We start from the raw sequence: 72089 nt of genomic DNA, 5'->3' as shown, positions 1-72089 counted from the left end.
TCGCATAGCGTCAATCATCACTTCTGGGGCTTGCACCCAGTAACCAAGACTTCCCGGGAGGTCACCCATCCCATATCGCCTCTAGCTCAAGCGTGTTTAATGATGGAGTTTTCCGCATAATCAAGTCCACTTAGATTGCTACCCATTTGCAAAACCTTAGCAAGTATCATGCCTCATGAACCATTCAAGTAGAGATCCCTTCACACTTTTTTGAAGTTAAGTATGGGAGTTTATGCAGCGCATTATTTTAGATATCATTTTTTGGATTCAACTACATTAAGTAAGTCATTCACATATGACCATTTCCATGAGAGGTAGTCGTAACTATCTAATTTCTCATGATTTTTGAATAATTCACTTAGCACTCATTGCATCGGGTGATGTTCACAGGGGTGAATAAGTGGGATTGAAACTAGTGAAATGAATCACATAGCGTCAATCATCACTTTTGGGGCTTGCGCTCGGTAACTAGGACTTCCTGGGAGGTCACCCATCCCATATCGCCTTTGGCTCAAGCGCGCTTAACTATGGAGTTTTCCCCAAAATCAATCCCACTTAGCTTGCTACCCCATTTGCAAAACCTTAGCAAGGCACAATACTTGCTAAGGTTTTGCAAATCGGGTAGCAAGCTAAGTGGGCTTGATTGTGGGGAAAACTCCATAGTTAAGCGCGCTTGAGCCAGAGGTCATATGGGACAGGTGACCTCCCGGGAAGTCCTGGTTACAGGGTGCAAGACTCGGAAGTGATGATTGACACTATGTGATTCATTTCACTAGTTTCAATCCCACTTCTTCACCCTTGTGAGCATCACCCAATGCAATGAGTGCTAAGTGAACTATTTAAAAATCATGAGAAATTAGTGAGTTACAACTACCTCTCATGGAAATGGTCATATGTGAATGACTTACTTAACACAATTGAATCCCAAAAATGGCATCTAAAATAATGCACTGCATAAACCCCCATACTTAAATTCAGAAAAGAGTGATGGGATCTCTACTTGAATGGTTCATGAGGCACAATACTTGCTAAGGTTTTGCAAATAGGGTAGCAAGCTAAGTGGGCTTGATTTTGGGGAAAGCTCCATAGTTAAGCACGCTTGAACTAGAGGCGATATGGGATGGGTGACCTCCCTGGAAGTCTTGGTTACCAGGTGCAAGCCCCAAAAGTGATGATTGACGCTATGTGATTCATTTCGCTAGTTTCAATCCCACTTCTTTACCCCTGTGAGCATCACCTTGATGTAAGGAGTGCTAAGTGAACTATTCAAAAATCATGAGAAATTAGTCAGTTACGACTACCTCTCATGGAAATGGTCATACCTGAATGACTTACTTAACGCAGTTGAATCCCAAAAATGATATCTAAATTAATGCACTACGTAAACCCCCATACTTAAATTCAAAAAAGAGTGAAGGGATCTCTACTTGAATGGTTCATGAATCACAATACTTTCTAAGGTTATGAAAATGGGGTAGCAAGCTAAGTGGGCTTGATTGTGGGGAAAACTCCATAGTTAAGCGTGCTTGAGCTAGAGGCGATATGGGATGGGTGACCTCCTGGGAAGTCCTGGTTACCGGGTGCAAGCCCCGGAAGTGATGATTGGCACTATGTGATTCATTTCACTAGTTTCAATCCCACTTCTTCACCCGTGTGAGCATCACTCGATGCAATGAGTGCTAAGTGAACTATTCAAAAATCATGAGAAATTAGTCAATTAAGACTACCTCTCATGGAAATGGTCATATGTGAATGACTTACTTAATGCAATTGAATCCCAAAAATGATATCTAAAATAATGCACTGCATAAACCCCCATACTTAAATTCAAAAAAGAGTGAAGGGATCTCTACTTGAATGGTTCATGAGGCACGATACTTGTTAAGGTTTTGCAAATGGGGTATCAAGCTAACTGGGCTTGATTTTGGGGAAAGCTCCATAGTTAAGCACGCTTGAGCCAAAGGCGATATGGGATGGGTGACCTCCCGGGAATTCCTGGCTATCGACTGCAAGCCCTGGAAGTGATGATTGATGCTATGTGATTCATTTCACTAGTTTCAATCCCACTTCTTCACCCCTGTGAGCATCACTCGATGCAATGAGTTCTAAGTGAACTATTCAAAAATCATGAGAAATTAGTCTATTAGGACTACCTCTCATGGAAATGGTCATACATGAATGAATTACTTAACGCAATTGAATCCAAAAAGTGATATCTAAATTAATGCACTGCGTAAACCCCCATACTTAAAGGGACTAGTTATTAAAAAAAATATCTTCTGTTTCGTGGGGATTATGGTACTATCAACTACTTGTGGGGCTCCTCATTTTGATGTCTTTGACGTCAACTTCTTTATTATGGAGCCTTCTTCTTCTAGATTTTCTTCATAAGGAATCGACCATCCATCACTTTCAATGAACCATAGGGTTGAAGCAATAGTCATGTCATCCTTCTCTTTAATGGAAAGTGATCTTCTAGTCCACACCTGGATTTCCTTCATACAACTACCTCTTCCAAGTCATGTTTCTTTCAGGATGTCTCATCGAGTCTCATGAGTACTAGTTGTTGGTGAGTTATACAACCCTCTATTGGTAGCCCTATTAATCCAACCAGATGTTTTCAAAAATTAAAAATGAACATAAAATAAAAGTCACCTTTTTATTATGGCCTTTCGTCATGACATAAACTTCTCGCAACATCAACATCATACTCATGTATGAGTCCATATCCAAGACATATGTTGCATGGTCTTCCTTTTCCATTATACATATTAGGGTATTCACACCTTCTTATTCCATGGAGATGTCATAGATCATTCTTCTAGTTATCAAACGTTGATTACTTATCTTAACTTATGTGATTATAGTTGCAGTTTTCACGAACTCTTCTTAATTTCTTCACATAATGCTTCCCCAAGAACTTCTATACATAGTTCCTTCATCATAGGAACCATGATATTCAAACACCTTGTATTCCATATGAGGTCATATTATGTTGAATTCATCTTATCAATATGTATAAGAGTTCAAGGCATATTATCTACATGCCTTTAGTTTCATTCTAATGAAAGAGATCCTTCTACTTTGATCATTCTTATGAGATAGAGAATTCAACCATTTTATCTACAACCATATGATGCCATGATGTTATCTCTCTATTACCAAATATATACATACATCTTTCTTCATGTGGTCATCTAGACTTCCTTCATAAAATTCCTTTCCTTGCTTGAAGATGAAAGTAATTCAACCATCTTGGCATGTTGCACTCCTTTTTCATAATACTATCATCCTTATAAATAATGGATCCCACACAAGGTGGAATGCAGATTATTAGCGAGACACTTTCTTGTTCCAAGTAGAGGTGAACCCTCTTATAAATATTCTAGTGGAGGATCTCAATGATCCTCATTCTTCAAATGGTCCTTTCTAATAATGATGATGTATGCTTACCTTTCTTTATCTTCCTGCTATATGACTTTCCTCTAACCATGTATACTTCTACTTCGGTTGTCTTTATTTGCTTCAAATGGAGATGCCATGAACTACTTTCTTTCTATTGTGATGACTGTTAAAGCCATGTAGAATTCTACTTCAACTATCCTTTCATGATTTTATGACGATGTCATATTTATTTCAACTCTAATGCATCCTATAATTCCTGTGATGCTTTCCATTGTCACTACTATCATTTTATAACCTTGAAAATAACTACGTTTAGGCGATTGCCTCAATCATAGTAAAGATATTTCACTTCCTCCATCTTTGTCTTCCTCTTTTCAAGATTTTCTACTTCTTCAATGATATGGGCTTCATTTCTTTCCTTTCTCTTCTTGTTGCCCTTCTTTCTTTTGGGACAATTCCTTTTAATGTGCCAATATTCATTATACTCATAAAAATGTATATTTGACATATCGATTTTCTTCTTTTTCCGAGGATCAAACTTTCTGAACTTTCATTTTATCTTGGCCATGGCCACATATGCTTGAATTTTTTCATTTGATCTAACATCACTTTTTGATTTCAACCTATTTTATCAAATCTTACATAATTTCCAAAGTTTACTGAATGGAGTGGATTTCTTCTTTCCATAAATGTTTGATACAAATTTTCCTCATTCATCACGTAGTGCATTGAGCACAATAATGGTCATTTCTTTATCAGACATAATTTCTCCTAATTCTTGTATTTGGTCTTTTATTTGTAACACCCTCATAAGGTATGAGGCTATCCCTTCTTCCTTTGACACCTTCATTTTGTATAACTCGATTCTCAGTGGTATGAATTCTCATTCAGTGTTTACATAAAATAATTCTACCAACTTGTTATCGATACCTTTCGATTTCTCCAACTTTTCTACATAAGGGATGAGAGAATCCTTGATTGATTCTATGAGTACCCTTTGAGCCCTTATTTCTCCTTTCACATACTTCTGTAATTCTTAATCTTTCCCTTGAGATGGTTTGGTGATGGATCACTTTACATATTGAATAACTTCATTCTCTATGAGGATCAAATCTATCCTCTTCTTCCATGCAAGGAAATTTGATAACCCAACCATTTTAGTGATATCCTTTCAAAATTAGGTCATTTTGAGAGTATATTCAAAGATATATGTAAAGACACTTACTATTCAAGTGAATATGCTCATAGATGATGATAACTTGATACTTTCTTGATGATGTTGACAATAGAAGTTTCCTTCTTGAAGATGGTTGGTTCCTAGATGATGTCTTCCTTATTCAAATATGACAATACTTATTTTCTTAGATGATATGCTTGAGATGTGGTACTTTAAAAGAGAGGGAGATCATCTTGATGATGATGATGGAAATGATTCTTCCTGGTTCCTTTGTATGTAGAATATGGAAAATCCATGATGCTTCAAATCGGTTGTCGTTCTTTCAGCGGAGGTAGGGTTCTTGAGGTATTTTCTTCGTGTGATGAGGTGATCGTTGAGATGAGTACTCCTTATTGGTGCTTCGTATTCCTCCTTAATGATGTGATATTTAGGTTGCTTCTTCTTCTTATTGTAGTAACCTTAGCTCAGATACTATGTTGATAAATCTATGGGTAGCTAGAATAGGTGATTTCTCTTTCTCCCATAAGTTCTTATGATGTATTTTTACTTAACTTGATTAAATTCTTGTTTTGCTTAGGTATTATTATTGTTGTCTATCATCAAAAAACTACCAAATAATGAAGATCAATGCAACAAAGAGACACAAAATATAGGCTATCAGCCAGGGCCAAAACCTCGCCTTTTGAGAGGAAAACCAACAAGAACTTTTCTCTTCTTATAAAACTTCAAGTGACGAATTCCAAGACATAAGACCCTTGTCAAATACCCATCCAAGACCAAGTCAATCATTTCTCCTTGATGATATTTCTTTCTAGCAACCTCTTAAACAACTTGACCCCAACAAATTCTCCAAAAAATTCAACCCAAGTAGTTTCTTCCTCCACCCTAGCAATTTCTACAACTTCGATTATAAAAATTTATTCTACAGAAAACCCTGGCTCTTGCAAGTGTGGAAAATATGGTCATTTCTTCCTCTTTTCTCCTTTGCTTGAATTGATTCTTTCTTCTAGGAAAATTGACATTGAAAGTATGCCTATTGATGCCCTAACTTGACTTCTTCAATTCAGTATTCATTGTTGCAATAGGTTCCCTAACATTTTCGCATGTGTGAAGGATAAACCCAAAAGACAGTCCAAAATTTCACTTTGTTTTCCTCTTCTTCACACCTTTTACTCTTCCTTGATCCAAGTTCTTGTGTGGTAAGTGAATATCCTTCAAGTGAGGTCAAAGTCTCTAATATATATGCTTCTCTTCTAGGTCGAATAGTTTCTTGGAGGCCGAATTGTCCTCTCATGAAGGCTGACTTGAACATTTCCCGCTGACAAGGTCTTGGAGGATCTATTTGACAATTTTGACTTTACAATAATTTTATTTAAAAGATACAACATGCCCAAAAGGGTCTTATATGTATGACAATGACTCTTTTGACTTCATAATTCTATGACAAACCTAGAAGCACTCAATGGGTGCTTGAAATACAAATAAAGTTACCTTGACCATGAAACCCATGTCGGCAACAAAAAGTTTCTTCATCTTTTTTCATCAAACACATAAAATCATGATTACAATAGACATTATGAAGACCATACCTACTTACATATTTCAACAACTCTTACTGAATGCGGTTAGAATCCACAAAATGTAATTTTGTTCCTTTTTAAAATTTGAATCAAATTAGAGGATTTTTCGAAAAGAAACACATGTTCATGTGACAATATTTATATTTAATCAGTTTAATTAAAAGGGTAAAAAGGGAAAGTTTTTTTAAATAGGACTTCCAAAATTTTAATTACTCTCATAGACATGTTTATTTTAGAATAGGGCTTCCATAATTTTAACTTAATTATCAATAATTATTTGGTGGTTGGTAGATATTTAACCTCAATGTAATATTTCAGAATATTCATAGTACTATAGACAAATCAAATGTTGAGACTTATCTGCAAGTATTGGCCCACGGTATTGTAACAAAGCTTATTTATTGATTAAGAATATCCATGGTAAATGTAGGGAAATCTCCATGGTTATGAATCTTGTTCCATGTTTTTGCAAATGTATATATTCTTATCTTTTCTTTTCTTTTTTTAAGAATCATCATGATAAAGTGGGCATAAACCACCATGGTTAAGAATCTTATTCTATGTTTTAACAAATGTATATATGTTTAACTTATTTATTAATTCTTTTGAAGAATCCAAAGTGGGGGTATATTTCCATGGTTAAGAATCTTGTTCATGTTTTTTCAAATGTGCATATCCTTCATTTATTTATTAAGTATTTTTACCTTTTAGTATCATTATTGATATTTAGAGAGAGAATCTTCAGCGAAAATCACATGGAAAATCATTTGTCGACGCGTTTCGAACCAACCAGTGTGGTTCATCATCAGGACAAGTTGAAAAACAAATCCAGCTTAGCCTGTTTAAATAGTTAGAGCAGAGACACCAACGGTAACCTGGGCAAAAAATTGACTTAAGGAGCGAGGTCAAATTTAGTTATATTAGTTAAAAGATGATAAATTATAATATAATAATAAATAAATCAAAAATATAAATAAATATATATAAAAATATAAATTTAGTTATATTAGGTGTAAGATGAATAAATAAATATATAAATGAAGAATTATAAAATAATAATAAATTATCTATTTATTAAATAAATATATAAGTGAAGAATCATAAAATGATAATAAATTATTTATTAAATTTATTAAATACATAAGAATATAAATAAATAAATGAAAAAATATAAATTATATAAATAAATTATTTATTTAATTTATATAAATGAAAAAATAAAAATAAAAATAAATGGTAAGGTAAAACTAAAGGAAATAAATGGGTTATTGATATGAAAGAAAGTTGGAAATACAAAAAATAATAACCATAATAATAATAGAATATATAAAAATACTAGTAATAATAATTATACTAGAATCAAATAATAATTGAAATAAATAAATAATAATAACAAGAAAAACGATTACTAAATAATCGTATTAGTATTAAGTAATAGTTTATAAATAAATAAATAAATAAATAAGATTAAACAATAATTAAGTTATTAAATTAATAAGTGCTAATAATAATAATAATAATAATAATAATAATAATGATAATAGAATAAAAAATATAAATAAGGAGGGAAAAAATTTATGGATGAAGTGAAATATCCAGTACTTACGGAGAAAAGTATTCGTCTATTGGAAATGAACCAATATACTTTTAACGTCGACTCGCAATCGAACAAAACCTTCCTTCCATCTGCCCCGGCCTTCGAGAAGCTATCAAATCTACTCCCTTCCCACCGACCCAATTCCCTTCCTTTTGTTTGGATGATTATTAATGAAACCCCCGCCATTCGTGTTGTTTCATTCATTCCCTATCCCACTTATGAAGTTGTTTGATCCCACGCCCACTTCAGGGAAAGCAAACATAATGACTTATCGAATCCGCGAAGGAGGGCAAACCAACAACGGCAGATGGAGACGGAAGGATAAGAGACAAGAAAACCTAATTCTATTATTATTATTATTATTATTAGTAATTATATATTTAATAACTTAATTATAAAAGATAAAAAGAAATAAACCCTACAGAAGAGGGCGGAAACCAACTAGGAGGAGAGAGCAGGGACCCAACATCTACTGACATTCCAGCCATCGTCTCTATTAAGATTGCAAGGTCTTTTTTCAATTTCAAGCGCTTCCCTAAATTTACGATGGTGGAAATGCGAAACCCTAGCAATAACACTAGCCTCCTCAATGCAAACATGATGATTGGATCTGTTTTTCAACTTGTCCTGATGATGAACCACATTGGTTGGTTCGAAACGCGTCGACAAATGATTTTCCATGTGATTTTCGCCGAAGATTCTCTCTCTAAATTGATATGGATCACAGAAGTCTGAACTCTATCATCATTATTGATAATTAAGCCAAGAGGCATGTCTATTTTGGAAGAGGGCTTAGATAATTTTAATTTAATTATGAATAATTATTAGGAGGATGGTAGGGAATTAACCTCCATGGAATATTATATAACATTAATATTTATACACAAATCAATGATTGAGATTTATCTCTAAAGTCGTTATTATTTTCTTACCCTTTTAATTAAATTGATTAATTAAAAAATTTGTCATATGAACAATTGTCATATTGAGTGAGTTATGAGTTTTTGGGCATGTGGTATTGATAAGACATTATATTGGCCCATGGTATTCTAAGAAATCCTATTTGAATCTCGGTAAAGTGGAGATAAATCTTCAAGATTACGAATCTTGTTCCATGTTTTATCGTATATATATTTAACTTATATGTTAATTTTATTTTAGAATAATTGCATTGAAAGACACTCTCCAACCCAATATGGAAGATATGTTGTAAGGTTATATTATGTTATCTAAACATTTTGAGTTGGCCAAATTACATAACAATATATATATATATATATATATGTGTGTGTGTGTGTGTGTGAGAGAGATTAATTATAATTATTAATGAAAATGTTTTGACTAGATAAAATTTCATAAAAATAAAAATAAAATAAAATAAAATTAATAAGTATATTGATCAATTATTAATAATTAAAACGTGCTAGATCCATCTTACCTCCACATTTACCAAGAGTGAAAAGAAATTTGATCCCTATTGTTTCGTAGATCCAAAGTTAAGGTGGATATGAGATTATAATAATAACAATAATAATTTATCCCAGTGGTGATAGGTTGTTCTCTTAAAGAACTTCAGGGTAAAAAGTCACTAATTCGAAACCTAGTGGGAAAAAATCCAACCATGGTAAGGGCTAGTGTGTTCGAGGTCAGGTATGGTCATCCTTGGGTGATTTTGATAGCTTAGGAGCATAGAATAGGCAATGATAGGGTGTTCTATTAAGGCATTCCATGGTGAAAAGGTCACTGAAACTCCATTGGAAAAAATCCAACCATACTAAGGGCTAGTGTGACCTAGGCCACGTTTGATCCTCAAGTGATTTTGATGGCTTAGGGGAATAAAATAGATGATGACAAGGTGTTTTTTTAAGACACTCTATGGTGAAAAGGTCATTGGTTCGAAACTCTATGGGAAAAATCCAACCAATCTAATGGCTATTGTGGCCTAGATTGGATGCAATCCCCAAGTGATTTTCATAGCTTAGATGCTTGTGGGTCATGGTTACTGAACCCACAAGTTAGGTATGCAAGTCATCTCAAGACTCGGATTACCTAACAAAGAAGTAATACTTATAATAATAATAATAATTTAAAATAAATTAGTAATTTAGAATCTTTATGATTTTTAAATTTTATCATAAGATAAGTGTTTTGATGGTTATGAAGTTGTCTTTAAGTGAGATTTTTTGGAGTTTTTAGCGGATTTTTGGCTGGAATCCTTCAAAAACATTGTGGTTAGAAGTTGATTTGTGTTGTTTAAATTGTTGTATGACTACATATATGGATTCAACACCCTCAAAAACCCTTGGGGCACTTCGATTGTACAGGGTTCGTCAAACTTGTGATTTCAATGAATCTCTATTGGATTATAGATAAATTAGATTGGAAAATAAACTCTAAAACATTTTAAAAATTCACACTTAAAGGCAAATTGTGATGGTTATTACTCCCTACCAAGGCAAGAATCAAGTAATTGATTTGTGAGTTGGGCAATATTAGTTTAACATTGACTAATTCAACTTAAAACATTTGATTGGACCATAAATTCAAGGTCTTATTATATCCTTCGCACAATATAATGCCATGTGGATAACTGAATGCCTTAATTTATGGAGATAGTTGCAATATTCCTCAATGATTTTTAGATATTTGTGTAGTGACTTTTTAATTCCTAAGTTTTGAGGAAAATTCGTGAGAAAAAAATCCTTGAAAATAGCTTATATGTAGGTAAATAACATGTTTACCATTAGTTACTTCCCACCATAATTTAATCAATTCTTTGCACAAAAAATGGACATGAATATCTTTCCACTATTATTTACGTTTTTCTCAACACTTATGTAGGACATAGTAATGACCTTTTTCATGACATTTTTTCTCACTAATTTTAATCAAGATAATGTATTTTAAACAACAAAAAATCTTGAAATTGTATTCTCCCATTTTGGTGAATTCTACTCAAAAAGGTTATTTTTCATCTATAAGTTAGACTATGACTATGCCCTTATGTAGCAGTAAAATTGTGAATGTGTATATTTACTAGTAATTGCTACCCACAAAAATTTATGGAAGTCCTTCTACCTAAGAAATTAATTTATCCACTTCACATCTCAATTTCTTAGATCCACTATTAGTTTAACAATGAACAATGTACTTTATGATATTTTATGCAATTTTTCTCAAAGCATTGTTTCTAACTTGACTCGAACGGACTAAGTTGCCATGCAACCCTTTTTATGGATTAATTCCCATAGGTGTTTACAAACCATTTAATTTATATGGTTTTGTTAATTTAAAATAAAGTTACAAGTTAATTAGTTTTATGTTTTTTTTTTCTTAAGCAATGTTGAGATGCATTGTGTCTTAAACCTTTTGATGCTTATTACAAATTGATGCCTATCCACATTTACCAACCATATAATTTATATGGCCAAACTAATTTACATAAATCTCAACATTTGATGTGTGAATAATATTAAAAATATTTTAAAATATTATCTCAAGGTTAATTTTTTATCATTCACCCAACAATTATAATTAAATTAAAATTAATAATTCCCTATTCCAAAATAATTGCACCTATTAAAATAATATAGATAAATTTCAAACCACCTTTAGAAATAAAATAATATACCACAAAATAAATAAAACAACTCAAGTAAATAGAAGTAGAAATATGTATTTACATATTTTCTTATAACCTTGGTGGGACTACATCTTCATGATGTAGAGTATATCATCCTACTTGTGGTTGGAATTGAACCAATAACTTCACATCAAAGATTATCTTAACAAAACACCCAATCACCCTCTATCCAAAACCTCTTGAACATAAATATATATTTAGATTAAATCCATATTAATTTTAATTTTAATATTAATATTAAATTTTTTTATAAAACAACTTATAACTTTAAAACTTACCACAACTTTAATTTACATAATCCCATGTCTTCCTTAATTGTTTATCAATTTCTTCTTTATTTTAATAATTTATATTCTCTATAACCAATTATTTATTGACCATTCTTCGTGATAATACATTAATTCTCTTTGACATTTGAATTTAAACAAAATTATTCTATTTATAACATTGAACAATGGAAGATGCTAAGCAACAAGCCTTTGCTTGCAAGGATTATCCATGGCTCAACTAGGGATATAGAGTTTAACCAAGTCAATTAAGTTTAAACAGTAAAGACATAAAATTAAAGATAAATAATATCATGGCCATGCTATAACCTTTCAATTCTCTGCATTGTCTCTCCATTGTCATATTAGCCAAAGAAAAATTGAAGAAAGATGAGAATTGATAATTCTCTTCTAAATATTATTAGGAGAGCAATATAACTAGCCACCTTTGCACGAGGATAAACCACACATAATGCGTATTTTATTGAACAAAAACTATTGTAAATTTTTAATATCAAATAAGCCTAGAATAAGCAAATCCCAATTACAACCCTGTAAATAAGATCACTCGCATTCAAAATCTAGTGAAAATTTTCTAATCAAATTCCTACAAATAAACAAATTTTAAATAATGATTACTTAGTTGGGGCAAATAATAGGGAAAATATATGTTGTGGACCTATAATGCAATATAGTTTGGTGGTCTCTCCATTAAGAAGATATTATGTACTGACCTAACCTTCAACCAGTGAATGTTATCTTTGGTTATATCTTGTACATTGTATCAGTCAAATTTCCCTTTATCTGATTATCGAGGTATATATTGCATATAAATTTTCAAGTTTGACGAATATCCTTCAATGGAAATTGTTCTCACAACTTTCGACCACACAAAACCCGCCAATTCATTACAAATAGAGCTTCTAAATTACTATATTCTCACTGTAAATATAAAATTCACCTAATTATTTTCTTGCTTGGATTCATAGAAATGAATAAAATTTAGTAGTTATAAGAAATGTACCTACATCCTTAAGGATGTACAGTTGTAAGAACATTTTTTTAAGAAATGGAGTTCATCCTCTCGTGCAGAGGTTGTGCTGAAAAATAGTAGTTGCATTTGGCGTTATGGAATGAATATTTTGAAATCTTGGCAGCGAATTGTATAAATTTGGGCATTGGGCATTACCATATGTGCAAAGAACAAGGCACTTATCTGGAATAACATTTTTTTAATTTGCTTCAATCTCTTAATTCTCATGTTTGAAGGAGAATATTTTTTTCTCTCTCATCACCATTTGTCTGTCATCAAGCAGTGTAATCTATTACACACAGATTCCTCTCATCACAAGATGAATACTTCTAGGAATGCATCTCAGTATAACATATGCCGTACCATATTATGTAATATTATAAATATATCTACGAACACAAAGTCCGAGTGTTATCTTTTCATTGGGTGATTTATTCTATACTTCATAGCACTAATTTCAATTGATAGTTAATTATTTTCAGTGTACAACTTTCAAACTCATTTTGCACACAACCAAATAGTGATTACTTCGAAGTTCACACAAAAACGTCAGAAGAAAAATAAGATAAAAGTCTATGACACAAATATTAATGTCTTTCAGTTTATAATAATAATTCTAAGGTTTATAATATTAATTTTAGGGGTTACAATATTATTTTTAGCATTTATAATATTAATCTTAAGATTTATAATATTAATGTTAGGGTTTACAATATATTTATTAAACTTATGATTTAGTATATTAATCTTAGGATTTATAATATTTGGTTTAATGTTGTGATATTTGAATGGTACATAAATATTTCAATGTTGCAATCCAACAATCCATGTGACTCTCATTATCACATTGTTACTAGATTTAATATGAGAGTTAATATTGATCCTATGGTTTATAATCATAGGGTTTAATATATTAAAAATAAGGTTTGATATATTAAGGTTAGGGTTTATAAGATTAATTCTAGGGTTTATAATATTTATAGAAGGGTTTATAATATTATTGCTTGTGTTTATAATATTAATCTTAGCATTAATAATATTAATTTTAGGGCTTATAATCCTATTGTTTACTATTAATCCTATAATAATATATAATAAAAATTATTATACTATTAATCCTATAATAATATATAATTAATTATTATAATAATTATTGTAATTATAATACAATAATATTAAATCTTAAAAGTTTATATTATTATTATATTAAGATTAAGATTAAAAATCGTAATATGTATAATAATTAATTAAGGTTTATAATTTTAAGATTTATAATATTAATCTTAAGATTTAATATGTGAAATCCTAAGATTAATATTATCTTAATATTATGAAATAATAATTATTATTATAAACTATTATCATAATTATAATATAGTAATTATAATAAATTCATATAAATATCAATATTAATATTAATATTACACCCCCACAATTATAGACATATTTCAACTACATTTATTAATGTGGTTTTGCTAGTATACATATATCTATGAACACAAAGTCTGAGTGTTATATTATCATTTAGTGATTCATTCTATACTTCATAGCATTAATTGCACCTACTAGTCAATTATTTTCAACATACAACCTTCAAACCTATTTTGCACACAACCAAGTGGTAATTACTTATATTCATTATATACTTCATAGCATTGATTGCACCTACTGGTCAATTATATTCAACATGCAACCTTCAAACCCATTTTACACACAACCAAGTGGTAATTACTTATGTTTCCATTAAGTCACACATGAACAAACCTTTTAAAAATTAGAAGAAACGAAAGATAAAAAACAGAAGAAAAGAAAGATTAAATTCCTTATGTAACTAAAGACACAAAGGTTACTTCCTTTTTCAGACAAAGTTCTTTACATATTTAGAGGGCATGTCTGGGTGAAAGAATGTACCATAGGCATATTGTTTATGAATAAACAATAAAACATGTTTCAGTTGTTTCAAATCCTCTCATGAGACATCTATAGTTAATTGCTTCTCCCCATATTTAGATGTTAAGAGAAATAACATTAGGTGTTTTTTTATCACTAGGCAAGATCATCCACCCTCTTCTCCCCATATTTAGATGTTAAGAGAAATAACATTAGCAAGATCATCCACCCTCCTCTCCCCATATTTAGATGTTAAGAGAAATAACATTAGGTGTTTTTTATCACTGAGCAAGATCATCCACCCTCAGTTACTAGAGGTTTTGTTATTAGATTCTCAATAACATTTACATGTTTTTGCATTATCGTTCTAATTTCAGTTTTATCTTTTTATGCTATAAATCTTAGGCTAAAAGAACATTAATATGTTGACATTAAGAGATCTTAGGCTAAAGGAACATTAATATGTTGACACTCATTCTCTGAAGCTAGAAAACCCTTGAAGTAGTAGAATGAAAACGATGGATGAGAATCACAAGATCATACAAGGCTCTACAAAATCATAGTGTCCAAGGCATTAGGGAGGATATCAATCCTTTAATTGTCTACATTATTGTATTAACCAAGACAAATTGAAGAAATATGAAACTTGATAATTCTTTTCTAAATATTATTATTTGAGTAATATAACTCACCATGTTTGCATGGAGCTAAACCACTCATAATGTGTATTTTATTGAACAATTTTTTTTTAAATATTGTAATCGTATACTTTTGGATCATATATTAGGTCATACTTATCTAATATTTAACTCTTTCATATTCAGGAAAAAACAAATTCACATTTAATTTATTATTTTTTGAAATGATTACATATAGGTTTGCAACTTTTGGAGTTTCAATTCTGGTAGGTGTTACAAACATCCTCATTGTAATGTATACATTTTTGAAATTGGCTAATATATTCAAATTGTTGCAAACCAACATTTAGAAAATATTTCCATACATTTACAAGAACAACACCCGAACTATTGAATGTGTCTACATACAAAGATGATATGACTTTTTTTAATACCCCAACTATGGAGTGTGTCTATATACAAAGATGATATGACTTTTTTTAATACCCCAACTATTGAGTGTGTCTACATACAAAGATGATATGACTTTTTTAATCGGAAGACTTTTGAAACACGAGAGTCATCTGATTACTGAAAGTTATCCTTGTTTTAGTGATTGTCCTTTTGATAAAGGAGTTGGTGTTGCCTTATCAAAGGAAGATGTTGGATCCCACCAATAGCACTCGTAGGCCCAACAACTACTCGCTTCAAATTATTATTCTATAATTCAATTCACAATTTCAATGCGACACAATGCTCATAATGGTTTCATGCTCTTCACCACACTTGCAATGTCTTCCACACAGGGGCATTAAATTATAGGGAGAGAGCAATTACGATTTTTAATAATCATATTGGGCTAAGCGGTAGAAAATTCTCAGTGGATCAAGGAAATGAGCCTATATTCAAGTGGGAGGTGATGAGAGAGAATTTGTGAAATGGAATTGTGTGCATGAAAACTATTTAACACAGATTCAAGCAAGATTATCCATCTGCGTTGGCTGTTTTTTGTCGACTGCCTCTCATTCACATATGGAATTTTGATAGGATGTGGATGTTTGTTGTGATAACATGTGGATATTCAAAACTATCATGGCCACAAGATAAATCATACCCTAATTTATGTACTTTGTTAAAGCATAGAAAATGTTACTTAGGAAATGTTACTTCTATGTGCACTTTAGATATTATGTTCTTACAAATAAAATCATGAATTCCAAGGGAAGTGTTTCAAAATACTATCCTGAGTTCCAACAAAAATTTTCGAAAACACAATCATTAGAAAATAAAATCATGAGTTCCAACAAAAGTTTTTGAAAATACCATCATTAGATACGAATTGAAAAAAAAAATAGTATATAGTAAAATTTTAGGGTTTCATTACTCAATGTATTAATTTCATACCTGTCTTCATTGATTTTGATTGAATGCCGTGAATCTATTCACTGGAATTGTGGCTTGGAAGATGCTTCAGACGCTCTATTGACTTGCAAAAACAATATCCAACTATAGCAACTGCAAAGCTCTCACATTCATAATTTTCAACTATAATAAATATTTTGATGTATTTTTTTAACAAAATTCTTCAAATTCATATTAATTAAATATTGTGATGTCATATTAATAAGATAAACACAAAAATTTAAACAAATTTTAAGCTATATTAATATGAATAGACACACAAATTCCAACAAAAAGTTTCAGACTACTTAATATAGTTCATCATCAAGACATAGATGAATAGCTTAAATTAGAAACTTAATAAATAGCCCTGAGCTGAATTCTATTGCTGATTCCCAAAATATTCTAGAATCTGAAGGACATGGGTGCTGTCAAAAAATTAACAATACCATGTCAGTATTCAGGGAATCAACAATGGACACAAAGATGGCCAATAAATAATAGATATGCAATTACCAAATCTTAACCATCAATTTTTTATTAATATAAAATAATGAACATAAATTATGTCAGAGAGAAACAATAAAATTCAGAGGAATTGGTAGTGGGCATGTCACAAAAGTTGCAATTTATTTCCACTCACTTTTAAAACCTTTAGGTCTTTAGTTGAAATCCAAGAAAGAAAAAAATAGTACGAGCACTTGTGGCAACAAAGCCATATAAGATTTGATGATTACACCCACCTCCAAATTTGCTCCAACAGGGCACCTTTAACATCAAGAAGTTACGTCTTGGGCCAAAGAAGACATGACATGTAAGAGGATTGGGCAATTTTTCTTGCCATGTATTTTAGGTGATCATGTATAGGTATCCCATTAAAACTACCCACCAAAAAAATCAAAATCACATGACTGAGTCTTCTCCCTGACTTGGCATATAAAAGATTTAGGTAGCATACACTAAGAAACTAAGGTATATGAAGTTATTGAAACATGCAAATTTATTGATCTAAATTGCCTTTCGATGGTTTTGGTTTCAAGAGATTTTTGATTCCATTAATTAATTTAGACAACAAAGATATAAATATTCATGTTTTTTTGGAATGATATTCACAAAAAATTATGAAAACTTTGTTGGAATATGTAATTCTTATTTGTATCAGTTGTGATTCTTTGTAACTAGAGGAGTTTTTTCCTATTTTGTTTTCTAGATTTGTGTTTGGTTGAGATATTCTCTCAACCAACAGATTGTGTGTCCAAAATAGTTTCCCTATCTTAATACCACACTTCACTTATTTATTTGTAACATTATTTGATTAATGAATATACATATTTCCTTTATGGAAATTTAACATGGTATGAGAGCCGTGAGTGCGTGGGCCATCCTGGGCTCATGGAAATAAACTAGCGTATTTGTTTTGAGAGTATTATTTGTATGTTTGCAGGGTGTATTTTTTGCTGGCAATAGTTGATCTCACATGTAGTTGCAGGGTGCATGGAGGTGCATGGAGGAGAGACATGACCATATGGAGAAGATTCATTGTTGAAATGTGTTATGAGAGGAGCTTCGCCGCCACTAGGCATTTTGAGCATTTGAGCATCTCACGTGTTTTGAGGGTTAAAGTAGACGAGGAGTGGTGGGGTGCCAGAGAAGCTAGTTGATCATGGGTAGGCTCTATTCGCACTTGTTTGGAGGCTATGCAGAAGAGATGTTGAGTTCCACAATGCTCATTCATTTTCCTCCCTGAATCTTGAAATCTGAATTTTGGATATTGGGTTGTTGTTTGTTGCTAGAGCCTATGGTTATATTTTGCAGTTGAAAATAATTAATATTATTTTGTATTAATGGAGAAATGGTTACACAAGTTGTAACGTATCTCCTTAGTTTAGGATTTGTTCCTAGAGTGTAGGAGCTTGGTTGCAACTTCATGAGTTGTAGTAATGCACTTAATGATGTAATTGTTCATTTGATGTAAGTAGAGTGTATGGAGAGAGTTCTCATTGTTTGAGTGCAGTCTCGAGGTGCAATACCCACCTGTGGGTTGTAACTCCTTCTTTTCCAATTCAAGTCTAATTTTTATCTTGGTATTAGAGCACAGAGTAGGGATAGCCTTAATTTTTTTTTAGGATGCATCATTGATTACAGAACTGTAGTGGCGGTGGAGTGTACAGAAGCATTCGTAGAAGCAGGTGGACTGCTGTAACAGCTGAAGATAGGTCTCAGATGACTCATCATCTCTGAGCGGAAAATAGGGTTGGTGCAGTTTCGTCGCGAACACTCGCGCCATTTTTTAGCGGAAGAAAGGGTTCGCGCTATTTATTAAGGAATAGTCGCACCATTTGGCATGGTTTTGAGAGCGATAGTCATGCCAACGTGCCAGAAAGTGTTATTGGCGTGGAAAATCAGGCCTTAGTCACGCCAATTTCGCCGCGGGTATTTCGTCGTTGAGAAGCGCTAGCCTCTTTCTCTGTGGAAAATCTGCAATATTTTGCAAATCAGATTTTCCCAGTGGTGGCACTTTGAAATTTCTGATCTACTCAGTGGGAGCAGATCGGATTTTCCCGATGGTGGCACATTGGAGTTCCTGATCTACTCGGTGGGAGCAGATCGGATTTTCCCGGTGGTGGCACATTGAAGTTCGTGATCTACTTGGTGGCAGCAGATCAGACTTGCCTGGTGGTGGCGCATTGGAGTCTGTGATCTGTTCAGTGGTAGCATATCAGATTTTCCCGGTGGTGGCGCATTAGAGTACTTGATCTATTCGGTGGTAGCAGATCGGATTTGCCGAGTGGTGGCGCATTGGAGTTCGTGATCTGTTTGGTGGCAGCAGATGAGACTTTCCCGGTGGTGGCCCATTGAAGACTTATTCATGAGAGGATCAGAAATTTTATCAGCCCAATATGAATAACAGTGATGAGTACTCTCCTAAGCGAGAAAAGACATGGTCTATTATCAGGCCAATAGATTATTTGCTCAGGGAGCAGTGGGTGCTATTTATTTTGATAGGAATCACCATCACATCGACTTTCTTTATCCTTCAGGCTCGTTTTTTGGCTTCTAATGTTAATGAAAGTGGAAGGTTTGTGCCCGACAAACCTCATCGGGTTGTTTATGAGACTCCTATTTCTCGGTTTGCTCAGTATCATTTAGGTTCAATGGTGAATTCGGGGGCTAAAGTGCCCCTAGGTTTGAAGAGAAAGTCGTTGCGAGTTGTCGTGACGGGTGGAACTGGCTTTGTTGGCAATCACCTGGTTGACTGGCTCATGGAAAGAGGTGAGAGTGTTATTGTTGTCAACAATTTCTTGACAAGAAGGAAGGAGAATGTTTTGCATCATTTTGGCAATCCGAGGTTTGAACAGATAAGGCATGATGTTGTGGAACCCTTATTGTTGGAGGTTGATCAGATCTACCATTTGGCTTGCCCCACTTCCCCTGTGCATTACAAATACAATCCTGTGAAGACTATCAAAACTAGTTATGTGGGAATCTTGAACATACTCAGACTTGCCAAGCATGTTGGGCCATGTTTTCTGCTTACAAGTACTAGTGAGGTTTATGGAGATCCTCTTGAACATCCTCAAACTGAAGCTTACTCGGGCTATGTTAATCCCATCGGAGTCCGCACTTGCTATGGTGAGGGTAAGAGAACAACCGAAACTCTGACTATGGATTATCCCAGGGGAGAAAATGTTGAGGTTCGGATTGCTCGAATTTTCAATACATACGGTCCGCGAATGTGCCTTGATGATGGTCAGGTTGTAAGTAATTTTGTTGCTCAGGCTTTGCGCAAGGAGGCTTTGACAGTCTATGGAAATGGGAAAGAGACACGGAGCTTCCGGTTCGCTTCTGATCGGGTTGAAGGCCTTATGTGACTTATGGAGGGCGAACATGTTGGTGACTCTAACAGTGATTGGCACATTCCATTGCTAATGGAAGAAAACAGTGAGGAAGATGAAGAGGAGGAGCAGAAACAAGAGGAAGAAGTAACAGGAAATGTAATCAATAATGCAAGCCCAGAAAATGATGAAATAGACAGATTTGAGGTAAGTCCCCTACCAAGGAGATCAAGTAGGAATACTCGATTACCTTTTAAATTGAAAGACTATACATTAATGTCAATGTTTTAAAACATTGTAGAACCTGCAAATTATGACGAAGCAAGTAAATATGATGCATGGAGGGTTGCAACGTATGAGGAAATAGAATCAATAAACATAAACCATACTTGGGATTTAGTTGAATTTCCTGAAGGTAAAACCCCCATAGGATGCAAATGGCTGTATAAACCAAAAATAAATGTAGATGGGAGTATAGAGAAACTTAAAGCTAGACTGGTAGCAAAGGGTTACTCACAGCAAGAGGGAATAGATTTCAATGACACCTTTGCTCCTGTAGCCAAATTAAACACTATTAGAATGCTAATTTCCTTAGCAACAAAACACAAATGGTAGCTAGATGTTAAGTCTGCATTTCTGAATGATGACTTGAAGGAAGAAATTTATTTAGTACAGCCTGAAGGTTTTGTGAAAAAGGGGCAGGAACATCTTGTGTGTAAATTGAAAAAGGTAGTTTATGGTTTAAAACAGGCACCCAGGTCGTGGTATGAGAAAATTGACTCATTTTTTGTACAGCATGGCTTTCATAGGAGCTTGAATGATCCAAATCTGTGTACCAAGTTTAATAAACAGAGGCAAATTATTTTGATTTCCTTGTATGTAGATGATATGATCATAACAGGGAATGCTAACATTCTGATCAAAGAAATCAGATGTCACAAGTGTATGAGATGGAAATACTCTGGACAAACCTTTCTTACTCAAGGGAAGTATGCCAGAAGCTTGCTAGAAAGGCTCAGAATAGAGAAGTGCAGATCAACAGCAACACCATTACAGCAGAACTTAAAGTTGAGCAGTGACGACGGTACTAAAGAGGTGGATGCAACCATGTACAGACAACTAGTTGGCAGTCTGATATATCTTACTACAACTAGACCAGATTTCGCATATTATGTTAATGTGTTGAGCGAGTTCATGTCAAAACCACTCAAAAGTCACTGGATTGCAGCAAAAAGTGTGTTGAAGTATCTTAGTGGTACTAGTAATTCTGGAATTTTGTATAGTGACACTTCTAATGTTATTCTAGCAGGTTTTTCAGATTCCGATTGGGCAGGTAACTTGGATGATTGAAGATCTATCATAGGTTACGCATTCAGCATTGGATCTGGCGTCATAGCATGGAGCAGCAAAAAGCAGAACACTATAGCTCTGTTTCATCGAGATAAACTACAGTCAAAAGAGATATGTGTTGAATATTGTAAAACTTGTGATAACATGGCTAATATGTTTACTAAGCCTATTGGGTGTGTAAAGTTTGAATTATTGAGAGGGATGCTAGGAGTTCAGGATAATCCTTTCTCCATTAAGTGGGGGAGTTGAAAATAATTAATATTATTTTGTATTAATGGAGAAATGGTTACACAAGTTGTAACGTATCTCCTTAGTTTACGATTTGTTCCTAGAGTGTAGGAGTTTGGTTGCAACTTCCTAAGTTCTAGCAATGTACTTAATGATGTAATTGCTCATTTGATGTAAGTAGAGTGTACGGAGAGAGTTCTCTTTGTTTGAGTGCAGTCTCAAGGTGCAGTACTCACGTGTGAGTAGTAACTCTTTTTTCAATTCAAGTCTGATTTTTATCTTTTGCAACCTCGATCAACCGACTATGGAGAGATGATTGTGCGGTGCTGCTGGGATCAATGAAGGAGAATCATGGATGAGCCCGGATTAGTGTGGATCTACGAAGGATCAACAAAGGAAGGCTCTGGAATACTTGTCTTGTTCATTGTTCTATTCTATGTTATTCATTGCAATTCCTATTCCAACAGTGGATGTGAACATGGAGAGTGACGAGGTGGAGACTTTCACCTTCCAGGCTTAAATTAATCAGTTGCTCAGCTTCATCATCAACACTTTCTACAACAACAAGGAGGTTTTCCTCCGGGATCTCATCAACAATTCCTCGAGTGTGCTTGACAAAATTCGCTTCGAAGGATTGACATATAAGATTATGCTTGATGCTCAGTTGGAGGTATTCATTTGGCTTGTGCCCAACAAGTCTAACAAGTGCCTCACCATTATTGACAGTGGAATAGGCATGACTAAAGGCGATTTGGTGAACAATTTGGCAACCATTGCGAGATCGGGGATGAAGGAGTTCATGGAAGCTTTACAGGTTGGTTTGTTGACATGGTTGTTGTTAAGCACTTGCAGTAATGGTATGTGTAGTTATCGAGACCGTTGGAGTTTAGGTGGGCACTAATATTATAGTAGATGCTTCCAACTTCTGTCTCATCTGGCCTTGAATGATTTGAGGGGTTAAGTAGCGGGAATTCCTCTGTGATGCAGATCTAATGTCCTTCTGAGAGTGTGAAAGAGGGCTTGGTAGCAGAGAAGAAAATTATGGCAAGTTCAAACCATAAGATTCTCCTCTCAAAAAGAAGAACTCATTGTCGTGTGCAACTACCACTATTTCAGTGGTCGGATACGCTCCTAGAGGCATCTTCTTTTGTTCTAGATACTTTATTTTAAAGGTAGTTTCTATTTGATAAGTCACCCAGCATTACACGTGGCATGGGAGGTATCAAAATAATGGGCTGCTCGGATTATAACACGCTATCCTCATCTTTGGTATTATAGCGACCCGATATGAATTTTGTTGTTTGTTTCCAAGCAAGTGGTTGTTTGTATATGTTTGGATAAATGATATTTTTTATGGCGACAGTATCTTGGAATTAAAATCAATATACATGTTGAGATTAGCCTCTTTAATATGAAGTTTTTTTTTGGGGGGGGTTGGAATTGGCTATTCTAATAAATAACAGGTTAAGTATGAAGTTTCAAGATTTATTAACAAAGAAAGAAATGCCCAAGATGTGAAACGAGCATCAACAACGATTAAATGATGATGGACAACTAGGTGAAAGTTAGTGTGAGTTTTTTTGTGTTTTTGGAATAGACTCTATTATGTTGTAATGTGAATCACATGTGTATTAGTAAGAACTTTTAGGATGTTTTGTAGTGATTCTTTTAATGTATATACCTAAACCATGCAACGACTAACATAAAATAGAACAATGAAAACAATGTATATATTGTTGATGGTAATGGAAGGGATGAGTTGAAAGTATAATAGGTCATAACAGTAGGTCCCTCCATTAATTAACCACACCATTATGAAGGTTAAATTAATCGCTTAGTGAAATAACTAACACATTTATATGTTCTTGATAGAGGAGTGAATCTTAAGGTGTACATGACAGTTGACATCTCAAGAACAAAGATCAAGGTGTATGTGATAGTTGAAAACTCAAGAGCCAGCAAAAAGAGTGTAGTTGACAACTAAAAACAAAAGAGCCAAAAGAAATTGAGAGGTGTAATATGGGTTATGGACTAGTAATATTAAATGTTTAAGAATTAATGCTAGTAAGAGATAGCTAACATCTCAAAAGCCATACAAAAGAGTGTACATGAAAGCTAACAACTCAAGAACCAAAAGCAAGTGGGAGGTGTAATATGGGTATCAAATCGAGTCACTCCTTAAGGCCCGTTATAATTTTTTTTTTTTTAATGCTCACTAATTTCATTTCCGTGTGCTTATCCTCTCAGATATTTGTCACAATCCTGTGTTCCATATTTTTTCTCTTTACCCATCTTTAGTCTCCTATCCTATATTTTTATTCATACCACCTCTCATCCATCCTCATGCAATTCCTCACTTACTTCACAACTATGTTATTTTTATTATTGCCTTTCTCTAAATCTATTTTCTACGCCCAACTCTAAATAAAATTAGTTCTTATTCCATGTCTATTTACAATGTTTAACCATTCCATTATGTTATTTTTGTTGCGCCTTTCTCTACTTCCATTTTCTATGTATACCACTACCAATGCTTTTCATTTATTTCTCACCTCCTTTTAGTTAAATCTTGCCCACATATGTTAGCCTTTTAATCACATTTTAGTAGTCTTGGTGGTCACTTCCTCTCAACTATTCAACATATTTCCAGGACACAGAAGAAACACACATACCTAAGGCCCATCTAATCATTTTCTTAGTCTCTAGTAACATTAAATGTTTATGAACTAATGTTAGTCAAGTATAGAATTAATTCACTTGACCTTAATGCAACATAATATATGGTCACTTTTCCTAATTTTATCCTAATTATGGCCTCAATATGGGGCCAAATAAGATGTTCAAATGCTTAATTGCATGGAATAACAAAATTAGCATTGATTTCCATGTCAACTTTAGTTAAAAACTAGAAATTTGTATTGGTTTCCATGTCCAAATAATACGGATTGAAGAAACAATTACTATAGTCCCTACAACGATGAAGGGGGAGGGACTAATAAGATATTTTATTTATATCATTAAAAAAATTCAATTGATCGAGTGATGTGTTCTCATAATTTGTGTTAGGTATTTTCTTTACACTGACGTGCAAGTTGGGTTTGGACCATAAAATTATATTTTATTAATATATTTAAACTTTTTTTCTAATAATGAAATTAAATATTCGCCCCAATGGCGATGTTAAAATAGAAAAGGCGAGGCTTGGGTTTGTGTTCCCACCAGCTTTGGGCATCCACGCTCCCATTTAATGTGGGAGTACGTGGAGTCTCTCTCGCATGCACAAGCATGTTATTATATTTTTGGAGGTGGTTCTGAATGATGGTGTGTTGTGAGATAGAGGCTGCGAGACTCAAGGATTATTCCTTGACCTCATGTAGTATATCGTTTGATTTATGGTTTTTGGGGACTCTCTTGACATGTTTTTCCAAGGGATTTTCCTATGGGGGAGGGAGAAATGTAGATCATCCCTTGTGTGGTTCACGCAGGCGGTGTTCTGGGTGCGGTTTTTTCGATGGTTGATGGGGTGGCGAGCTCATCCTTGTGGTACAATGAATTGGGAGTGTAAGTCATAGTCCTCTTCTCTGGATTTAGGTCTCAGTGCGCTTGTTGTTTTTTTCTTACTCTTGGGTTCTCCACTGTGTCAAGCACGTATTTCTCAACCATGATATATTTATAGCTCCATAATTTTATGTCTTTTGTATACATGTCCTTGGGTCTGGGGTTTTGTTAACAGGCTCTATTTTTTCTACATCATGGGTGTTTGTCTAGTCCGCTCTATTTTTATTCTGTCATGGATGGTTGGTGTAGGTGGTCTCTTGTGAAAGGTTGCACAGGCCTCTTGTGGAATTGCGCTTAGCTCTAAGAGTCATGTTTTATTCCTCTAGTTCTATGTTTTTGGGAGGTTTGGTGTTAGGAATGGGTATTGTATGGGTAAAATGGTGGAGGATTTTAAGCTAATTGTGGAGTTCATGCCCCCCCCGTTTTTTTTTGTGATCTTCTTTCCAAGTTTAAGCATTTCGTTTGTGGCTATTGTGACGACTCTATGTGTTGGTTTCTTGACTTGGTCGAAGAAGATAGAGTTTGGTCTATCTATCCTTTTGTAGGTAAGGAAAATCCCTATAAATACTTTAGTCAATCCCTCAAAGAATTCAACATGCCTCCAAGGAAACATTAGTGAAGTAGAAGGGGTGGTGGTAGTGTTGCTCAACCTTGTCAGAGGGGTGCAAGATTGTTTTCTCATGAATCAATGGCATCCTATTTAAATGTTGTCCCTTTTTACATTCATCTAGAAATAGGAGAATTGGAGGTGAAGGTGGGAGAAGAAATGGATTTGCTATTCGATTTAGAATTTCTTGAAGATTTTGGGGGACGGGTTCTAGATATGGGAGACACTTTAAGTGAGAAAAAAAATTCTTAGATTCAATCGCCATTCATTAGAAAAATAAAACACTATTGGGCCTTGTTCTTAGAGACAAACAAGTTGATAAATACAATCCCTTTTCATCCCTGGAGGACGTCAAGGGAATGTCAAGGAATGTGTGCATCAGTGTGGAAAAAATTGACGCCCACTTAAGAAATGTTAAAAGACATGTACCTTGCAAATTGGAAGGTGGTGACCATGGTGAGCCACATGGTTCTAATGTTCATACTCTGACGACATTTGAGTGTCTAATGAGGAATAATATTGAAGGGTTGCAGTTGGTTTGGTTGTTCGACTTCCTAGGTGGTTGTTTTTCGTGCTCCAGTTTGGCCCAATAAACTTTACTATATATATATATATATATATATATATATATATATATATATATATAGTAAAGTTTATTATGATTTAATTATTAGATAACAAGTTTTCACTTTGCGGTTGCTACGATTTATCGCGGGAGTTTTCTTTCGCAATATCACTTTAGTTTTTTCCAACACTAGTTAGAACTAGGATTGACCCATCACCCTAATGTAGTTTGGATCAACATTCACCAATCTCCATTTTTGTTTAATATTCACTAGAAGCAAGGTTTTTCTCCTTCTTGTGGTTTCAAGCATCTCAAGGCCAATGATAGCTAGACAAGGGAAGGTAGACTTCAGGTCTCATCGATTTTTGTGAAACTACCATGTTGCTTGAGGAAGGGTATATAGATGGAGATTATTTTTATTTTTTTACCTCATAGATGAAATATTGGTTGATTATTCTAAGGTACCATATGAACATTTTTCTATTTTTACCTCACTAATTTGTTCGTATTGGATTTGGGAGGGGACATGAATAGTGACATAGAAGGCGTGTAATCAAATGGAGTGCATCTCCTGAGGGTTGGAACTAAAGTGGGAGATCCCTATTGGATGACACTAGGATTGGATGTTGGAAAACCCCATCTAATCAATATGAGTGGTTATGGGGGAAGTACTTACCCAGATCCTAGTCCTCCTAAATGTTTACACTTGGATTCTTTTGTAGGCCATTTCATGCCCCCTTTTGCTCAATTCTTGGATGGAAATTTGTGCTTACCTCTATTTGGAGACCCCACATAAGTTTTACCTTTCACTGATTTTATTCTAAATGAGGGAGCCCTGCTTTCTTTTGGATATTTCTCTATTGCTTAGGCGTAGTCGAGGGAGAAAAATTCATAAGGAATCTCGGTAACCCACCTTCCTGGATCCCTCACAAATTCACTTTTTTTTAACCCAATTAAGAGTTCAAAAGGCTTATCCTCTAGAAGCCTTCTCAGTTAAGGGGTGATTGTGAACAAATTCTTTTCTCCGGGCATCAACACTTGAATGGGGTTTTATTCTGACGAAGGCACTTTTCTTCCCAAAAATAACCGTTGGCAAGCACACTACAAGTTACTTCAATTTTTTTCACCCCTTCTTATCTGTAGGTGTATTTATTAAGTGATAGGGGTTATTTGGGATCATTGGGATCTTATCCACTCCCACCCTCAAATGAGGGTTCTGGTCCTCTCCCGCCAATAGCATATGCTACTCTACTCAACCCTATTGTCTCCTTTAAGAAACCTCAATATCAATGCATTATTTCTATAGAAAGTCTTCAAGGGGGTGAACAAGGGATAACTCTCCGTAATATATCCCTTACACATGCAACTACCACCCGCCAACCAGAAGGAGGACAAAAGATGAATCCAAACCATTATTTGGAGGAATTAAAAGAAAAATCGGCCTTGGTTTTGAGGCATGATGTAGAAATTGTTGGAATTATGATACATGTGTTGTCCTTGATGGTAACACACATAGATAACAGTTCACAGTGCAACAGGTTAACAATAAAGGATTACAAATCAAACTCCAGCGATTGAAGAAACAAAATGGTTTAAGAAGTATATGCGGGTTCACATTGTCCAAGTAGCATATACACACGGGTCCATAGAACAAAAGGTATGTATACATATGAACACACTTTCACAAGAGGAAAAGTGCATATAAGTTGGAAAATCAAGGAAGTTCAAGAGTAAAGAATACCAAGGGTTAATACCATGGTATTAGTGCACAATATTGAGCGGAGTAATGATTGTTTCATACTGTCAAAGAATACCACAGATTCTAAGTGTTTTTTTGGTCCGAGGTATTGAGAAAGGCCAAAAACTTTATAAGGAGGATAAGATAAAAGGGCTAAGTGTGGAAGTGTAACAGTTTCTCAAGAATACTTCTATTTGAAGTATATTTGATGTTGCAGGGTCTATGATTATGATATGATCTGAAATATTTTTTGCACCTTGAATTCAATGTTGGATCACGATCATGACAACTAAAATGACTTGTCATTGAATGATCTAATATTGGTTGGGGTAAATCTAATTGCTAATGCATTTATTATGTAAATGTTATGATCTGGGTATTACTGAAGTGTGGAAAAAATGTGAAGTTTTAAGTTGGTATTTGCAGATATATACGTTGGTTCGCCTTGGTGAAGGTGTGTATACACTCTAGCTCGGTACTATAGGTTTTAACCCCGTATAAAAATTACTTGCATACGAATTCTAAAACACAGAAAATAAATAATGCGTGAGCATAACACATAAAACACATACATATAGAGATTTTCCCCTGGATCCAATAACCGAGACTACCAGCTTGATTTTCCATTATGTTCCTTTCAATGTTACAATACATATTCATACATGTCGAAGCATCCAATACCATGGACTGAAAACCATCGCATCCAAAACCATGGACTGAAAGCCATTTCATCCAAAAACATGTGCAAAAATCATGCACAAAACCATAGGTGGGTCCGCCCAACCTAACATAAGTTCCAAAACCAAAATTTTCTAGGGTGCTGCCCGAGACCCCATAGAGTAGGGTTAGCTGCACCCCTCAAACCCCCTTATGACTCCCCTCGATACTCAATCGGCGCAGCGAAGGGGGTGCTCTGCCCCCCTTCTAACCCCCTGGTTAACTACATGGCTAGTCGTGGAAAGAATATAACACAGCCCAACATTCCCCCACTTGTTGTTTTCTTTCCATAAGGGGCCACAAGAGAGCTTAGTCATTTATCCAGACCTACAACAACCATTGTTTCTATACACCAAGAGAACTTCTCAGAGCTCACAAATTTTGTCAATGCATCTGCAGTATTCTTCAAAGTGTCCACCATTACCAACAACACATTGTTGTCTTCTATCATATCCCTCACAAAGTGATACTAAACATCAATGTGCTTTGTCTTTGAGTGATATGCAGGGTTCTTTGACAAGAAAATTTCACTTTGGTTGTCACAATCTATAGTTATAGCTCCCTGTACTAACTCCATAATTGAACACAATCTCTGCAACCAAACTGCTTCCTTGCATGTATGAGTGGCTGCCATGTATTATGCCTATGTAGTTGATAGTGCCACTATAGATTGTTTCTTACTCATCCAACTGACTGCACCTCCAAATAGGTTAAACACATACCCACTTGTAGATATTCTCTGATCCAGATCTCCAGCCCAATCTGCATCAACAAAGCCACGAATATCCAACACTCTGTCCAATCCTGGTCTTCCTTGGTAGCACAAACCTTAATCACTAATGCCACTCAAATACCTGAAAACCCACTTCATTGTTGTCCAATGCTCCTCTCCTGGTTTTGACATAAACCTACTCATTACTCCCATTGCGTGTGCAATGTCTAGTCTAGTACAGACCATTTCATACATCAGGCTACCGACTACACTTGCATATGGAACACGAGACATGTCCTCTTCCTCTTCTTGTGTCTTGGAACACTGTTCAATAGATAACTTTACAGCTACAGGAATAGGAACCTTCACCAGTTTACTATCTTGCATATTAAATCTCTGCAATATTGTCTCGACATACCTCCTCTGGTTTAACTGGAGCTTTCTCTTTGCCTGATCTCTTTTAATTTCCATGCCCAAAATATAGTTTGTAGCACCAAGATATTTCATGTCGAATTTGGAGGACAATTGGGTCTTCAAATCTTGGATAATTACTTTGTCATTTCCAACCAACAATATATCATCCACATACAAGACCAGATAAATAACACGGTCACCAATTAATTTAAAATACACATAGTGATCTGCTTTGCTTCTAGTGAAGCCAAGTCCCCATATAAATGTATCAAATTTCTGATACCACATCGTCGGTGACTGTTTTAACCCATACAAAGACTTCTTTATCTTGCATACCAGTTCTTTCTTTCCCTTCACTGCAAAGCCTTTAGGTTGCTTCATGTAGATTTCCTCTTCCAAATCCCCATGAAGAAATGTTGTCTTCACATTCGTATATTCTACCTCAAAATCAAAAGCAGCAACAACATATAAAGGTAATCTAATAGAATTTACCTTAGCAACAAGAGAATAAAGATCACCAAAATCAATTCCCGGCACCTGGGCATAACCTTTTGCTACCAACCGAGCTTTGTATTTCTCCACCTTTCCTTCTGCATTTGTCTTCTTCTTGAACACCCATTTGCTGCCAATGGGTTTCCTTCCAGGTTGAAACTCCACCAGATCCTAAGTCTCATTTTTGTGCAAAGATTCCATTTCATCAATCATGGCCTCTTTCCAGAGTTTTCCATCCTCTAAATCTACTGCTTCCTCCACAGTTTTGGGATCATCATCAGTAATAAATAAAGCAAAATTTGAACAGAAAGAAGATGGATTATACCTTTCTGGGTGCCTTTTTCTTGATCTGATCTTCTCACACCCAAAGTTTGTGGCTCTTCATCTTATGATTCCTCCTCTTCTGTAGAGTCTGATTCTTCCTCCTTTAGCTCAAACTCTATCTTCTCAGGTTCGTTTGGTTGGACTTCATGTTTAATAACATCTTTCACCTCTCTGAAAACCACATCTCGATTGTACGCAAAATTCCTTATTACTAGGTTCCAAAGCTGATAACCCTTTAAACCATCCTTATACCAATTAAATATGCAATTTTCAGATTTACTATCCAACTTGGTTCATTTCTCCTTTGCAAGATGTACATATGCATCACATCCAAATACCCTCAGATGTGAAAGAGAGGGTTTCTTACGAGTCCATAACTCTTGTGGAGTTTTATCCTCCAACGCTGATGAAGGTGATCTATTGACCAGGTAACATGTTGTCTCCACTGCCTCCTCCCAGAATTCCTATCCTAACTCGGAACCACTGAGCATGCTTCTTGCCCTTTACATCAACGTCTTGTTCATTCTTTTTGCAACTCCATTTTGCTGAGGTGTATATGGAGTAGTCTTCTACTGTGCTATACCACACTTCTTACAGAATTCTTAAAATTCCTTACTTCAAAACTCTCCACCGTTATCTGTCCTCGGCACCTTTATCTTCTTCTCTGCCTGGCTTTCCACCAGAGCCTTGAATTCTTTAAACCTGTCAAAGACTTCAAATTTATTCTTAAGTAAATATCTCCATGTATTCCTTTAGAAGTCATCTATAAATGATACATAGTACATAGACTTACCCAATGATGGAACCTTCACAAGTCCAAACACATCACTATGCACAAACTCTAATATATGTTTCGCCCTCTTACCACTAGAGGGGAAAATCACCCGATTCTTCTTCCCATAAACACAATTTTAACAGAAACCAAAATCCAGAGATATATTACTCATACCTTCTACCATACCTTTACCATGAAGTATTCGAGGGCCCTTCTCTCTAATATGTCCAAGCCTTTGATGCCACAACATGGTATTCTCTCCAGAGACCACTAGATTTTCTGATCCACTTTCAAGAACCACAGAACTGTTGCACCCATCAACAATTGTGCTACCTTGTGGCTTGTACAGAGTTCCAATCTGAACTCCCCGCATCAATACCAGTGCTCCCCGAACCATCTTGCAGGTGTCCTTCTCGAACACTGTTTTTACACCTGCATCATCAAACTTGCTTATAGAAATCAGATTTCTGGCCAATGCAGGAATATGCAAAACAACCAGAAGTGTTCTAACCCTTCCACCTTGCAACTTCAACTTTACTTTTCCGTGACCAATGATTCTAGCCTTCCTTTCATCCCCTAAGAAGACATCACCACCGTTGTATTTCTCATACTTGCAAAACCACTCTCAATGGGGAGTGAAGTGAGCGGATGCACCTGAGTTAATCAACCATGCCTCATGATCTACATGTGTACTTGAAGAAGCCAAGTACACATCCCCACCTTCATGTGAGGTGGTTTTCACCTCCGCAGAAGGAGCATCATCAGATCCCTTTCCTTAATCAGGAGCTTTAGATTTATAGACCCTTTTGTAGTGCCCTTCCTTTCTGCATTTCCAACACACCAACATTAAATGTTTTCCTGGAGATTTAGATTTCCCTCTAGATTTATATCTCCCACTCGGTGATTTTTTTTTTTATCTTCTGGGACCATCCTCGTACAGACAAGGTATCACCATTCTGGCTCTCCTTATTTTTCCATCTCATCTCCTCCATCAGCAAGGATGACACTATTTCATCAAACTATAAGGTAGTTGCATTGCTACCTATTGCAATAACTGGACCATCCCAGGAATCTAGTAGAGAACACAAGAAATTGATGCACTTATCTTCATCTGAAATTTTAATATCAACAGATGCTAACTGACTTACCACAATATTAAATGTGTTCAGATGCTCTGTCACCGAGTCTCCATCTTTCATCCTTAGGTTATACAGCTTTTTTCTGCAGGAAAATTTTATTCACCAAAGAGTTAGATTGGTACAAAGTACCTAACTTGTCCCACAAAACCTTCGTCATAGCTTCCCGTGATACATTCAACAATACTAAATATGAGACACACAATAGTATTGTCCTCTTTTCCTTCTGATCCAACTTCTTCCATTCTTCATCGGACACTCCCGTTGGTTTAGTACCCGAATCTACCGTGATCTAGTGATCTTTATCCACCAACAGATCCTCCATCTTGAGTTTCCACAACTCGAAAATTTGACCATTAAATTTCTCAATCTCTATCTTCCCACTACTCGCCATCTTCTTTCACCACTAGGATTGATCTCACAGATCTCCCACTGAATAGGGTCTACCACAGGCCCGAGTGAAACCCCTCAACAACAAAGACATCCCCTTAAAGCCAAAACAACTATGATACCAAATGTAGGTTTTAACCCCGTACAAAAATTACGTGCATATGAATTCTAAAACATAGAAAATAAACAATGAAAGAGCATAACACATAAAACACATATACACATATTTTCCCCTGGATCCCAAAACTGGGACTACCAGCTTGATTTTTCATTATGTTCCTTTCAATGTTACAATACATATTTATACATGCCGAAGCATCCAATACTATGGACCGAAAACCATCGTGTCCAAAACCATGGACCGAAAACCATCGCGTCCAAAAACATGTGCGAAAATAATGCACAAAACGATAGGTGGGTCCACCCAACCTAACATAGGTTCCAAAACCAAAATTTTCAAGGATGCTACCCCGGACCCCATAGAGTAGGGTTACCAGCACCCGTCAAAACCCCTTATGATTCCCCTCGCTACGCAATCGGCCCAACAAAGGGGGCGCTCCGCCCCCCTTCTAACTCCTCGATTAACTACGTGGGCTCGTTGTGGAAAGAATATAACACAACCCAATAGGTACTTCAAAGTAGGGTATACATTATGAGATATGTTGTTTTAATTTGCAGTTGGTTCTGGTTGTTCATGCAGAGTTCTGGGTTCTCCTCTATGTTTTGGTGATTGTGTTCTAGTGAGAGTGTTTTGAATGTTCAGATTGATTGGTTGTGAATTTGCTTCAGTATTAATAGGTTTTAAGTGATTGGTTGTATTGTAGTGGTGATTAGGTTTGAGATTCAATGTTGCTTATAGGTCTTGCATGAAAATTGGATTAAACGTGTCCTTCATATTGTGTTGTTGTGTACCAGGAGTATCCAGTCTCAAAATTAATGAAACGTGGTCCTTGGAGGAGGAGAGAATTCCATAGCCTTCTGTAGGTTGGCACCTACATACTGGTAAACTTATCATCTAATACAAGAGCTAGGGGGTTAGAGCTCCCTTCCAGTAGCAGCTGGAAAATGAGTGAAGGTTGAAGCCTTATGTAGGCTGGCGCCTACATACCAGTAAACATATCGACTAGTACAAGAGCTAGGGGGTTGTATCTCCCGTCTAGTAGAAGCTGGAGAATGAGAGAAGGTTGTATCCTTCTGCAAGTGGATGCCTACGTACTAGTATGAGTCTACACCAGTACAATATTGTAAAGTGGTTTTTCTTATATTAAAAGAAGATAGAGACGACAACAATAGGTGCTTTTACTCCCACATTGAGTTTCCATCTTAAATCTTGGTTTTCATGTGTGTTGCTTATGTGTGATTTCTTATTCTACTATTACTGCACAAGGTTTTGTTTAAATTTTTAATTAAATATTGATGCATTGATTAAATATCAACATATGATGAATTAACCGAATCATAAGTTCACTAGATATATGCTAGTTGTCTTAAGAATAGTTGTGTGCACATGCGAGTTCCCTTCACTGAAGTAGCGTATATAAATTTGATTATTAAAAGAAAAAGTTATTAATTTGATAATATTAATTCACCCCCCCGCTCTCAGTATTATTTCCAACAATTGGTATCAGAGCAGGTCCTTCAGAAGAAGCTTGATCACTTTAAGGGAGATCTTTCAAGATGAATAATCATGAAGTAATGGGATCTATTGGAACACCAATCTTCAATGGGAACAACTTGGTATATTGGAAAACACGAACTAGATCTTATCTTCAATCACTTGGAGCTAATGTTTGGGAAATTGTGGAAAGAGGATACCAATATCTAGCAGCAGTCCCCACGGGTCCAATAGAAAATAAATCATATGAAATCAATGCCAAAGTTGTCAACGCTTTATTGGAAATTCTATCAGAATTAGAATTTGTCAAAGTAACGCAGTTCAACACAACCAAGGAAATATGGGACAAAATCATTCAGAGATACGAAGGAGACTCCCAGGTAAAACATGCTAAACTCCAAACTCTCAGAATCCAGTATGAAACTCTCAAAATGCATAGTGATGAAATTATTTCTAGTTATTTCTTACGAGCATATGGGATTGTAAATCATATGAGAAATATCGGTGAAGAAATAAAGGAGGCTACTATAGTTGTGAAAATTTTGAGATCTTTTTCTTGTAAATTTGAGTCCAAAGTATCTGTCATTCAAGAAAACCAAGATCTACAATATGTTACTATTGTTCAACTTCATGGAATTTTAACTGCCTTTGAAATGAGGAAAGGAGGTCCATCAAAAACCAGAGAAAACACTTTCAAAGCTTACGCAAAAGGAAACAAAATGGGAGATGTCAAAGAATAAGGATATATATTAGAAGAAGAAGACGTAAACTTTGTGAAGAAACTTCAACGGGGTTCCGGAAGATTCAACGGTAAGATTCCCTTCAAATGTTTTGCTTTTGGAAGAGTTTGTCATTACACTACTAAATGTCCTCATGACAAAGGAAATATTTCTATAGAAGGTAATAGAAGTTATTAGACTCATGAAGATAGTGATGGCATGTCTAATAGTGATGAAGATGATCAATATATTAAACTATGACAATGATACCTTAGAAAAGGGAGATTTCCTTAAAGAAATCACTCAACTCAAAATTTGTTTGACAGAAAAGGATATAGTCATAGACATAGTAACAAATCAACTCAATAAAAAGGACGAGCACAATGAAGTGTTAGAATATGAAGTAGTAAGTCTAAGAAAAAAACTTTGAATCTTAGATTTGCTAAAGGATCAAAAAGGATAGATTAAATCATCAAAGTTCAACATTCTCCTCTTATAAAGACTAGTCTTAGTTTTCATGAAACTATTGAAGGTGAATCTAGCTCACAAGATGAGGCAAAGAAATTTAATAAAAAAATTGAAATGCTCAACAAGGAGATAAGAGGTCAACCCTATCAACAACCAAGGAAAGAAAGACTTCAATGAAAATCATTTCCTCCTAACTGTGGAAGGGATAATCAGTTATTTCCTCTGAAAAATAATGTTGAATGTTTTATATGTCATAAATTTGGACATGTTGCAACCAGATGTAGAAGTATAATGGTTGAAGACCATCACATAGAAAGATCATCAATTTCCATGTACTCTAAGGGATATTTTTTTTCTTAGAATATGTTTGGTCACAAAGTTATTGGTATTGTTTGGCCACCATACCAAAAGGAGCAAAAATCACCACAATCCAAGGTATTGAAGAAGAAGGAATTGTTGTTAGAAAGATGTGGCATAGCTCAGTATACAGACATAACAGACCCAGGGGGAGCTGAAAGTGTAAAAATTCAGTATTCCAATTCTAATGCGCAGTTATTATGAAGACAGGTCACATATATATGTGAGTTAGAAGTTGCATAGTCGTGTATATGGTGTTTTGAGGAAAAAGAAGTGGGACAGACTCAGAAAAGGGGGTCCGATATGGTTTAGTCAATTATCAATTATCTGTTCTGTTATGATTGATGATTATTATAGTTTGTTGATGATATTTGGAAGTGTTTTTGGCCCTCATAAGCTATTAATAATTTGATGAATAACTAATTGATAATGACGCCTTGATGATTCTTACTAACAAATGCAATGAATAGCTCTAATAGTGAACAACTGAAACAAGCTCAGGGGATCATATGCTTCTAATAATGCATTGTTGGCATTATATGAGAATACCTTAGTACATGATGATGCTTATATTTCTTGATCCACATAGTTGTTTTGATTGAGATGACTCTTTTGATGATGGACATTTACAGGTTGTTGATCTTGATGTTGCTAATAGATGCTTATGGTGCCGATCATATATGGTGTATGATAGTTACTAATGACTATCATGGTCTTGTTTAGATTGTTATTCATTTTTATAAATGTCATGTATATCATTTGATGTAAAGTTCATGTAAAGACCTATTATGTAACTGCACTATGCATGGGAAGCATGATGTAATAATTTCAAATTTTTTAATCATGTATGAACATTTGGTATATCCCCACTTGGTTGGGTGATTGATGTATGTATGATTCATTGATGATATGAAGGTCATACTCACTTAGTTGAGTGATCGATTCATGTACTTCATTTCACATCCATCAAAGATTCTGGTAAAATCTCAAGGGGAGCATGATCACAAAAATCAGCATGTGTAGAGAATCCCTACTAGGGAGAATATCTTTCTCAGTCCTTTGCCCTTGATGTCAAAGGGGGTGAATATCTTGGTTTTGTGGTTGCCATCAAGTCCAAAGGGGGAGATTGCTGGCATTATGATATAGGTGGTGTCCTTGATGGAAACTTACATAGATGACAATTCACAGTGTAACAGGTTAACAACAAAGGATTACAGATCAGACTCCAGAGATTGAAGAAACATAATGGTTTAAGAAGTATACACTGGTTCACTTTGTCCAAGAAGCATATACACGCAGGTCCATAAAACAAAAGGTGCGTATATGTATGCATGCACTTTCAAAAGAGGAAAAGCGCATATGAGTTGGAAAATCAAGGAAATTCAAGAGTAAATAATACCAAGGGTCAATACCATGGTATCAGCCCACAATATTGAGCGGGGTAATGACTATTTCATCCCATCCAAGAATAGCACAAGTTCTAAGAGTTGTTTTGGTTTGAGGTATTGAGAAAGGCCAAAAAATATATAAGGAGGAGAAGATCAAAGGGCCAAGTGTGCAAGTGTAAGGGTTTCTCAGGAATAATTCTATCTGAAGTATATTTTATGTTGCAGGGGCTACGACTATGATATGATCTGAAATATTTTGTGCACCTTGAATTCAATGTTGGATGAAGATCATGGGACCTCGAATGACTTGTCATTGAATGATCTGATATTGGTTGGGATAGATCCAATTGCTAATGCATGTTTTATTCTATAAATGTTATGATATGGGTATGACTGAAGTCTGGAACATCTGTGAAGTTTTAAATTAGTATTTGCAAATCTGTACGCTGGTTTGCCTTGGTGAAGGCGTGTATACACACAATTTCGGTACTTCAAAGTAGCGTATACATTATGAGATATGATGTTTGAAGTTGCAGTTGGTTCTAGTTGTTGATGCAAAGTTCTGGGTTCTGCTCTGTGTTTTGGTGACTGTGTTCTTGTGACTGTGTTCTTGTGACAGTGTTATGAAGGTTCAGATTGATTGGTTTTGAATTTTCTTTAATGTTGATGGGTTTCAAGTGATTAGTTGTATTGCAGTGGTGATTGAGTTTGAGCCTCAATGTTGCTGAAAGGTCCAGTATGAAAATTGGATGAAATGTGGCCTTGATATTGTGTTGTCATGTACTAGGAGTATCAAGTCTGAAAATTAATGAAACGTGGTCCCTGGATGAAGAGAGAAGGTCATAGAATTCTATAGGCCAACACCTACGTACTGGTAAACATATCAGCCAATACAAGAGCCAGGGGGTTGGAGCTCCCTTCTAGTAGCACCTAGAAAATGAGTGAAGGTTGGAGCCTTCTGTAGGTTGGCGCCTACGTATTAGTAAACATATTGGCTAGTACAAGAGCTAGGGGGTTGTATCTCCCTTCTAGTAGAAGCTAGAGAACTAGAGAAGGTTGTAGGCTTCTGCAAGTGGTTACCTGCGTATTGTAATGAGTAGGCACGAATACAAGATTGTAAACAGTTTTTCTTTTATTAAAAGAAGACAGAGAGAAAAATAGGAGGTGGTTTTTCTCCCGCATTGGGTTTCCACCTTAAATCATGGTGTTCATGTGTGTTTCTTATGTGTGATTTCTTACCCGATTATTACTGCACATGGTTACTATTTAAATGGTTAATTATGTACTAATGTGCTAATTAAAGATCAACATATGATGAATTAACTAAATCATAAGTTCATTGGATATACATTGGTTTCCTTAAGAACAATTTTGTGCACATGCGAATTCCCTTCACTGAAGTAGCGTATATAAATTTGATTATGAAATGAAAAAGTTAGTAAGTTGATAATAGTGATTCACCCCCCTTGCCTCTCAATATTATTTCCAACAAAAAATCATAAAGTGGTGCAAATGGTAGAACACTCTATGGTTGGTCGAGCACGAGGGTGTTGGTTCACTAAAAAAAAAACTCGAGGAATGGGTAGCGAGTGAATCGAATGATCCAGGTGGATATTGGTGGCCACCTGCCAAGTCCACTTGGACCCCCACCATTGTCTTTCTCAGCATTTTCGGTTTCCTTAATTGTAGCACAACTTACTATTTTTAGCAGTTTTTCGGGTCCTGAACTTCCGAAGCCATTTTGAGGCCCTAAACGACGTTTTTTGGGGAATCTGGGGGCAACATGGGTCCATGGAATGGACCGATGTTGCCCGTTCCAACAATGATAGTGCTCGGATAGATCTTTCTAATGAGCTATTGTACGCGTCAAACGGAGATCATATGCCAAAGTTACGACCCCGGGAAGTTGATGTACCAACTTACCCCCAAACGGGGCCCACAGTTTGGCGTTTCATCTCCTAGGGTTAGGTTTTGGAATGTTAAGGGTTTCCCATTGTTTCTCAACAATAAATAGGCCTTCGAGCCTCATTGTAACACAATTCAGAGGCATGTAGCCATCACATCTCTTCTAAGAGATAAACTACCATCGCCCTAGCTAGTTTATTTCCATTTCTGGTTGTAAGCATATTTCAGTATTTTCCATTAATGAAATGAAGTATTATTTCCGCTGCATCTTTGTGTATATGGTTATCTCTATAATTTTTTGCGTTCCTGTTTAAATCCGGATCAGTGGTATCAGAGCGGTCTGCTTTTTCTCTGTTTTTCTTTGCATGTCCCCAACAAGGTCGGGATATAAGGAGTTAGGGCTTGAACTGGTTGAACCTTTGCAAGACCAGCCTCGCAAATCCCGACGACCTCCCATGGCGGACGAGAAGAAAGACGAGGGGGAAGGAGATCCCATCAAAATCTTTCTCGAAGAATCCCTCGAGCGACAACGGAACGCGATGATGGACAGCTTTGCCAAGATCCTTCAGCGGCTACCCAGAAGCAACGCATCGGCTTCCAGCAGCTACTCTGGAAACGCCACACCCTTTAAGGTACAAGTTAATTTTGAATTCCCCATATTCGAGGGTCAGATAGATGCAGATGCCGTAGATAAATGGTTGAATCTGCTAGAGGGTTATTTTTCTGTTCATGAATTTTCGAGTCGGGAAAAGATTGTTTTTGCTCTCCTCAAAGCAGCCCCCCACGTCAAGGACTGGTGGGAAACCTACTGCGAGCAGAAGGATGAAAGTACTAGCTCACTATTTTCCACCGCACCCACCTGGAATTCGTTCCGGGATGCCATCAAGGAGCAGTACTACCCTGTCGGGAGCTATGAGGATGAATACATAAAGTGGACCACGCTGCGGCAGGGAAGGGACCAAGACGTGCCGGAGTTCACTAATCTTTTCCATACCCTATGCACAAAGTTGGGTATCAAGGATTCAGAGCAACATTTGATACTCAAATACCGTGTCTGCCTGCACAAGTACATCCAGGAAGAAATACAATTCCTAAACATCCCCTCGCTCGGCGCAGCATACCAGTATGTCGTCAAGGTCGAGCAGAAGTTTAAACAAAAGAAGCAAGACTTTGGATCTGCGAATCCAAAGCAGGGGAAAGGTGCCACTAAACCACAAAACAAAGGACAAAGCCAAGGCGGGACAGCCCAAGACAACCAGCCGAAGCTGCAAGCAAAGAACAGCGCCGCGAAGCCGAGAAAGGACACTGGAAAATGGTGCGAGTTCCATAAGAGCTCCACTCACAACACAAGTGAGTGTCGGGCCAAGCAGTCACTGGTGGCTGAGCTAAAGGTTTCAGAATCAGATGCATGTTCCGACTCTGAGTCAGAACCCGATAAGGGGTATGAAAAAGGGAAGCAGATCATTGATGCGGACCCCAGCGCCACTGTCGCTACCGCAAAGATCCAGAAAAATGAACCCGAAGATCCAGAGGAGGAGGAGCGTCTCTTCCACTCCCAGATGTGGGTAAAGGGCTCCCCGATACAGTTCATTGTTGATAGCGGGAGTCAAAAGAACCTCATTTCGGCAGAGGTCGTGAAGCGGTTGGGCTTACCGACGACAACACATCCACAACCATACACCATTGGGTGGCTTCACCAAGGACGAGATCTTCGCGTGAGCCAGCAGTGTCGCCTTCCATACAACATCAAGCCCTTCACGGATGAGGTATTGTGTGACATTGCTCCCCTTGAAGTTTGTGATGTATTACTAGGACAACCATACTTGTGGAAGCGACATGCTGTGTATGAATCAAGGCCCCGTGCTGTTATTATTACATTGGGAAATAAGTTGTTCAGGATACCAGAGGTAGCACCACCTGCCGCCCTCTCTTTGATTACTGCAAAACAATGCAGTAAGATCATTTCCAAAACCAGGAAATTTGTTTTCCTGATGATACGCCCTCAAGGAAAGAAGAAGACAGTGGCCGCGGCCTCCAAACGGGGCCCCTCTGCACGACAACTACAGATGGACAAGATTGTGGAGGAGTACGGGGACATCTTCACCTCCCCGGCAGGGGTTCCTCTGCACTGTCAAGTCAAGCACTCCATAGATCTGACCCCAGGGGCACCGCTACCCAATGGACCAATTTATCGGCGCTCCGTTCTGGAGAACGATGAAATCAAGAGGCAGATTCAGGAACTCCTGCAGAAAGGTCACATCCGTCCGAGTTCATCGCCCTGTGGGAGCCCGATCGTGTTGGTACAGAAGAAGGATGGGACGTGGAGACTCTGTATTGACTATCGGGCGCTGAACAAGATCACTGTCCGTAATAGGTACCCGATCCCGCGAATTGATGACCTCCTAGACCAACTAAAGGGGGCGAAATATTTCAGCAAGATCGACCTAAAGTCGGGATATTACCAGGTACCAATCGAACCCTCCGATGTGTGGAAGACTGCCTTCAAATCCAAGGAGGGCCTCTTCGAATGGTTGGTCATGCCTTTCGGATTGACGAATGCTCCTGCAACCTTTATGAGGCTAATGGATGACATCTTGCGGCCATTCACCAACTCCTTTGTAGTAGTATACTTGGATGACATTCTGATATTCAGCCAGAGTTGGTAAGAGCACCTCCACCACATCCGACAGGTTCTCCAAACACTGCGGCAACACAAGCTATGTGCCAATTTGGAGAAATGCACTTTTGGCATGACCCAGGTTCAATATCTGGGATACATCATTGATGAACAGGGGGTGCATGTCGATCCAGCCAAGATCCAAGTCAGTTGGGATTGGCCCTCTCCAACCACTCTAACAGAGCTCCGCAGCTTTCTAGGTCTTGCCAACTTCTACCGCAGGCTTGTGTTGGGGTTTTCTCATATTTCTTGGCCCTTGAGTCAAGTCACCAAGGGCGGGGCGAAAGAAAAATTTGGTCTGAATCTCAACAGAAGGCATTCAAGGAGTTGAAGGATCGCCTCTGCACGGCACCAGTGCTCGCTTTACCAGATTTACAACAACCATTTGAGGTTGAGACAGATGCCTCTGACTATGCTATTGGGGCAGTCCTTACTCAACATGGAAATCCAGTGGCATATCACAGTGAAACACTTTCAGACACAGTCCGGAAGTACCCCACTTATGATAAAGAGATGTATTCCATTGTACAGGCCTGCCGACAATGGAAGCATTACATTTTGGGGAAGGAAACGGTCATCCACACAGACCACCGACCTCTGCAGTTCATACAGACCCAAGGGAAATTGCAGAATGATCGCCATCAGAAGTGGTCTACATACCTGCAACAGTTTCACTTGAACATCAAGTATAAAAAGGGCAGCACCAATAATGTTGCAGATTGCCTCAGTCGACCACTGATCATGGCGCTAACCACCGTGCTCAACTCTTGTGGGCACGAGACTTCTGATTGGCCACTTCTCTACAAAATCGACCCAGAATTCGGCCACACATACCGAACACTCTTGGAGGGTCGGTAGGTTGCAGATTTTCACCTCCAGGATGCCCTATTATGCCACCTCGGTCACCTTTGTGTTCCTTCAAGCGAGCGTGCCAAGATGATTTGGGAAGCACACTACAGTCGGGCTGCTGGGCATTTCGGGGTCGAGAAAACAGTGGCAGTACTGAAAAATTATTTCTATTGGCCGAATCTTCGACAGGATGTTGGGAAGTACATCCGATCATGTACTGCCTGTGCCATTGCCAAACCGGCCATTAAGAAGCACGGCCTCTATACCCCGTTGCCTACCCCTAGTCGACCTTGGGAATCCATCTCCATGGATTACATGTCAGGCCTTCCTTCCACTAAGCATGGAAATTACTGTGTTTTTGTGGTCGTCGACGAGTTCTCGAAGATGGCCATTATGGTGGTCTGCAAGAAGAATATCACAACAGAAGCCACTGCTAAACTCTTCTTTGAACGGGTGTGGGTGCACTTTGGGATCCCACAGTCTATCATCTCAGATTGGGACAGTCGGTTTCTCAGCACATTTTGGTCCAGTCTCTGGTCAATGCTGGACACCAAACTCACGAAGTCCACAGCCTTCCATCCTCAAACTGATGGCGAGACAGAGGTTGTCAATAGGATGATTGTGCACATTCTGCGCATGTATAACTCAAAGCATCCACGCACATGGGACGAGAGCCTCCCCTATGTTCAGCACAGCTACAACCGAGCTCTTCACAGCTCCGCTGGCCATAGCCCTTTTCAGGTGGGTTTGGGATTCCAGCCACTATGCCACATTGATGTGGCCATGCCACTTGCAGCTACTCACATGAATTCAACTCATGTCCAGTCCGAAACAGATAAGGTCACCAGCTTCATTGAGCGCATCCAACATATTCGCCAGCAGGTCCATGAAATTCTTGAGAAATCAAATGCCAAGTACAAGCAGCGACATGATCAACATCGGGTGCCACACAAGTTTCAGGTGGGCGACAAAGTCTGGTTGCATTTGCAAAAGGAATGCCTTACTGGAGCCTATCAGAAATTGAGACCACTCCGATATGGTCCTTACACCATTACTAAGGCTATGGGAGACAATGCATTTGAGCTCAACATTCCCCCATTCCTTGGCCTGCACCCAGTGTTCAATGTGGACCGCCTTCGGCCATACTTTCCACCATTGCTAGACACATCCGACATTGTAGAACAGCTCAAACCCACAGAATTAAATCCAGATTGCATGGAACAAGCTGAAACTGATCGGATCATGGACACACAGATCAAGAACACTCGCCAACAGAATATCCAACTGTATCGAGTTGTCAAAGCAGGCCAACTCCTTCAGCAGGGCAAGTGGCTCACCAGGGAACAAGCTCAGCAGAAGTTTCCTCATCTCATGGAGGAGCTCAACGCAATGGGGACCATTGCTTCCTAAGGGGGGAGGAATGATCCAGGTGGATATTGGTGGCCACCTGCCAAGTCCACCTGGACCCCCACCATTGTCTTTCTCAGCATTTTTCAGTTTCCTTAATTGTAGCACAACTTACTATTTTTAGCAGTTTTTCGGGTCCTGAACTTCCGGAGCCGTTTTGAGGCCCTAAACGACGTTTTTTGGGGAATCTGGGTGAAACATGGGTCCATGGAATGGACCGATGTTGCCCATTCCAACAATGATAGTGCTCCGATAGATCTTTCTAATGAGCTATTGTACGCGTCAAACGGAGATCATATGCCAAAGTTACGACCCCAGGAAGTTGATGTACCAACTTACCCCCAAACAGGGCCCACAGTTTGGGGTTTCATCTCCTAGGGTTAGGTTTTGGAATGTTAAGGGTTTCCCATTGTTTCTCAACAATAAATAGGCCTTCGAGCCTCATTGCAACACAGTTCAGAGGCATGTAGCCATCACATCTCTTCTCAGAGATAAGCTACCATCGCCCTAGCTAGTTTATTTCCATTTCTGGTTGTAAGCATATTTCAGTATTTTCCATTAATGAAATGAAGTATTATTTCCGCTGCATCTTTGTGTATATGGTTATCTCTGTAATTTGTTGCGTTCCTGTTTAAATCCGGATCATCGAAGGAAAATTTAAAAAGCTTTCTGGCGGTTCACTCTTTGTTAAGAGGCTAGTTAACTTTGATCTTCCGAGAAAAGGTTGAGGCCTCATGGGCTCTCCAAAGAACGTGGCATATTGACTCCAGACATATTCTTATTAAGCATTCGACCCCTTTCTTTGATCCAAACAAAGAGAGAATGGACAAAATTATCATCTAGGTTCACCTTCTAGGGCTCGCAATGAATTTATGGACATGGGGTGCCCTCATTTCTATTGAAAACAACTTGGGAGATTTGTTGGATGTCAATGCAACTTTCCTTGATTTTGAGGAACTAAAGGTTGCGAGGGTCTTAGTTCTTTTGTATATTCACATAGGTATGTGGGCTAAAAAGGAGATAATACACAAATGAGAGTCTCAAATTCAAACTTTGGGCTGTGAGGGTATACTATTCGAAGGAAGAAGATGTCACAAACACAAAGACAATATACTGCAATGTTGTCTTCTCTTAAGGGAAAATAGAAAGCAAGAAGGACCCCCCCTTCCCCAATGTGTGAAATTGATTTTTTGGCTAAAGACATTATTGAAATTCACAACATACATTTTTGGATAAAGGGAATGCATTAACTATCATGACCTCCGACCCTTCTCAGGACAATTCTATATAGGTTGATCATTTGACGCCAATGGACGAGTCAACATTCCCTTCTTCAGGACCTTCTAAGGCTCCAACACCCACAAGATTGGCTCCACATTCGAGTACTCTTCATGATCCCCCCCTTTATAAATTTGGTTTAAAATGTCTTTATAATGGGAATGGACACACCTTTCGAAGGTTTTTCCATAGTTGTGACATCTAATGAGCCTCTTCCTACTCAATGGAACCTCTTATCCATTGTATGAACCCTGCATCCACATGTGTCCTCCGATCCCCCTTTATCCATCTTTACTCATGATAAATCATCCTCCTATTTGGGGTCCATGGAACCTCATTATAATTTATGGTTGAGATCCTCCAACCCATCATCTTCGCTTGGAGGCCTCGAGCAATATCCTCCTAAAATTGTTACAAGAAAGGGAAGGGGATGCATATTGAAACTAGTCACGGTCTGAAAAGAGGCTCTTATTGACATATCTTCTGGTAAAAAACTCTCAATTAATGGGGTGCTTAGAGTAATGACAAGCCCCAATGGGGTTATCCCATGATTATTCTATCTCTAAATTGTAGGGACTTGTCTAGCCCCTCCAAACAATTTTCCATTTGAAGATTAGTAGAGTTAGATAATGATCTTTTCCTCCTCCTACAATAGACTATGGGAGATGGGGACGTTGTATCAAGTTTAATGGAAATACTATTGATTGGAGGGAACTTCACATTATCTAATGCCTAAGGTAGATCAAATGGTCTACAAATTGGTTAGAATCCTCATTTCATAAAATAACTCAATGTTTGGGGTATGGAATTCAATCTTGGATAACTTACGTTAAATGAAACTTAACTCTAACTTACTGATTCTCAATACCTAAGGGTTGTGTTAGGACAAGTGTCCTTTTTAAGGATATTATCTCCCAAATATCCTAATTTACTAAGGAAAACCTCATCATTGGTGGGACCTTAATTTCTCTCTTAGCATTGTGGAGAGTTGGGAACCCTGAGCACAAACAAACCTTAATATGGCCTTCTTAACTAGGATCTTGATTGAGCACAATATTATTGTTGTAGAACTCATAAATCTTAAACCAACTTAGAGGAATACTAGAAGGGGAGAGGACAAAGTCACCAAGATATTAGACTACTTCCAACTTGTTTAACAATTGGTGGAGTAGATGCCTTTAATCAGAAAATGGAATGGGGAAGGTGGGGACTTGGATCACTTCGCTATTTTTCTGGAGATTAATATTATGGGACACAAGCCCCCTAGTTCTTTTAATCTTAAATTTGTGTGGCTTAAAGATGAATGTTTCCTTGAGCTATTTCGAACAACATAACGACCCTACAATCCCCTCTCGGGTGTATCCGCGAGAGGCTAATTCACAATGAACCTTAAAACTATAAAAGAATCAACCATAAAGTGCTCGATGAAAAAATGAGAGAGGTATTCACAAGAAACTAGAGGGTTGGAGGAAGAAATCAAAGCCATATCTGAGGAAGCTACAAAAGGTTTCCAATTAGATGAATCGAAAGAAAGGCTAGTACACTTATAAGGGAGAAGGAAAATCCTTCTAGAAAATATCAAAGCCACTTGGAGACTTAAAAGCATGGATATTTTGCAGGAGGTTGGAGATGAGAATACAAAGTTCTTCAGAAACTACACCAAAGGAAGGAAGATGCGCAATACAATATGGAAGTTGAATGACCCTAAAGGGAATAATGACTCATCTTTCGAGGACTTGGCAGAGCTTGGGAAAAACATTTTTGTAAATATTTTCAAGGAACCACTTGGGATAAAAATTGCCAAGGTGTTCCAATTATCCCTCTACTTCCCTATTTTTAATATGAATTTAGACAATTACCACCAAATGGAGGTTGTTATAATGGATGAACTTAAGAAGGTGTTGGAAATATTTCAGAGGGACAAAAGTCCTAGCCCATATGGGTGGTCTGTTTAATTTTTTATGTTATTGTTTGATACATTGGGTGAGTATCCCCTCAGGGTGATTGAGGAATATAGAACATCGAGCCATATTTATGCCTCCTTCAACTTCAACTTCATAAATTTAATTCCTACAGTGGAAAATCCCTCCATTTTCAAATAATTCCACCCTATCTCGTTGTGCAACTACATTTATAAGGTCATCGCAAAAATCATCGTACAAATATTTAAACCCATTCTCTCCAATTCAATCTCAAAGAAACATTTCTCTTTCTAGAAGGGAGGCAAATTCATGAAGATATTGGTGTGTCCCAAGAAGGACTCCACAACCTCAATCAATGAAGATTGAAGGGTAAAATCTTAAAAATTGATCTCTTAAGAGATTTTGATTGAGTAAGTTTGCTCTACACTCAATTGTTACTTACTCATTTTTTATTCAGGTTGGATTTTGTTAACTAGATTATAAGATGAATTTCCACTATTTCTTTTGATGTACTCTTCAATGGATCAACTTCTTGCTTCTTCGAGATGAAAAGAGGACTCAGATTAGCTTGCCCTCTCTTGCCCCTCCTTTTTCAATTGGTAACATAGGGACTCAACAAACCCTTAGGGGATTCCTATAGAAGAGGTGGTCTACAAGGAATCAAAGTAGTCCCTACCCTACATATCACCAATCTTATCTTCATTGACGATTATATTGTTATTTTTTTATAATGGCTCAGAAAGTGACACAAGCGCCATTAAGGATGTTATAACCCTTTTTGAATCAGCTACATGCATCATCACAAACTACAAAAAATATTCTTTAACCCCATTTTGATTATCAAATGATGAGCTAAGATTTTATGAGGACTTCTTCCCTTTTGTTTTGGCTAATGTGGAGAATGGAATCAAATTCTTCCTAAAACCAAACTCTTATACAAATGCTCACTAGTTATGAATTTTAGCCAAAATTGAAAAGAGGCTGAAGTCCTAGAGCATGAGATGGTTATCAAGAGAAGAATGTTTGGTACTTATTAAATATGTCTTGGAATCCATTTTCGTCTACTTGATGTCTCTATCTTTGATCCTAAAGCGAGATTTAAAGAAGATAGGAAAGCTCTGCTAACTTTTTTTATGACAGGATCTACAAAACAATATGCTTTTCCATGGGTCAAATGGGACATAATTTCCACTCCCAAGGCCTAGGGGGGATGGGGTCTAAAACATCTCCCTTTCTTCTCTCCAGCTCTAGCTACGTAGGTAGGATGGTGCCTGATTTCAACTCATAGTTTATGGAATTCTATGGTACACAAGAAATACATCTTTCCCCTCTCTATTGAAGATTGGATTGCAAGTCATAATAAGAACATGCATAATGTCTCCATCATCTAGCGATTTTTTATAATATCCTTCCCTCTTATTGAAAATGGTTTGGCCTAGATGTTTGGGGACAACTCTTGACTTTGTCTTGGAGGAAACTCATCGGTTAAATGCAACAATGACTATCGACTCCCTTAGGATCTCATTGATTTTCTACATGGTAGGGGACTCTTCGCACTAAATCAAGTTGCAACTCCTATATATAACTCACTTAAAGAACAACTATGGCGTACAAGGATATAGCTAAACCTTCCTAGGGGCTTTAGAGAACATTGATCTGCCTATACACTAGTTCTAATAGATTCCCACATTCACCTAATTAATGAAACTAATGAACCGATATGGATACATTCCTCCTCTAAGATCTACACTCCTAAATTGGGTTACTCTTTCCTCATTGTAGAATGAATTCTAGAAATATAGGTGGATTGATGGCGACATCTATGGAAGCTCAAATGCTTGACCAAATCCATATTATTTATGTGGCATGCCTTGGAAAATAAGATATCAACCTAGGACTTTTTATTTAAAAGGAAAAAAAGGAAGTTCTAGGATTATGCAACCTCTACAAAAAATATGATAAATCTACATCCCACCTCTTCATCGAATTCTCATACACACAGATCTTATGAAAGGCTCTTGCATCCAAATTTGGACAAGATTTTCAATGGGCGAGGGGGGAGTCTCATAGAGACTTGGAAAGTTTGGAATACTAATAGAGAGGTCAAAGAATTCATAGTCCTACCTTTCCTGGACTGCTAGAAACAAGGTCATCTTCAATGATTTCCTAATCCCCCTAAAGGTCACTACAACTCAATCACTTTCTATCTTAGAGTTGCTACCTAAACCCAAGGTTTCACGGCACAACAAAATTGTCCCCAACATCTGAATCAACAAAACGAAACATTGGGAATTTTTTGATGGTGCTTCATAGGGGGAACACAAATTTTGCGGTGGGGGTGTGGTTTTGTACAAAGAAGAAAACAATTACTTCCATATGAAAATGGGTTTAGGAGAGGGAACAGACAATTTTTTTGAACTCATGGCCCTCAAACTTCTCTTGATTCTCACTATTGAAAAGGGTGTCCTTTCTCTTCATGTCTTTCGAGATTCCCAACTAGTTATCAATTAGATAAATGGCTCATATAGATGCCAGAATCAAAGGATTTTTCCCTTCGTGGATCAGATAATTTTCTTGAAATCCATTCTAACAGATTTCTCTACCTCACATGTTTTGAAGGAGCAAAAAACCATTGTATACACCCTCTCTATGGAGGGCGTTGTGGTGGTTTTTTGGACATGGTTGACTACAGAGACACGAAATGACATTTCTTACAAGTTCTACCACTGACCCTTCATCGAATGGAACAACATTGAATAATTTTGTTATTTTTGATATGATGACTATAGATACATAGGTTATTATCAACACACAATTTACATTATACAGTTTTTCCTCACATCACAAACTACAACAAACTTTCATTTTTGACAATTTATTGTATGATGACTATCATGCCACATTTTAGAAAAGATCATTGAAAATCTCTATAAGCAAAATAAATACTTGATACTTGACATGTATTAACAGAATGTAATTTTCTATCACATTAATAATAAAATTAATTCTTTAAAAAATATATATTAAATAACAATAAAGATAATGATATTTACTGTAATTATTTTTATTAACTTAATATTATTTTTATATAAGTATTATTTTTATTTTTCAACATAGTCGGTATTATATATAAAACTTAATTGTTATAATAAATTTAGTTTTCCTATATATAACTTATATATTAAAATAAAATTTATTTTTTCCTTAAAATTATTAATCATGGGGAGAAATAGATATATTCCTACAAAGCTCTATAACAAAAATTCTTGAATAAATAGAATGCCTCCAATGCTAAAAGGTTTTCTTTTCTTGTTTATGGGATAAAAAATATTTATTTAAGCCCTACAAAGAAATATAAAGATTAATACATATTAACAAATACAAATTCAAATTTATAGAAGTGGAATTTTTTTTTAAGAGTGAAATCTAAAGAAAGTTTGGTATATTAAGAGATTTAATCATTTTTCATTTTATTTATTTATTTAGATTTGTGTTTATTAATGTTTATTTGGTAAATATGGGTAAATTGAGGAGATTTGAATATCAAATCTCTCATACATAACTCTTCATTTTCATTTTCTTGAATTAAAAAATATCTATCACATATTGAAATATTTTATTAAATTCAGATGTTTATTCTACAACAATGTATGAGGGGATGTATAAACTATTTGAAGATCTATGTTAACTAATTGATATAATTTCATATATAACTATATATAAAAAAAAATTAGGTTTTTAAGGTGAAAAATTTTATTTGGTCTTTATCTATATTATGCATTCAAAAATACAATTTAAACAATGAAAAATAAAAAAAATTTATTTTGCACTCTAAAAAAGTTTGCATGTGAAGAAATTTGATCTCCGTACTATGGCTCTATGGTCGTTTATAACCACTTTGATTTTTTTTTGTTAATAATATTGTTTAAATTTATATATGCACTATATACACTCTATCTTAAAAATGAAATAAGTTACACATCCCTTACAATGGAAAGTGAAATTCTTTAATTTTCATACTTTATTTTTCTCTATATAAAATTCATAAAAAAATGTATTATTGAGCCGAGAGGCTAATTCTACAACCCAGTATGCCGGATGTGTAAGATGTGTAAGTTTGTCCCTGAGTCCAAAAATAAAAACTATGTTCTAAATAGAAAAATAATGACTATTATAATTAAAAAAATGAATATGTTAGATTTAAAAAAATGAATATGTTGTAAAATCATTAGAAGTAAAAAAATGTATGAATGAGAGTTTAAATATTATACTTTTCAAAAATATTTCAACAAGAGATTTAAATAACTATTTGAAGATCTATGTTAACTAATTTATGTCCATATTAACTTCATAAATAACTATATATAGAAACAAAATTAAGTTTTTATGGTTAAAATTTTTATTTGGTCTTATATATAATTTGCATTCAAAAATACAATTTAAACAATGAAAAATAACACACTGTATTTTCTACTCTAAAAAAGTTTGCATGTCAGGAAATTTGGTCCTCTCGGCTCATGCATCTGTACTATTAGCTTATGATCCACATTGAAATTATATTTTTGTTAATAATATTGTTTAAATTTATATATACACTTCATGTTAAAAATGAAATAAATTATGGACCCCTTCTAATGGAAAGTGAGATTTTTTAATTTTGATCATTTATTTTTTTTATATAAAATTGAAAGAAAATTGTATTATTGAGTTGACTCATTCTACAACATTAATGTGTAAGTTTGTCCATCCATCCCTGCCCTTTCAAATAAAAACAAAAAATAAAAAATATGTTAAAAATATGTTGTAAAATAACTAGAACTAAAAAAAATATATACTTTTCAAAAATATTTCAACATAAGATTTAAATAAATTATTTGAAAATCTATAATAACTAATTTATGTTGATATCAACTTCATATGTAATGTAACAAATAAACACCATCTCAATTAAATACAAAAAAATAAATTCTATTTATTTATTAATTGTCGTTGAATAAAGTAATTTAGACCTGCCTACATTCATCACATCACTTAAATTATTGTAATAGGGCTTAGACCTGCCTACATTCATCAGATCACTTAAACCGCACTGTTATAGTTTTGACTTTATTAATCGTCACTAGAATTGTTGACATACAACCCTTCCTGCCTAAGAAAACCATGGCATGAATTCTGAGGATTAACGCAGTGGTCGTGTGCTGGCACTGCCCCAGTTGGAAGATACGTCGCCACGGATTTATGACGAACTCTCCCGATATCTTTGCTGGATTATTGTGCCAAGACCTGGACCATCAATCTAGAAGGGTGGTCATAGAAAAAGGAGATCCTTCCAAGGTAATTGAGGTAACTGAGTGCCCTTTTGGACCACCCTCCACTTGCCATTTTCTCTCCTTTCCTCCACTGCTCTGCAATTCTCGTCCAGTGGGGGTTTGTGGAACATTCAAGCTTAAGAATTCCAGGGTAGTTGTGTTGTGCTCCACCACAGTTCGTCGCCCTATGCCTTCCTCGAGTTTTAGCAGCGACACTACCTTCCTCTAGTACAACTCCTGCAACCATTATTCTATGATTATTCAGTAAGTTTGCCTTCTCTTTCAGCACCTGTATGCTTTTCCCTACTGTGTTTTTGTTGAAATTCAACATGGTACTCCTGCGATTGCTAATTGACGTTGTTGGTTGCTTCAACAGGTTCTCTTTCTCGATAGATTCTAGTCGTTAGCTCACCTAGATGAAGGGTTTGTCCTGTTTCTGCAATAGCTAAGTATTCCCAATTCCTGGTTTCCCTATGATGTTTCATTGTTTTAAGTTTGGTTCAAAGGGCCTACTTACCAAAATTATTTAACCCTTGTTCTCCTCTTGCTGCCAGGTTCCCTTACAGCTACAGCGACAACAATTGTGGCTCAGAAATACCGTGACAGGTTACTCTACATCCTATTATGCGGGTCAAGGATATTGGTTAGTTTAGACAAGAAAAGAAAAGGGTTTTCCCGGTAGATTAGCTTGGGGATTTCTTACATACAACATTTGGTGTTGGAGGTGACAACTTACTAGTCTTCGGGATGATGGCTTTGTCTTTGTTCTTATTATTTATTTATTTTTAACAGGAACAACTTTTTCCCCTTACCCTTCCGGGTCTCCTATTGTATTTTGAAATGAGGCTCCTACCACTGAAACCCTTCTGATGCCCTACAGTTCAAATGAGGCTCCTACCACTGAAACCCTTCTAATGCCCTACAGTGCAACTAGGCAATGGGTATATATATATATAATTTATTTGTTTTGTTTTTTTGTTTTCTCTTCTTTTGTTTTGCTTTTTTTTTTCTTTTCTGTTTTTAAATTACAGTAATTCTTGTTCCTCATGAGAGTGTGTTGCTGAAATTGGATTTATGAATGAATGAATTATTTCCGCAAATAGCTCTTTTACTATTAAGTCTCCGGATGAGTGTGGTTTTCATGACTTGTGTCACCACTTGTTCACAGTATCGGCTATTATCTTTTCTCTAGTTAAGTTGGTTGACCAACAACCTAGCGATTATTGCAAGGAAACATAATTGCCAAACTTATGTTCGCCCTCCAAATTACAGTTGAGTTTAGTGAACACCATTGTTCACTGACCCAGCGTATCGAGAAATCCTCTGACGACATCCTAGGCCATTCTGTGTGGAAACCGGATTTGGTTTAATTCGCCATGGCTGAAATTCTAATTAAACGTTATTGTCCTTCGCTAGTCACTTGAGTGCACGAACTTCCATTTTGCTTGCACTATCGACCTAAATTTCATAAATTATTCATTCCCCTTGTTCACTCGGGTAATATCATCTTACTTTGCTCAGGTTAGCACACATGAGATTTTTTTTTTTTTGCATGTTAGGGAAAATAATCCCAACTCTTGTGTGGAGATGTTTCTTCTTTTTTAACGTTTTTGATGAATAAATGCTTATAGTTTTATAGTATATATTTCTGGATTTGTTTTTTTTCCTTAAAAAAACAGAAAATACATGTAGTGGTGACATCATATACAAACATAGTACTTTCTATATATATTCAACAGAATGTAAATACAATGGTGACATGGTTATCTAATGTTTTCCTTCTTTATTAATTCAGTTCTGAGAGAATTATACAAACTGGGTGCTTATATGTCCATATATCCTTAACAAGAAATAAGGACAATATTTTTCTTCCTTTTGTTTTCAGTTAGCAGCACAAGTCTATAATGTAGAAAACTCATTAATACACTAAGATAAATTACAGAAATGTAAATGAATCAGTTATACCAACCAAGAACGGAAGTCTCTCCTCCCAACCTTATGACAATGACATCTAAGTCTCCCCCCGAGCTTCCACTTGTCCACATAGTATAGGTTCAAATCACAAGTCTTATGATCTCCAAACCTCAAGACCCCAATCCAGTTTAGAGTCCCAATTTGTAAGGATTCATTTAGGATTCCATTGGCCCCAAGTCCAACTTAATAATCTCCTAAGATAGTAGTACATTGCTCGCATGCACAGTGTCCTATGCTAGGCCTGTGTATACTTCGCTCTCCTTCATACCTCTGGCTCCTCTCTCCTTTCCTTGCCCAAAAAGAGAGAGAAAACCTTCCTTGGAACTACTTCTACGTAGGAAAGAGAGGCTCAACTGACCTAACTTTCTAGAGAGTTTTTTTTTATTCCATTAGGCATATATAAATTTTCCTTTAAATACCCGTGGACTTAGCCAAGTTTGAATCGCTACATTATTTGGTCTTCCACTTAGACCAAAATCAGTAACAAAGTTTGTTAAAAGAAAATAATGTCAAAGTTAAAACATAAATGCATGAAAAATCTAAGGGGTGTCACATTTCCTCCCCCCAGACAAAACACCTCCTTGGTGTTTATTTCAGACTCCTTAAACACGTTTGGATATGCTTGACACATAAATTCTTTATCCTCCTAGGTAGCTTCGTCCAAGCTAAAGTGCTTTGATTGCACTTTAACCTAGGTGATAGCTCACCTCCCTAGCATTATTTCTCCCTCCTCTAGAATTCACAGAGGTTCTGCCAACAACTCTCCATCAAGTTCGACCTACACCAAAATATTTGATGGTATCAATATAGATCACATTGGCAATGTTCTTATTTCACAACTGAATTCATTATTTTATTTACCTGCATATCTTGCCAACTAATCATATGCCTAGGGTCGTAAACATATCTTTTTAATAACGAGACATGGAACACATAATGAATTCTGATGTAGGAAGGGAAGGCGAGTTCATAGCCTATTCGCCAAATCCGCTCCAAAATTTGGAAGTGTCCACAATATATGGGTGCTAATTTGGCTCAAATTCTCCAACGCAGTGTGCTTCTTTTTGGCCTAATTCGTAAATAGACATGGTCTCACACCTGGAACTCTTGGTAAGTCCTCTTCTTGTCTACATAAATATTTTTCCTGTCTTGGGCAACTTTTAGGTTATGACTCACATTCGTAACTGTTTGCTCCATTTACGTGAGCATGTCGGGTCCTAATACCAACTTATCCTCGAGATTATTCTAGTTGATAGGCACCTTGCAATTCCTCCCGTATAATACCTCAAAGTGACTCATTCCCAAAGATGCATGGTATCCATTATTATAAGGAAATTCAACTAAGTGGAGATACTCCTTCCACTTTGTTGGTTGTTTCATTATGTACATTCCTAACATATCCTCCGGTACTTGATTCACCCATTATGTTTGTCCATTGGTTTCGGAGTGATATGTAGTGCTAAACTGAATTTGAGTCCCCAAACTTGTGAATAGGGCTTTCCAAAAAGTAGGGGTAAATTTCACATCTCTGTTAGAGATCACCACTCGTGGTATACCATGAAGTTGAAATATATCTTTCATAAATATATCAACAATTTCAATTTTTTTATATGTGGATTTCACAGGTATGAAGTGAGTTGTCTTACTTAGTTTGTCGACTACAACCATGATGGAGTCATTCAATTTTCTGGTTTTGGGCAACCCTGTTATAAAATCTAGTGTAATAGCATCCCATTTCCATTCCAGAATGGGGAGAGGGTGGAGAAATCCAGTAGGGTGTTGGTCTTTCGCCCTAACTTCTTAGCATTCTAAGAATTTTTCCAAATAGTCGGTGATGTCTCTTCTCATTCCTCGTGATAATAAATTCCTTTTAATTGCAGAAAACAATTTCTGATACCCACGGTGGGCAGCATACGGTCTCTTGTGGAACACATCCAAAATAAATTGTTTAACATAAATATGGTTAGGAACATATATTTTGGCCCTAAAGGTTATAAATCCTTCATTGTTTAAACTATAATCAGATTGTCTTCCTGATTCTTGTGCCTGACTAGCTTGCTTCCATAAAAAATTATATTCATGATCATGGTGGGCAACTTCTTCCACTTTCTCTAAGAACTTCAATTCCACTCGATTATATTGGACTTCATATACGCAATTTAATTTCCTACTCAACACATCAACCACCTGATTCTCTTTTCTGTTAATATGTTTAATATCAAAGTTTCTCAGAAAAGAAGTACATCTCGCTTGATGAGCATTCAAATGCGGCTAGGTAAAAAAATTCGTTAAACTATTGTGATCAGTCATGAGAAAAAAATTCTTACCCAACAAGTAATCTCACCATACCTTCAAGGCATGCACCACAATGGTTAGTTCCAAATTATAAGTGAAGTATCATTGCTCAGGATCCTTCAGTTTGTAGGATTCGCAAGCTATGACATTCCCATCTTGCATCAGTACCGCCCTGATACATTCCTGACACACATCCGTGCAAATAATGAACTCTTTCTCTGGGTCTACTACCTTTAAAACAGGAGGAGAAGTCAATAATTGTTTCAAGAAATCAAAACTTTGTTGATGCTTTGTCATCCACTTGAAAACCCTTCCATTCCTATGTAGGGAGGTAATTGGGTAAGCATTTTTGGAGAATCCTTCAATAAACCGATAGTAGTATCCAGCTAACCCCATGAAGGACTGAATATCATCCACATTGTTAGGAACAAGCCACTCCATGATGGTTTTGATTGTTTTGGGGCCAACCACAATTCCTTCTGCTAAAATAACATGGGCTAGGTAGTGGATCTAAGTTTGGTAAAAGTCACACTTATTGTATTTAGCATATAGCTGATTTTCGCGCAAAGTTTGCAGCACAATTCTCAAATGATTTTTGTGGTCTTCCACACTTTTGGAGTAAATGAAAATATCATTAGTAAAAATTAAGAGAAACTTGTCTAAATAAGGATGGAATATACCATTCATCAAGCTCATAAATGTAGCAAGGGCATTGGTAAGCCCAAAGGGTAATATTACGAATTCATAGTGCCCATATCTAGTTCTGAACGTTGTGTTGCAAATATCTTCTTCATTAATTTGCATTTTATGATAGCCCGATCTTCAGTCAATTTTTGAAAACACCATAGCCCCTTGAACTTGATCAAATACATCATCAATCCTTGGTAGTAGGTATTTATTATTCACAATCAGCTTATTTAGTTGTCTATAATCAATGCACAACCACAGTGTGCCATCCTTGCGTACAAATAATATAGGGGCTCCCCACGGTGACACATTTGGGCGTATATATCCTGTGTCAAGGAGTTCATGTAGTTGCATTTTAAGTTCTATTAACTCAGTCACACTCATATGATATGTTGTTCTAGACACTAGGCTCGCACCTAGAATTAATTCTATGGTAAAAACAATGTTTCTCTTAGGTGGGAGCCCTGGTATTTCTTCCGAGAATACATCAGTGAAATCCTGTATTATGGGTATATTTCTGAGACCGGTTGTTTTTTACTTAGGATTTGTATAACCCACCTGGACTGCATAAATTTGGAAGCCTTTTCAAATGCACTTTCCTAGCTAATTAGATGTAATACGTCGTAACTTAATAACTCTCTTTTGAATTTCTTGACTTTATCCTTGCTCTCCAAGGAAACTCATAGTTTTCTCTTGGCAGTCCACTATTTACAAATGTTTCTCTAGCCAGTCCATTCCAACCAGTATATCATATGCACCTAGAGGCAGAATATTTAAATCAACTACAATTTTCTACCCTCCTACCTCCATGGAGAAATTTACTACCTTAGCAGCAACCCTTTGCTTGGTCCCAGTAGCCATTTGCACCATCTAAGGGTTTCTAAATTTTACTTTTGGTAAGTTACCTAGTTCTACCAATTTTAGGCTAATGTAGCTTAATCTTACACTCAAATCAATTAGAATGGAAACAAAATGTTTAGACAACTTACCTTCCAACTCTATCATTGTAGGTTGATACTCAACCTAGTCATCATTTAAGCTTGCATTAATCCGTGGAATATTTCTAGCTATGTCCCCAACCATGGAGGCTTCTTGAATGTTCGTGACCTGCTTAGTACGAGCATGGTAAGGGCAGTTTTTTAGTATCGAGACTTCATGTTATTATCATACTCATATAATTGGAAATATTTGTTCATATTAATTAGCCATGCCTCGACAACCTCTCAACTTCCCTGTCATACACCAGAGGTCCTATCTTCTTAAATTCACCTTGTAGTTCTATTTCCATCTTCTTGGGACCTATGCCAAAGGAGGCATTATCTAATCTTCTTTCCTAATCGTTACACCCCCCTTCTGATTCCTCATGGTATTCCTCATGATGAACTGTCTCTATGCGATCCCATTTTCCTACACTAGGGTTGGGTACCCGATGATTTTTTCAAACTCACAGACTCTTTACAATCCTCTCTTGTTCGTGTCAGAGTCTTTCATTGTCACCTCTAAGGTTGCTCATTTATGCTCGCAACTGCTGCACTGTCTCCAACAGCGTTGCATTTTCCTGTCAAGGCTCCTCTCTCAGCTGCACCCACATTTATGGGTTGGTTTCTATATACAGTATGTGACCCCCTGATCATGGTTCGGTTCCTTTGCACACCTTTCTTTTTTTTCTTTGTTATTTTATACGCAATAACAATGTTAACAATGAGATTACCCTACTTGGCCACAATGTTGAACCTAGCTCTGATACCACTTGTAACATGTAAAGGTTGTCTCAATTACATACAAAAAAAAATTTAAGTGCTATTTATTTATTAACTGCTATTAATTAATATAATTATTGTAATAAGCCTTCGACCTGCCTACATTTTTCACATCATTTAAACCATACTATTATAGTTGTCACTTTATTAATCATCATTAGAATTGTTGTACATACAATCCTTCAAGCCTAAGAAAACCATGGCATGAATTTTGAGGATTAACACGATGGTCCTGTGTTGGCACCATCGTAGTTGGAAGACACTAGGGTTGGGTACCCTATGATTTTTTCGAACTCACAGACTCTTTACAATCCTCTCTTGTTCCTGTGAGAGTCTTTCATTGTCACCTCTAAGGTTGCTCATTTATGCTCGCAACTGCTGCACTGTCTCCAACAGCGTTGCATTTTCCTGTCAAGGCTCCTCTCTCAGCTGCACCCACATTTATGGGTTGGTTTCTATATACAGTATGTGACCCCCTGATCATGGTTCGGTTCCGCTCCACACCTTTCTTTTTTTTTCTTTGTTATTTTATACGCAATAACAATGTTAACGATCAGATTACCCTACTTGGCCACAATGTTGAACCTAGCTCTGATACCACTTGTAACATGTAAACGTCATCTCAATTACATACAAAAAAAAAATTATGTGCTTTTTATTTATTAACTGCTATTGATTAATGTAATTATTGTAATAGGCCTTCGACCTGCCTACATTTATCACATCATTTAAACCACACTATTATAGTTGTGACTTTATTAATCATCATTAGAATTGTTGTACATACAATCCTTCAAGCCTAAGAAAACCATGGCATGAATTTTGAGGATTAACACGATGGTCCTGTGTTGGCACCATCGTAGTTGGAAGACACGTTGCCACAGATTTATGATGAACTCTCCTAATATCTCTATTGCTTTATTGTGCAAATATCTACACCGTCGATATAGAAGGGTGGTCATGGATAGTGGAGATCATTCCAAGGTAATTGAGGTAACTGAGCACCCTTTCAGATAACCCTCCACTTGCCTTTTTTTCTCCTTTCCTCCACCGCTCCGCAGTTCTGGTCCAGTTAGGGTTTGTGGAACATTCAAGATGAAGACTTCCACGGAAGTTGTGCAGTGCTATGCCACATTTCGTCACCCTACACCTTCCTCAAGTTTTAGCAACGACACTACCTTCCTCTGGTACAACTCCTGCAACCATTATTATACGATTATTCACCTAGTTTTCCTTCTCTTTCAGCACCTACAGGCTTTTCCCAACTGTGTTTTTGTTAAAATTCAACATGGTACTCCTTCAGTTGCTAATTGACATTGTTGGTTGCTGATGAAAAGGAAAATAGGGGTATATCGATTTCCCCTTTCTTTATAAATAATCGATCCTGGGACCTATGGGTTAAGAGACCATTTCTTTATCGAAAGCATTATCTTTCATTTTTTCTTTAAAAAAACTTGGGCAACACATATTTCGGAAATACACGGGAACAAGGGAAATACAAAGGAAAAACTCCATTGGAACACAAAGCCAGATCTCAAACGTTATTTACCCGTGACTATAATTATTGTCAGGTCTGTCTCTCGGCCCACTTCCTTTACGCTGCGCTCTCCATTCTCTGAGTGGCAATACCTCCAACCTCCGATCGCCAATCGACAATCTATTGGTCTATCAGAGTATCGTCCATCGCAATATTGTTATTCCATTAACTACTGGCGCTTGACCTTTGCGATATGCGATTAGCAACTAAATCACAACTGTTGATCCTACAGTTGATCCAACGGTTGACGCTAAATTGCATACCGGCCTATCCACCATCTATCAGTCCTTCACCTCGGCCTAATGCGATACGCGATCAAATCACCACTGTCGATCCTCTTCCTGATCCAACAGTCCATGCTTAATCGCATGATCGTAATCGCATTATGTCTAGGTCTAGTTCCGATAACTTCCAAAGGGTTTTGCTGATGTGTTATTGAGATATTTGTTCCACAGCGATTGGATCTAGACCATTGATCTTTCAGATCCAACGAATCCTATACATTCTCTCATCCATTCCTCTTCACTTGGTCTCATTTGCCTTTGATGGATTCTACGCTTTCCGCAGGTTTCCTCTGCCATACTCTATTTACACACCACGACTCCATATCACAATTAACTCAATATCTTTGAGTTATTATTAGATCACCATCGATCCTTCAAGTGATTGATGGTTGATCAACAATCTACTAACAGGTTTTAAGTCCTTAATGCATATATTCATAACAGAACTTGGAAGGGGAATAATGCACAGATACACACAACTCGCATATTTTTATTATACATATACAAACTTCTCATACAGCCTAAGGCATTACAACCTTAGGAACAAGTTCTCCTTTGACTACATTTTAAATACTCTATCTCTCACTCTATATTACTCTTCGTCTATCCTCCTATCGACTGTCTATCTCACGATATATATAAAATGTGCAGGTTCATCGTTTCCAGAAATATTGGATTAGATCACTGAAAAGATCCAATCAATCCTCACAAGTCACTCAACTACCCTGAATTCTCTCTACATCCATACATATGTGGCATATTACATTTAATAAGTCTCCTCAAGACTTTTATCCATACCACCAAACTAGCTCTATTTTAAATAGAATTTCCCCTATTCAGTTTCGATGGTCCACGTCCTCCTTGCTTCGCTTTAGATTCCTTCACTAATAAAGGGGTGTCGGATGCTCTTACATCAGACTCCTGAGGCACAAAAAATTATGACCTCCTAATCATATGCTTCTCCTTGTCCTTAGCAATGCTACCCACTTGTGAGTGGAACTACCTTGATGATCTTCTATGAACTGCAACCAACCTCTGCAGTAATAGTCTTCCTCTACTACACGATACCTCAACAAGCTCTCCTCACTCAGTCTTTTGGAATCCTTCTAGTTCTCTTCTCTGGAACCAATTGAGCACTCCTTGCACTATGTTGCTGCAAGTCTTCTCACCTTCCAGCATCATTCTCTGCACGATAGTAAGACCATAAAATCTCGAGTCTTCAACAACTGTACCTCCTTCTACTTCTATTTGAACTCCTTCTTCCTTCTTGCAGGAAATCCTTCCCTACTCGGATACCACTTGATGAAAAAGAAAATAGGGGTATATCCATTTCCCCTTTCTCTATAAATAATCGATCCTGGGACCTATGGGTTATGATCCCATTTCGTTATCGGAAGCGTTATCTTTCACTTTTTCTTCAAAAAAAATCCGGGCAACACATATATCGGAAATACATGAGAACAAGGGAAATACAAAGGAAAAACCCCGTCGGAACACAAAGCCGAATCTCAAAATTTATTTACCCGCAACTATAATTATCGTCAAGTATGTCTCTCTGCCCACTGAATTTCCACTACGCTCCCCATTCTCCAATCGGTAATACGTCTAACCTCTGGTCGTGAACGACACTCTATCAGTCGATCAGAGAATTGGCCATCGCAATATCAACATTCCATTAGCCGCTAGCGCCTGACCTTTGTGATATGTGATTAGTGATTAAATCACAACCGTCGATCCTACAGTTGATCTGACGGTTGATGGTAGATCACACATCGGCCTATCCACCATCCTCCAATCCTTCACCTCGGCCTAATGTGATAAGCGATCAAATCTCCACCATGGATCCTCTTCCTGATCCAACGGTCCATGCATAATTACATGATCGCAATCGCATTATGTCTAGGTCCGGTTCCGATAGCTTCGAAAGGCTTTCGCTGATGTGCTATTGAGATCTTTGTTCCATAGCGATTGGATCTGGACTGTTGATCTTTCAGATCCAACAACTCCTATACATTCTCCCATCCATTCCTCTTCACTGGGTCTCATTTACCTTTGATGGATTCTGTGCTTTCCAGAGGTTTCCTCTGCCATACTCTGTTTACACACTGCGACTCCATATCACAATTAACTCGATATCTTTGGGTTATTAGTGGATCACCATCGATCCTTTAAGTGATCGATGGTCAATCAACGATCTACTAATAGGGTTTAAGTCCTTAATGCATATATTCATAACAGAACTTGGAAGGGGCATTCCAGCGTAAGGTCATTCCAAACTTCTCTTATAGCCTAAGGCATTCCAGCCTTAGAAACAAGTTCTCCTTTGACTACATTTTAAATACTTTATCTCTCACGCTGTATTACTCTCCGTCTATCCCCCTATCGATTCTCTGTCTCACGATATATATAGAACACGCAGGTTCATCGTTTCTAGAAATATTGGATCAGATCACTGAAAGGATCCGATCAATCCTCGCAAATCACTCAACTACCCTGAATTCTCTCTACATGCATACATATGTGGTAGATTTCATTTAATAAGTATCCTCAATACTTTTATCCATTCCAGCACACTAGCTCTATTTTAAACATAATTTCCCATGTTCAGCTCTGATGGTCCATGTCCTCCTTGCTTCGCCTTGGATTCCTTCTTTAATAAAGGGGCGTTAGATGCTCCTACATCAGTTGCTTCAATAGGTTCTCTTTCTCCATAGATTCTGGTCGTTGGCTCACCCAAGTGAAGAGTTTGTCCTGTTTCTACAATAGTTAATTATTCCAAATTCATGGTTTCCCTGGTATGTTTCAACGTTTTAAGTTTGGTTCAAAGGGTCTGTTTACCAACAGTTACCTAACCCTTGTTGTCGTCTTTCCCCCAGGTTCCCTTGCAGCTACAGGGATGACAATTGTGCCTTAGACATATTGCGTCAGGTTACTATACATCCTCTTATGCTGGTTGACAGTATTGGCTAGTTTAGATGGGAAAAGAAAAGGGTTTTCCTAGTAGATTAGCTTGAGGATTTCTTACACACTACATTTGGTGTCAGAAGTGACAACTTACTAGTCATCGGGATGATGGTTGTATATTTGTTGTTTTCTTTTTTTAAACAGGGAAAAATTTGTCCCCTTACCCTTCTACCGCCAAAACCCTTCTGATTCCCTTCAGTTCAACTAGGAAGGTGAGGTCTAGTATTTTCTTTTCATTCAACTGTACAAAATCTAATTGTCTTTAAATTACAATGCTTCTTATTCCCGACGAGCATGTTGCTCAAATTGGATTTATGAATCAATGAATTATTTCCGGCAATATCTCTTTTACTATTACGTTTCTAAATGAGTATGATTTTCGTGACTTGTGCAGAGAGATTGCTTTTCTTTGATAACCAATTTCATACAGTTAGGTTATTTCATTCGAATTCGTAGTTTTTCATTTCTTTTGGGGCTCTCTTCCCTTCTAGATTGCCAGCTAACCCTGACCCTCATGGCCTCAGCTATTATCTATGTTCTAGTTAAGTTGGATGACCAAGAACCTAGCGATTATGCTGGGGAAACGAAATCGCGAGACTTCTATTCACCCTCTGAATTACAGTTTAGTTTAGCGAACACCATTGTTCACTGACCTAGAGTCTTGAGAAATCCTCTGATGAAATTGTGGGAACCAGGCCACACTGTGTGGAAACTAGATTCAGTTTAATTCACCATGGTTGAAATTATAATTCAACACTACTGCTCTTTGCCAATTAACGGAGTGCACAAACTTCCATTTTTCTTACACTATCGACCTAAATTTCATCTATTATTCCTTCTCGTGTTCACAGGGGTAATATCCTCTTTCTTTGCTCAAGTTAGCACACATGAGACTCTTTGTTTGCATGTTAGGGAAAATAATCTCGACTCTTGCATGGAGGTGCTGCTTCTTCTTTAATTTTTTGATGAATAATTGCTTATAGTTTTATAGTGTATATTTCTGAGTTTATCTCTTTTCTTTAAAAAACCAGAACATATGTGTAGTGGTGACACCATATACAAACATGTTACTTTCTATATATATTCAACACAATGTAAATACAATGGTGACATCGTTATCTAATATTTTCCTGCTTTGCCGGCACCCTAAATCCGACGGTCTTGGACTTCGCGACCCCTTCATCCTCAATCAAGTAATGGGCGCGAATCTCTGGTGGCGGTGGCTTCAGGGGGGCCCTGACCTATGGAAGATACTTTGGGAAAGAAAATACGACGAGACAGGGGAAATTGAAGACAAACTGAGAAGCACGAAAGAGACCAGAGGTTTTGCAATATGGAACCTGGCTAGAGGCAACAAGGATCTGATAAGGGAGCATAGTTTCTGGGAAATTCGGGAAGGAGACAAAGACAGATTCTGGGAGGAATCCTGGCAGCAAAGAGAACGTCTTATTCAAAAAGACAACCTCCATGCCATCCTTACCTTTTCGACCCAGGCAGGGACTTCAACTGTTGGTAACTTCTGGAAGGCCGACATGGCAGGATACTGGCGAAATTGGAAATTTCAAGAAGACTGGGCAGGAGCACCAAAAACTGATAGATGGCAGGATTACTATACAGAGATGGCGTCACGGAAAATAGCAAAGAAAATGGGGTCTGACATTCTCAGGTGGGGAAAACGCATACAAGGAAATTTCACTACAGCAGAAGCCTACCACCTTCATACCAACATCAACCTTCATCCGGCAAACAACCAATGGAAAAATCTCTGGAAAATTAAGCATTGTCCTAAAATTTCCTTCTTCATTTGGAAAGTTCTACACGGTAGAGTGCTTACCTGGGACCAAATTCTGCGGAAAGGTAGCCATGGACCATCCCGCTGCGCCCTCTGCCTCGTCCAAGAGGAAACCATGGAGCACTTGTTGAACCGCTGCTCCGTCAACTCCTCCTTGTGGAACAACCACCATAATTTGTTTGAGCGACAACACCGTAACCAGCAAAATATTGTAAGCACAATCATCAATTGGCCAAAGAAGCCTTACCTGAACCCAGTTGTTAACCGTGCCTAGCTCCTCTCCATTGAATTCCTCCTTTGGAATATCTGGAAAGCCCGGAATGGGGCCATTTTCAAAGCAAAAACCAGAACTACCGCAACTATCTGGGAGCAGGTCACCAGAAACCTCTGGGAAACAATCCTTTCGGAATGTAGGAAAAGCAAAGACTGGAAAGTCTCGAATTCAGAAGCAACCATCTTGGAAAAATTAGAGATTAGATAGAGTATGGTAAACTGTGGGGATTCTCGAGCAGAGAAGGCCAAAGAGGTGATTGAAAATAACCAGTACAGATGCCCTCCACATGGATTCACAAAATTGAACTTCGACGGAGCGTCAAAGCACAACCCAGGCGAGGCCGACATTGGCGGAGTCTTTAGAGATGCAGAGGGAAACACTCTCAGAACTTTCGCGATGGACTGTGGGGAAGCTTCGAACAACGAAGCAGAGCTGCACGCTCTGAAACGAGGACTGGAAATAGCTCTCCGGGCAAACTTTAAATGACTCCAAATCGAGGGGGACTCAAAGCTGGTAATTGACATGGTCAGGAAGCTCCAGAAGCAAATTCCAGCGGAAAGAATCAGCAAAAGCTGGAGAACCGCTTGGCTGGTAAGCGAAATTGGAAAGCTCATTCCAAAAATTGACTATCTCCTCCCGACCCACACCAGGCGCGCAGGTAACAAGCCAGCAGATTGGCTTGCGAATTGGGGCTGCCGGAACCGAGGCAAGGAAATTGATAGCGAGGGTCTGCCTCTTTTGCATCAGGAAGAGAAAAACCAATTCCAACAACTTCTAAAAGATGATGCAGGAAGGAAAAGCATGGGGAAAACGAACGACCAAGATCAGGCGGCACGCAGCGGAGGCAGAGTTAATCCTCGTCAGCAAGGCTCGGACAGCTCCTACGTGGGAATAGGCAGAAGGGTAAGGCACGCACATGACAGGCAGGTGACGGGGCATGACCAGAATGGCCGAATTAACAGAGGGGACATGCGAGCTGAGGCATCATTAAAGAAAAATCTAGAACCAGCCCCAGAACTCGAGAGAATGAGTAGGGGAAGGACGACAGGTGGCAACAGGAGTCAAGTTGGGCTATGGAATGAGAATCCGAATAGAGAAAGGAATGATGATGCATGATGTGGAAAGGACAATCCACACCACTTTCCGAGATGAAAAAACCGGTTGGCGTGACGGAAAATAAGGGTCAAGCTGTGATCTATCTTTACATCCTAACATCATGCTTTAAGCTGTGTGGGTTGTCATAAAATTGGATTCTATGTCGCTTTACGGGTTCCATGAATGAGTTATGTCTGACGATTGAATCAAGTTGTCTTTGCCAAATGGACAAGCGGAGGCCGAAATTTCTATAAGCCAAGTGGTGGCATGCTCGACACGACGTCGAGTTAATAAACCCGATAAAATAGATGGCAGGCTCATTTCGCTCAGCAAGAAGAATGACAAAGACCAGAAAGGCGCGTGCACATCTCTGCGACCAACCCTCCTCATTGACCTCAGCAAGAAAAGGTGGTATGTTTCCTTCTGTCCTCGTCCCTCAGGCATGCATGCTTGTTTTTCTGGTCTCTTGGTCTGGATGGATATGCTTTGGCCCTGTAAGCAGACCCCCTGTCGCTGCGACGTTAAGGGTCCCTCGGGCTCCTTCTGGTTCCTCCTTCTCCAGTCCCTGGATGGGAAAGTTCTGATTTATGGTAAGGCCATGTCCTGCTCCAAGAGTCAGGCAGTTTGGGGGACTTCGCCGGGTCTCGCCATGCTTCTGGAGGGTCCTAGCACCCATGTTATTCTCTTCTCTCTGGTTTTCTACTGTGGCTGGCTCCAATTCTGTTCCTCCCTTCCGCTGACCAAGGCCGTCTGGTCTCTTTGCTCTGTTGGCTGGGGGGTTCTCCGAACTCCTGTCAAAAGGTGGCGGGTCTTTTACCAACGTGAACATATTGGCCCTGTTCTAATGTCACGTGAGGCTTCCCATGCTAAGCTCGTTGCCAACATGGACCAGACCCCGACCAGGCTCTATATCTCTTGCACTGACTCTCGGCTTTCTGCTGTGACAGGTAGGACCAGAGGAAATATGGCTCCAAGAAGGAACACTCCTAAACAGAAGAAGGAAGCTAGCACTAGTAGTCACCCAAAAAAAAGAGGCAGAAAGCCCGACTTCGATAAACTCCTTCACCTGATTGATGGGTACATGTTTGTCGTTTCTCCTGAGTTCCACGCTCTCATCCATGAATGGGAATGCGAGATGAGGGAAATAAGTGTGAACCAGGAGATCCCCCGTGAGGACTGGGCTATAATCTCTGACCCAGGCACTTCCAAACGCAGGGACTCCTTATTCAATAGAACGTTACAATTCTACTGGATCATGAATCATGTCGTTGGCAGGGCCATGGAGGTTAACCAAGCATTGCGCGAGGAGGAAGATGAAGAACGCAAGCAAGCGGAAGAACTCCTCAAACGCCAACTGTCGGAAGAATCAGCCTCCATAAAGAACATTCTCTTGAAAGAACTTGTGGCGGTCCAAGTTCAAGTTTCCAGAAACCATCTGCTGCTAAAAAACATGGAGCAATTGATGTTGGAGCTCAAATGGGCCATTGAGCAGAAGATCCTGAAGCTGGGTGACAGCGACTCTAAGCTGGCCCCGGTGAACCTGTCGGATGAAGATTAGTGGTGTGTTTATTTCTATAATGTTTTGTGATGAATTTGAACTATATCTGGGTACCTTTTTCTGTTACAGCAGTTAGCCTCGCTTTGAATAAGCAGAGCAATGGCTATGATAGGAAGAAAGAGTTAAACATTTTTAAATTTTAGTCCGGCTTTCAAGCCAAAAGGTGGCGGTCTAGTTTCCCTCGAGCAGGCCAGCCACTCGAACTCTATTATAATTGTATTTTGATGTTTTATGGAATGAAGAATGCCTAACCTTACAGAAAAAAAAATGTTTTCCTGCTTTATTAACTCAGTTCTTGACGTAATTATACAAACTGGGTGCCTATATTTCTATATATCTTTAACAAGAAATAAGGACAATGTTTTTTTTTTCTTTCTTATATTTTCACTTAGCAGCACCAGTCTATAACGCAAAAAACTCATTAATACAGGAAGATAAATTACATAAATGTAAATGCATGAGTTATACAAACCAAGACTAGAAGTCTCTCCTCCCAACCTTGAGACCGACAAGGACGTCCAGGTCTCCCCTCGAGCTTCCAGTCGTCCAGACAATATAGGTTCAATTCACAAGTTATCTCGCCTCCAAACCTCAAGACCCCTAGTCCAGTTTAGAGTCCTAACTTGTAAGGATTCACTGAGGATTTCACCAGCCCCAAGTCCAACTCAAGAATCTCCTAAGATAGTAGTACATTGCTCGCGTGCACAGCGTCTTGTGTCAGGCTTGTGTATCCTTCTCTCTTCCTTCATACATGTAGCTCCTCTCTCCTTTCCTTGCCCAAAACAAAGAGAGAAAACCTTTCTTGGAACTACCATTTTCTAGGGAGGAAAGAGAGGCTCAATTGACCTAATTGACTAGAGAGTTTTTTTTATTCCCTTAGGCATATATAAAATTTTCTTTAACTACCGAGGGACTTAACCTATTTGGTCTTCCACTTAGACTGAAATCAATAACAATGTTTGTAAAAAGTAAATAATGTCAAAGTTAAAACATAAATTCATGAATAATCCCAGGGGTGTCTCATATAAATATATATAGAAAAAAAAATTAAGCTTTTATTGTTAAATTTTTTATTTGGTATTATATATACTCCACATTCAAAAATACAATTTTAACAATGAAAAATAACACATTGTGTTTTGCACTCTAAAAAAAATTGCATGTGAAGAAATTTGGTCCCTCTCGGCTCATGTTAGATCTGTACTTAAGATGGATCTATGGTGGTTTAATATGGACATTAAATCCCACTGGTCATAGAATAGATGATGATGAGCTATAATGTTAAGTCACTCTGTGATGTGAAGGTTATGAGTTAGAAACTCTCTGGGGAAAATATGTCCATGTTAACGATTGGTGTGGTGGTGGGGTGTAATATTAAGTCACTATGTGATGTGAAGGTTACCAATTTGAAACTTTCTCGACAAAATGTATTTCCATGATAAGGGTTGGTGTGGCCCATGTCATGTTGTTTTTGGCAACTTAGATACTGCTCGGTCTTTGTTTCTTAAGCCATAGGTCAACCCTAATGTAATATTTGGAAAACTCAAACAACTTTGACCAAAAAGAATATGCACATTAAATATGGATTTATAGCTAACACTAAAATATTCTTTTGTAATGAATATATTTTTGTTTTAAACTCTGCATTTTCACCAAACACAAGTGAAGTTGTCACACATCCTCCTCATACTTAAAAAAAACACTAAATCATTATTTATTTTACTTCCAATTACTTTATTTTTTCTTTAACGTAACATTGAATTAGAACTAAAATAAAATTAAAATATTTTATATATATTTATTATTATCTTTAAATATAGTGAGATAGCCTCTCTTCCATGTTAAATTATAGAACAAGGCAATAATTTTAAAGAAAAATAATTTAATTAAATATACCAAACATTTTTCATTAAAAATAAAAAAATATCATCGTTATGCTAATAATCTATCCTCTTATAAAGTTACTCCAGCAAGTATAAATATTTTATCACATTTATGCTATGTATGTTCAATACACAAACAACTAGGCAGTTCACCATGTTACTTTTCTTTCGATCCCCACGCACTCAGGAGCCACACAAAAAAAACGTGTAGCAGGTGTACTGCACCTGCAAAACCATATTGAAATACTGGGGAAACTTTTGTATATAATCACGAGACATCAATCCCTGGGGCATGGTACACATGGTTTTGGAGTTGTCTATACTATGAATTTTTGGAGTTTCTGGTGCAGGAATTTGGTGGAAAGAATTGAGGCCAAATCTTGGTTTGTGTTATTTAAAGTGGTTTTTTCACTGTATATATGCATTCAACATCATGAAAAACCACTAGGGGACTTCTATTGTGTAGGATTTAACCATCAATCTTGTGATTTCAATGAATTCCAGCTAGATTTTAGAAAAATTAAACCGGAAAAATCCACTGGAAATCCACTGAAAAAGCTTCCAAAAAGTCGCAGTAAGGACAACACCCACAATTTTATCTGAAAACCACAAATTCATCATCGTACCAAACCATGGTAATC

General features: G+C 37.1%; 1 pseudogene; it reads left to right on the top strand.

The window, feature by feature from the left end:
- The first annotated feature begins 19509 nt into the window (after positions 1-19509).
- LOC149250977 (UDP-glucuronic acid decarboxylase 2 pseudogene) lies at positions 19510-65498 on the top strand (annotated as a pseudogene).
- The last annotated feature ends 6591 nt before the right edge of the window (positions 65499-72089 follow it).

Source organism: Pinus tabuliformis, chromosome 7 (genome assembly GCF_031772625.1).
Source record: "Pinus tabuliformis cultivar Carrire ecotype Pingquan chromosome 7, CPIR1, whole genome shotgun sequence".
Classification (NCBI taxonomy): Eukaryota; Viridiplantae; Streptophyta; class Pinopsida; order Pinales; family Pinaceae; genus Pinus; species Pinus tabuliformis.
The sequence above is the reverse complement of the archived record's forward strand: the minus strand, read 5'-3'. Positions and strand labels throughout refer to the sequence as shown.